The sequence below is a fragment of the Alosa pseudoharengus genome, unplaced genomic scaffold (genome assembly GCF_046254945.1).
Source record: "Alosa pseudoharengus isolate Yale_2024_CS ecotype anadromous, Long Island Sound unplaced genomic scaffold, YU_APseudo_1.1 YU_APseudo_1.1_scf_7, whole genome shotgun sequence".
NCBI lineage: Eukaryota > Metazoa > Chordata > Actinopteri > Clupeiformes > Clupeidae > Alosa > Alosa pseudoharengus.
Window position 1 is genome coordinate 22,125,875 of NW_027468859.1, and position 66,472 is coordinate 22,192,346.

The 66,472-nt window shown below is 43.5% G+C and overlaps 2 protein-coding genes across 2 annotated transcripts; one reads left to right on the plus strand and one right to left on the minus strand.

The window, feature by feature from the left end:
* The first annotated feature begins 1,313 nt into the window (after positions 1 to 1,313).
* Positions 1,314 to 23,881, plus strand: LOC143109250 (B2 bradykinin receptor). Its single transcript, XM_076271907.1, has 2 exons — positions 1,314 to 2,281; positions 23,746 to 23,881. The coding sequence occupies exons 1-2, from the start codon at positions 1,314 to 1,316 to the stop codon at positions 23,879 to 23,881; spliced, it is 1,104 nt and encodes a 367-aa protein (XP_076128022.1).
* Positions 23,882 to 38,808: 14,927 nt separating this feature from the next.
* On the minus strand, positions 38,809 to 52,801 carry kcnk10a (potassium channel, subfamily K, member 10a). Its single transcript, XM_076271797.1, has 7 exons — positions 52,747 to 52,801; positions 50,513 to 50,898; positions 44,520 to 44,637; positions 41,838 to 41,998; positions 40,658 to 40,850; positions 39,763 to 39,905; positions 38,809 to 39,492 (listed from the first exon to the last, which is right to left on the minus strand). The coding sequence occupies exons 1-7, from the start codon at positions 52,799 to 52,801 to the stop codon at positions 38,809 to 38,811; spliced, it is 1,740 nt and encodes a 579-aa protein (XP_076127912.1).
* Positions 52,802 to 66,472: the final 13,671 nt, after the last annotated feature.

A 66,472-nucleotide genomic window follows, 5' to 3' on the forward strand; every position in this document is an offset into this window, starting at 1 on the left:
ACTCACAGTTCTCTAGCTTGCAAAAATGGTCAGAGGGGATTTGTGAGTCCCAGCAAAAACAATGTGAAAGATTTATGTCTTCGCTCCCTTGCATTTTACACTCCCTGCTTACAGGAAAGCCACCCCCTCTCTTTTGTCATCGTACCTGCTCGGTTAGTCAGCACCTGAATTCATGTGAAACAGAAAACAGAAGGACAAAACTAAGCACGTGTTTATTCCTAGTTTAGTCATTGATTTAGAGTGGGCTTAATACTAACCCACCCGAAGGCAAAAGTAATGCGGTTTGGGTAGTTTACACATAGTGTATGATTGTTATGATTTTTATATTCATAACCTTATTTAGTCAGTGTCAACATCCATGTGCATGTTCTCCTGCGGCATCAAGGGAGTGTTAACTGATCTTATCTTGGGTGAGTTCCTCGGAGGGAATCTCTGAGGTGTTTTGTTGTATCACTCGCGGTGTGATAACTGCCCACTCAGTCACAACAGGCAATCAGCACATCTCTCCGATGAAACTCATCTGAAAAATGCAATGAAGCAGAGAGCTCTGGGAAATCGGAGAGAACAGACCCCATCCCTTAGTGACGACAGCAGCCAAGGGTCTCTCCCCCCTGCTATAAGAAGCACTGCTGTCTCTTGTGTGGGGAGAGAAGAGATAGTTTGACCAGACAGCACATCTAGAATGAATACCTATCAGGGACAAATTTACAGTTCCTGAAGTTTGTGCGGGATAGGTAAGTGTCTTTTCTTATTTGCTTATTTTTAAAATCAAAATACACAATTTTGGTCAGATGTGAGAAACAGATTATGAGAGATCATTTGGGACTTTGTTGACAAGTTGCTCACATTATACTAAATACGGTATGGTCTGATACCTTATATAGTTTTATTATATCAATGTGCAAAGTGCAGTGTATCATTTCATTTCACTGTGTTCTGAGGAATGTAGAAAATATTAACAACTGTGTCAAATCAACGTAAACAACTGTTCCGAGAAGAAGCAGGAATTTCAACAGTCTTAGTTCTCAAAACACAGCTGTAAAAAAGTGAATAACAGATGGAAAGGTTTTGATCAACAAATATGTTCTCACTGATTTAATATTACAATTATTGTTGAAGCAGTTCAGCGCACTGTAACTACATAAAGACATCTTTTTAAAAAAAAGATTTTTCCAACCTTTACTAAACATTTTTCTTTTCTAACATCCACCAACATTTCTACTATACTATACTATACAATACTACACTATACTATACAGTAAACATAGACTCTAAAATACTAAGGCATTCTGCTATTTCTTGACAGTTTGAGGATGTCTCTTAACGGCTCTGCTGAGGTGTCCCCCACACTCTATCCCGTGGACAACTGCACCAACATTGAGGGATTCTGGGAGCTGCTGGCCACCCTGCAGCCGATATACCTCACCCTCATCAGCGCCATCGGGCTGCTGGGCAACGGCTTCGTGCTCTGCATCTTCTGTCTCCAGAGGAAAGCATCCTGCTCCGTGCCAGATGTCTACCTGGGCAACCTGGCCGCGGCGGACTTGGTCCTGGTCATATGCCTGCCCTTCTGGGCGGTCACTATCGCCAACAACTTCGACTGGGTGTTCGGCGTGCTACTCTGCAAGTTGGTCAGCGTGGCCATCTACATGAACTACTTCTGCAGCGTGCTCTTTCTGGTGCTGGTGAGTGTGGACCGTTACCTGGCCCTGGTCCAGCCCATGCGACCCAGCTGCCTGCGGCGGGCGCCCTGGGCCAAGCGCATCTGCCTGGCCATCTGGCTCCTGGGCCTGCTGCTTAGCCTGCCCGTGCTGCTCTTTCGCACGGTGGCGTATGTGCCCGAGGCCCGCGCGAGCGCCTGCTTCCTGGCCTACCCGCACCAGGGCTGGCGCGTCCAGCACAACATTACGGTCAACGTGGTGGGCTTCCTGGTGCCGCTGCCCGTGGTGGCCTTCTGCACGTATCACATCATTAAGGCGCTGAGGAACGGTGGCCCTGTGGGCGTGGCGGCGCGCGGCATGAGGAATGAGAGGAAGGCAACGCAGCTGGTGCTCGCCGTCCTCATCGTCTTCGTCTTCTGCTGGATGCCCTACCAGGTCGTGCGGGCGCTGGACACTATAGACTACTTCCGGGTCAAAACGAGTTGCTGGTGGGGAGACTTCATGGATGTGAGTGAGCAGCTGGTCGTCTACTTGGCCTACAGCAACAGTGCCGTTAACCCCTTCCTCTATGTGATCGTGGGGAAGCACTTCCGAAGGAAGGCCAGAGCCGTGTTAAAGCAGTGCTGGCCTTACAGGTCAAAAGGCAATGCTTCGTTTTCAGGCAATGCCTCGTCACTGAGCAGAGAAACACGAAAGATATCTCTTAACCGTATTGATAAATTGATGTGCTAAATTAGCCAAAATTATGTTGTATCTTATCTTGTATATATATATTTTAATTGTTTTGGATATGAATCATTACAATATATTTGAACAGTTTTGGATATGACTCAAGAACAGGAGACAGGAGAGAATGAATCCTCTTTGGTTTGACCTCGAGCACTGATTATCGTTCCCCATCTGCTGTCACTTGGTATATCTGCATCCCTCTTGTCTGTCTTATTAATGAAATATTTCAGGCACAGCCAGACTGCGCATGAGTATGCTGTCAGTTCACAAGAGGAACACAATCTTCATAAAAAGACAATGAAGCTCAAATTCAAAATGTTTACTTACCTCTTCCTTTCATGATCTACCTGATGTTTGCTTTACAGCATGAAGAATAAGCATAACTCTTGGGGTTATGGTTGAATATTTTATTGCACTATTGATGTAACAAAATGTAATAGCAAAACACATTGAACTTTGTGTTACATTTCATCATCTACAACATTTTGTTTTTCTGTCATTTGAAGCCTGTACTATTTATTGTGTGAAATATTTAACATGGAGGAGATGGATGTCCTCTTTCGCTCAGTAATAAAGACGCAGAAGCATGTTAATTTCCATGCGGGCTGTGGTGTTGCCGACGGGTGTTCCTGTTCTGGTTTGTGTGTGGGGAACTCAACCAGACACTCGCTAATCTTGATATATGAGGCTGTGTGTGTCGTCCGAGCCTTCTGCTCCCCTCTACCCCAACAGCCCCTCTGTATGCAGTCTTCCCTGAAGTACAATGTCTCATTCGCCTTCATTTACCACAGGTGACTCCATGCATCTACAACAGAGAGGTTTTATAGCCATTACCCCAGAGGTTTGGGAAATGGTTCCTTGTGGAGCGGCTGTCATTTCACCTTTAAATTTTTCCAACCTATTAACCGCGGCCGTGAGTGTGTAGCAGTTTCGATGTGTTTGTTTTTCCAGCACCACTTTCTCAGCCACTGCTTGATGGGTAGTTTGTAAAGCTATTAAAGTTTGCCTCAGTTGTTGTGAGTGAGGTCAGGGAAAGTAATTATAAGGGTCTCACTATGTATTGGGGAGCTTGGCTGCATAGCTGCATGCTGCTGGCTTCAAACGTCTTAATTGGATGAGAATGAGATTGATACTGGCCTGTTTTTTTCTCAAGCTGCATTGGATGGATTTCAAAACTGGCAGCATGCACAGGGTGTGATAGGAACTTGGCATACATGGGCCCAGTGATATGATCAAACTCCAAAGATTGTATAACTCTTTCTTTCCACCGTGTTTGTTCTTGGAGTCCATTACTTCAACAGCAAGCATGTGTGGACTCTCTCTCTCACTCTCTCTCTCACACACACACACACACACAAACACACACTTATCAAAATATATGTGTATCTAAATAAAGAAAATCTGATAGTATGGCTTCTGGTCAACATCACACTTAAAAGCTCAACATCTCATGAGCCAGTCATGGCGTCGTCGGCAGGAAGTTGTCACAAGGTGGACCAGTTCTGTGTGAGGTATGGACCAAAGCCCAGGCCAGTTAAGCTCCCCTCTAGTGACTCCTGTTCTTCTGACGCACAACAAGCGACCATATTATCCCCCCTTACCCCAGAGAGGTGTGCTAAACATCACTCAGGCCATTATGATGTCCTAATGCATCCCTTTCCAGCTTCCTCTGTTCACCGCCATTCCTTAAGCCTTGCCAATTTCCACGTCAAACGACCGGTTAACAGCCCTTTTCTATTGCGTTACAGCTGCTTATCAGGGGTAACAGGCATCAGGAAACAATGATGACCTGATTAGGGCAGTGAGAATTTGGGGTTGTCAGGGTAAATTCAATCTGGTGTCTGTTTGCTTAGATGAATTACTCGTCCCTGAGCGACAGCCATAACAGTCATGACATCCATGAGCGACATGACTTTGTTACATTTGTTCAAGGTGCATTTCACTGACTAAGACATTGTTGTCATTTCCCAGACATGATGACAGAGGAGCAATTATAGCTTATTACCACCAGAGGTCAGACTAACATTATTTGTGTCAGAGCCGTATATAGATATAGCCGTATATAGATATTTCTGTATATTTCTGTCCAATATTTCTGTAAGGGCCTTTTACATATTTACAAACGTTGATGATAATATGTACTAGTATATGCCTGTTAAAATGGTGAAAATAAGCGATTTATTTCAACATAGCTTATTCGCCTCGTAGGGTTATGCTGTAGAGTCATCTGACGTTGGTATCTAACATGGCGCCAGCTGCTCAAACTCTCGCTATATACGGCTCTGATTTGTGTGGTTAGTGGTGAGCTAAAATGTAACATCTTCTGAAAGCTGAATTTGCTTGATGCCATGACAACTGTATTTGTGTCTAACTAGTTTGATAGTCCTTGAGATAACTGCTGTCTGTGCTGGTTTTCCCTTAATTGTCCTTTTGTTTGATGACTTGTGTGAGTGGCTGGAATAAAGTATAAAAACCCCATTTTCTAAAAAGTACATTATTTATGATCATTTCCAGGTTTTTTGTCATTTACATGTAAATACAGCAACTCTATGCTTGTGGGTTGTGTTACTACTCTTACTGATGAATCTTATATGGCTGCATTTAGTGTCAATCTACACTGGGGAAAGCATCATCATGTGAGGGCTGAGGGGGAAACAGAGTGGAGGATGACATTTACAGTTCTTAATGAATGTACAGCAGCATACTGCACGTCTCCAAACCCCATGAGTTTCCTAATATAGCCGTGTCCTTTGCATATTCACCACTCTCCATTCAACACACAAGTACACTCGTTGGGGGTTCATTGCTGAAATCACAGAGCCAAGTCTGAGTCAGAGTATCACATGATTTATTTATTTTACTTCAAGTTACTGGAGATGAGAGATGTGATCATGACAGTGGTCCACTAGGTGAAGTGCCACTGCCAAATCAATTCTAATGAGATCGGTAAGACTTTTAGTCAGAAGCGGAGTAAGTGAACTTGACAGGTCTTAAGATCGTAAAGTTTGCATCGATTTCAGTGGTTGGAGTCCACTGTACTGCCTCCACTAAAACCAGTGACATCATCCCTCTGCAGGTTTTAAACTACAGGGTCTTTGCTGCCACCTAGTGGTTGAAAGAGACATAACTCGTATTGTCTGATAAGTGACTAAAACATCATCTTCTCTGGCAGTCAAGGTATCTTCAAGGTGTGATCCTTGATTCTAATCCATTACTTTTTTTGTTGAGCAAAATTCTCCTCACACTGCTCTTGTTGTGCGTCAAGGGTTTGCCCTTAAAACAGTGCCTGTGCATCGTCCAGATTCTGCATAGAACCCAACTGGCTCAAACCTAGCCAACCAGCTCTAACCAATCTACATGTTATTTTAAGACGGAGAGAATGGAAGGTTTACCATTTGCATGGGCACAAATATCCATAATCTTTTGCAGGAATCAAGGACTGCACCTTTAACCTTGCCCAGAGTGTGTGTTTGCCCAGTTCCCATGATCCTATGTGTTATTCGTCTGATCAGTCCCATCAGCATCAGAATTACACTCATGTCTCAGGCTTCTGAAGCAGAGGCTCTCCGCTATCACTGTGACAGTGTTTTGGCCTCTGTGGAAAGCCCCCAACCAGTGGCACTGAATCTAATCTTCTCCTGTGAATAACTGAAAACTACTGCATGGACACTAGCATCATAGCTTGACAGGGCTTGGGGGTTGGCATGGCAACATACATAGGCAACAGAATAAACAGTGTGCTTGTCTGAGGGAGAAGCTGTCACGGGGCTGTGGCATAATTTTATTTTACTGCCATTTACCTCCCCTGGGCCTGCTTCGCCCTGCACGCACTGTCTGAGCAGCGTGAGTGACGGTCACAGTTTAAAACCAGCTCCGTTTGAGTGCATCTGCATCCTCCAAATGCTCATTCATCTCTTTCTGCTGGGATGCAGATCATGTGACAAACAATGGGGCCCCGAAAAGAATGGGTGAATGGAATGGAAGGTACAAGGCATAGTGATGAACAAAGGCTGTCAGGTGAGCGTGGCTGTGCATGTATGTGTGGCTATGGGTGGCTGTGCATGTATGGGTGGCTGTGCATGTATGGGTGGCTATGGGTGGCTGTGCATGTATGGGTGGCTGTGCATGTATGTGTGGCTATGGGTGGCTGTGCATGTATGGGTGGCTATGGGTGGCTGTGCATGTATGTGTGGCTGTGCATGTATGTGTGGCTATGGGTGGCTGTGCATGTATGTGTGGCTATGGGTGGCTGTGCATGTATGGGTGGCTATGGGTGGCTGTGCATGTATGGGTGGCTATGGGTGGCTGTGCATGTATGGGTGGCTATGCAAGTGGGGATATGCATGTGTTTGAGTTGAATGTGATTGTGTTTGTATGGCTGTTTGCGTACACCTGTGTGTGTATGTTTGTGAGCTTATGTGTCTTTGTGCGTTTCTGTCTGTGTCTGTGTCTGAGTGTGTGTGTGTGTGTGTGTGTGTGTGTGTGTGTCTGTGTGTGTGTGTATGTCTGTGTGTCTGACCATATGGTACGGTGTGAAACCAATCCTGGCGGAGGGGCCCCCCAAGTGAAACCTGTGTGTGTGTGTGTGTGTGTGTGTCTCTTCCACATGCGCCCTCCGGCGCGCCTTCATTAAGCCATCACCACTCTCAGTGGACCTCTCATCAGACTGAAGCCACCCTGCCCTCATGGCCTCTCCTCTCCTCTTCATCACGCTCTCTCTCCCCAGAAACAGCTCCATCTGCATTGCAAAACACACTACAACAACAAAGCCCCTGACCAATCAGCAGCCTGGGCTGTTTTTAGTTATCTCTCTCTCACTCTCTCTTTCTTTTTTTTGCATGCTTCTTTTCATTTTTCTTTTTTTTTTTTTTTGTCAACAACACGGACTGAAGATGAGTCACATTGAGAAATCCATCCCGACAGGCTGCGGGCCAGATAGCATAAGCTTTTCCAAACAGACGCGTGTGCCGCGCTCCACAGCAGAGCAGAGCAGCAGAGGGGAGGCAAGGGGCGCGGACACAGACAAGAAATAACAACGGGCCTTAGCCCATTCCCGCTGGATGCTGCATGACGCAACATTGACCCTCCCGCTGGATGCTGCGTAGCGCAACATTGACCCTCCCGCTGGATGCTGTGTAGCGCAACATTGACCCTCCCGCTGGATGCTGCGTAGCGCAACATTGACCCTCCCGCTGGATGCTGCGTAGCGCAACATTGACCCTCCCGCTGGATACTGCGTAGCGCAACATTGACCCTCCCGCTGGATGCTGCGTAGCGCAACATTGACCCTCCCGCTGGATGCTGCGTAGCGCAACATTGACCCTCCCGCTGGATGCTGCGTAGCGCAGCATGCTTTTTATTTCATGTTTCTAGGTGCTACAGAGGCTTAGATATTACATTTTGGTAGACGTTGACAATTTTTTGTATGTTTTCAGAAAACCCTCAGGAAATAAGGTTATTTAGTCTAGAATGCCATAGGATTCTATAGGCGTTTTTAGCAGGCATTCTAGGAGTAAATGGGCCTTAATCCTGCTGTAACGCAAGACCGAGTATCACACGCGCGAGTAAACAAAGAGGCCGGTAATGAAACATCTTCCCCAGTTCTAATCACCACCACCCCTTCCGCCCACCCCCACAGCACACACACACACACACACACACACACACACACACACACACACACACACACACACACACACACACACACACACACACACACACACACACACATACCTCTAGACCTGAGGCAGTGACGCAGATACTTAATCAGGTATTGTAGTTTGTTAGCACTGCACAGCCCACGTTCTTTCTGGGGGGGAAAAAGGGTAGTGCAGAGTTCAACAGTTTCCCCGTCAAGCCCTTGGAAACGTCAGCAATCAGTCAGTGATTAGAAATGTCTGTCATGCCGTAATGTACCCATGCTGTAAATGTGGTAAGTGCGGTGGAGTTTAAAGCACTAGTGAGTAAACATGTTTGTCATCTCTTGCACTCTGGTGAAATGTTGAGTTGGAGAGTTTTCCCTCTTTTGGCCTTCAGCAAAAAATAAATAAATACAAGCCCTCAAGCACGATGTCAGTCACTCACATTGCTGCAATGGACAGAGTGGGCCAAGGCATGACACTATTAATAACTTCACCACTGACTCATATGTTTTCATCAATACTGTCACGCCTCAGTGCCAGTCATGATGTGCAACAGGGCACAATGAGAGTATCTGTTTTTTGGTTTTTTTCTTTTGGAATATTCACCCGAAATAGAGTATATTATCATGTGGAGTAGGCAATATGTTATTATCACAGACATATACAAATAGTTGTATAAACATATGGTAGTTTAACTTGAAAGGTGTTGCATATGCACACCATAGGAATTAGATAACAGCCACAAAGCAGCTTTCCCCCAGTGGTTCTGAATTATTTAGCATAAATAATGTTCCAGCAACACCTATGTGATGTGTTTTAGATAAATGAACAGGTGAATAAATGAAGTGCATATCACCTGTTTGCTGCTGCGGGGAGAAAACCATCTGTTCTCCCTGAACAACTGTTCACTGAGCCCCACTCAGGAGCTCCCTGGTTCATCTACGAATTAAGAGAAATGATTTAGAACTAATTAGACCAGTGCAGAATACACCGCAGCTGAGGGTAAGCTGTGGCACAGGGGCAGTGTTGGTGTCCAGTAGCCTACTACATGCAGGCCTAGTAGTAGCCACAGGGACCCAGGCTTTGAGGTTTGACCTGAGGTCATCCCCAAACTCACTCCCCAATCTCTCGTCTCTTCTTTTCACTCTGTACAGTATCGCCGCTCCCACCACACACTGTGTGTAGGGCACCAAAGGACAGAGGGGGCACCACCACGCACTGTGTGTAGGGCACCAAAGAACAGAGGGGGCACCAACATTTAGCCATTTAGTAGCTTTACTGCAAACTGTGTTTCGCTATAATCCTCAAGAACGTTTACAATGTCAAAATGCACCAACGGAATGTTGCAAGGATGATACTTTGTTTTTTGCACAATGCAATTCAGCTTGGTCAGAAGCAGCACTGACTCTATCCTAAAGTAAACTATACTATTGAATAAAGGCTAGAAAAAGATTGAATATCAGCAATATAAAAGCATACACTTCAACTGGACACCAAATCAATGGATTTTGTAATGAGCCATGTTTACTCTGATTACTGACTGTTTGTTATTCCTGACTGTTAGTTATGAGACTCCATTGAGAGTGTGTGATAGCGTGAGTCCATCAGAACAACAGCTTCATCAAGCTGCCATTTCTATTTCAGGAGTGTTTCATGTGGTTTCCACGAACTGCATGATTGTGTGCCTCAGGGGTCATCCCTGTCCTCCCAGCATCACGGTATTCCCACGTGCTGTTTGTCCATACAGAAAGTTAACGAGGGGAGGGGTGGAGTGGAGTGGGGGGGGGGGGGTTGTGGGGGCTCTTGCTTGTTCACTGTAAATGATGGAATCCTGAATGAGAGGAGTTTTGATGCATTTTGTCAGACAGTGTGTTTTGTGGCTTGCTTTTTTTATCTACGCTATTTTCGGGGGACCAGTATTGAGTTTGCCCTTGTGGAGGAGGATTTAAGAAAAGGAATCTGTGAGATCCATGTGAAGTCGGAGCACAGCCAAGCTTGTGTTTCAATATCGCTTATGATTTTACACTAACCCCATTAATGTCGACTTTAAGGTTAATTTTTTTTTGGGCTATTTTTTCTACCCTTCTATATTTCACCCCTCTTTGGACATCACCATTTCCTCCCTTATCAGTTCTCCTTCCATCTTTTCCCCATCCCTCCCTCCATCTCTGCCTCCATTCCTCTCTCTCTCTCTCCCTCGCTGTCTCTCTACATCTGCCCAGCTTGAGGGGGTTTTGCCAGGCTCAGTGTGGGCTCTGCCTCCTGCTTACACCCTGCTGAAGGCAGCTCCTGCTGTCTTTGAAGTTCTGCTGGAAATGTCTCTCCACGTCACTTTCTATTATTTCCCCACCACTGGCGACGGAAGTTGCTAAAGCATGGAATTCTTTTCTCTCTGGTCAGGACTAACACTGGTTAGGGCTGCATTGTTGCGATGTTGCACAGTCCCTGACATATCAGGGTTGACGTTTTGAATTGATGCAGGTAAAATAATGCCCTTGCTTGCTTGCGAACAAAACAGAATCTGCATTTGACTTGATAAGTAACAGTGCTTGTGCTATTTGTCCTGTTTTTATTGTAAAAAGAAGTAATGGTGTTGAGGCTAATGACTATTTTCCTTTCTACTTTTGCGGCAGGATTGGATTTGTCTGAGCATTTGGTCCATTACTGATGTTTCACTTATTCTGGACCAAGGCCACTAAACCCTCCTCAACACAGTAAAATGGCACTTGTTAAATGCGGCAGTAGACAGGCACATCACATTGTGTTATTTTTTCAACATTTGCTCAAACACACATTTACTATGTAAAATAGACCAAATAGCAGGCTACATTTTCACCTAAACAAGGGCAATTAGTCAGTCCATTTTTTGTGAGTGTAGCCTGAGCTGCAATTGAACAGTTTCAGACAACTCACTGTGGCTAAGACATCTACAGTATGAATTCACATTTTTGAGCCCATGCAGGAAAAGAAAAAAAAGAACCCAACCATCTCAATATGCTTCACTGACTTAATGGAGAAGACTGCACCTGACGGTTCAATTGAAATTCGCAGCAGCACGGCACAGATGTCAAACCAGTCTCTGTTGGAAAAGCCAGACTAGGAAAATGAGAGCGATGACAGTGGGGAAGAAAGCCTCCATGGCTCTGTCTTAACACTCTGAGCCCTCTGCCAACATCCCCTTGCCCCACTGTCTTCTGAATGCCCTGAAACAGCTGCTTGACAAACCCAGAACATATCTTAGTTTTCAAAGAGACTGTCAGAGTTCAACTGAGAATTGTGTGTTATTTTGAGGTAGAGACACACAGTCCTTGAAGAGGCATTCGCCGTGATAAATTGCCATATTTAAATCATGCCTCTCATCAGGTCTTAGGAAGAGCTGCTTCTTCTCAGCAGCTCATAATCTGTGTGAGACAAATGAACAGGTGTCTGCTCGAGAACTGTGTGAGGGGTGTTTATCTGTGTGTGTGTGTGTGTGTGTGTGTGTGTGTGTGTGTGTGTGTGTGTGTGTGTGTGTGATAGATAGAGAGAGAGAGAGAGAGAGAGAGAGAGAGAGAGAGAGAGAGACTTTATTTCGGCTTTGGGAGTCTTACACGTAAACAAAATTCTCTCTTGTCCAATTTGTGGAGATTTACATGGCAAGATTTGGCACAGACAACTGTTACCATGGCAACTGTATTGCACTGTATCACACATTGTGCAGTCTACCAGACCCAAGGTCTCTGTCTAAACACTGAATGTGTGTGTGTGTGTGTGTGTGTGTGTGTCTGTGTGTGTTTGGTTTTCTATGTATCCGTCTCTCTGTGTCTGCGTGGCTATGAGACCTATGAAAACCTATGATACACATTGGATTCTATTTACAATTATATATGTGTAGGGGGTGTATTGATTGCTCCCCTGTTACATCACTAAACATATCCCAAAAGATGAGTCAAAAATGTCAACCTACTCCCACAAGATGAGGGGTTATCAAGATAGAGAGAAAGGGGGGGGGGGCTGTATGCTAGACTGAGTGAAGCTGTGTTGGTGTTCTGGGCACTGGGCAGGAACCCTGTTAGACAGACTCTCAGCTGACGGTGCTCTGTGCACTTTTGCGAAACCAACTCAGATAACCCTGCCGCTCGCTCGGCTGTCTGCTCGTCTCCCCGTGAGCTGACAGTGGACACTTTGTGCTGCAGTACAGTAGCCTGCGTCATCTCTGAGAAAACACACTTTATCCTGGAGTCAACATTGGTCCCTTGACTCGTGAGCAATGCAGCGGGAGGTCTGTGTCATGTGCAGCTGGAGAACAGCATCATAAAGTCACTCTCTATATACTTATTATGACCGAAATTGGAAGTGTAGGATCATTATGACACCCTCTGAATGCACGCCAAGTTTCATGGAATTCCGTTCATAGGGGGCCACACAATAAATTAATTTATGTTACTCTACACCAACTGGCCTGTAGGTGGCCGGAGACAGTTTTCTGTGAATATCTTGAGAACCGTAGGGCCTAGGAGGTCCACCTTTTTTTTGTATGTTGGTCTTAAGGGGGCATGTCAACCTATCCCATTACCACTTATTTCATGTATAGCGCCACCTAGTTAAAAATTAAAAAGCAAAACATTAGGTGTTTTCATCATAATATCTCTGGCTGACATGGTCAAAACATACGCACACACATACATTCACAGTAATCCTACGTATGACACATACTCACACAGTAGACATATATACGCATGCATGCACATGCACACACACAGGCACATAAACAGGCAAACACACAAGCACATGCACATGCATGCACACACACCCACCCACACACACATAAACATAAACATGTACACGCACACATGCACACAATTCAAGAAAACATGTGCTGGACTGGGCGGCGGTCATATTTTGTACCGCTCTGCGGTACATCTAGTTATTTATTTATTCATTTGTACATTATGTTTTATATATTAACGTGAGTGGAAATTATGGGTTATGAAAACAGTTTGGTAGGAAAGTGTAATGAATTATCCCTGAATGACAGGTTTTTCATTGACCCCTTACAACACTCCAGTGCATGACTACAGCGCTTGATTATGTTGTCTTTACTCAGCTGGTCCACAGGCAGGTGATCAGCTGATCACTTTTAGAACAATGGGTCATTCATGCAAGAGGTCATATGACAGCTTCAATCTATGAGGTGGTGACATACATAAAAACCTATGTAACTCACTGTAACCTTATCTCAAGAGATCTCAAATTAACCTTGGTACCATTGTCTAGCTATCACATCCTAATAAAGCTTTTCATTTTCAAAGAATGATTCTTTATTATTATGACCGGCGCTAGCGAAGCTATGTCTGCTCAAACATCAATAGCATACCTGTATGAAAGCTCTAAACCACCAGAGTAGTTGTTCTAAACGAGATGCTATGCTTCGTTGCTCAACTGAGGACAAGTATTCTACCAGCGACGACTCTGCAAAAGCACAGGTGTTGCCTTTTGTTAATGAACGACATGAATGAAGTATCACATGAACTAAAGATGACTAAAATCTTATGCAGAAGAAGAAACATTCACAAAAAATCCATCTATCCAAAAATGACCTAAATACATAAATAAATACATAAATAAATAAATAAAAATATAACATTATGCTGATACCTTTTGCTTTTCCCAAATACAATGTAGCCTACAGGTGTAAGTGACCTTTCATCAATCCAGTTGCAATGGTTGAACTGTGATGAACTGCCCTACTTGTGATTGTTTAGAGATTTTAAAGGTTTTATAACAATGCTACAACTTCTTTGGCTATTCTACAATCTATTCACCTTTTCAGCGCCAGTAGGCTACTTTCTGTACAGCCGCACACACACACACACACACAGGCATGCCAAACAAGCATACACAAAAGTTTCAAGAGTGGGGGATGGAGTAAAAGATGGAGACACATTGATTAGTGTGATTTATTTTCGCGGGAAGGATGTACAGGACTGAGCGGCGGTCATATTTTGTACCGCTATGCGGTACATCTAGTTTAGAGAGGATCAACACTAATGGTTTGGAGTGGGCACATATCTTATATGGGTTCCTAAGATAATGATTCCAGACCAGTGAATGAGGAAAGAAAAAAAAGGAATTTGTAATGAACATGGACTTTTGGGCCCCTGGGCCCAGATGTATTAAGGGCTCCCCACTTATTGTCGTATATGTGGGATGTCATTTCCTGTATTCTGGTGCATTTTGGGAATGGCCAATACTAAATTCAATTAGATTCATAGCCTACATCCTGATATGTTGATATTGAGGCAATGATTCCATGCAAAGGCTTGGGCTTCAGGGCCCCCTGACCCCTTGGGCCCCTGGGCCTGGTAGGCCTGTGCAGTAATCCATCCCTGGTAATGAAACACATCAGACTCATGGGTTCGGCTAGGATAATTCTCAGAGAGCTGTCAGAAGGGGTTTGCTGTCATTTCATTACTAAAAGAAATGGACTGGAATAATCTCTGTCTGGGGGCGCAACATGTCTGCTGCTCTCCCCCTGTCTCTTTTTTCTTCTCTCCTCCTCTGCTCCTCTCTTTCCCCACTGTTTCTTATTTTCCCTTTCCTTCTCTCTCTTTCTCCCCCGCTCTCTTTCTTCCTCTCCTCTTCTCCATCTCTGTCTCTCCCTCTCTCTCTAGCACCCCCTGTGCCAGGCAGGGTGTGAGTGTATGGCAGGTGTTAGTGAAGCCTTAATGTGAGAGCTCACCTCTGTATGGCATCCAGAAAATCCTGCCACCTCACCTTATTTAATCACATGCCATGAGCTCTGTGCTCCTGGGTTGCCGACTTTACAGGCTAAAGTTCCTGGCATTAACTAGATGGATGTCTCGGCACCTCAGTTGCAATCACACCTTCTGGTGTTTCAAAACATCACCAATATTGATTTATTTATTTATTTAGATTTATTTTAGCTACAGACTTACACTTCTATAGCCTGATAAAAGAGGTAGTCTACTTTTGATGTTTCTGAAAAGTTTGTTTGAGGGGGCGTACCTCAAACTATTATGTAACTGCATGCCTAAGGAATGAATCCTAACAAAAATTCTGTGAGTAGCCTAATGTTACAGTAAGGTGAATCCAGGGGCGGAGTGGCAATCGGGATGATCGGGAGTTTTCCCGGTGGGCCGGCCGAGGAATGTGTGCGGTGCGGGCCGGCCCATAGAGTCTCTTTAGCGGCCGTGAGGCGTATGCGGCCACAGAATCATATACATTATGGATTTTCCGGGAAAATCTCTGTGATCTACGGTTTAAAATTTTGGGAAGTCTAACCAATATTTATACCACTCGCTCACTGTCATTCATGGTTACCCTGCACACTCATCTCTCTCATGCTGATTTTTGTGTAGGCTAGCCTTCATTTTTTTATCTTAATTCATTTGTCTTATTCAGGCGTTACAGAACTTTTTACAAAAAAAGACAATTTAATTTGTTTGTTTGTTCTTAAAGGAGAATTCCGGTGTGATATTGACCTAAATTGTGTTGAAACATGATACCGAGTGTGAACGTATGTCTCATAGCCCATCTCGGCTTGTCCCCTGCACTCCAAAATCTGGCGCTAGTTAGCCGATGCTACCAACAGCTTTTTCAATGGTGGTGCTTCGGCATCGGGCTAGCCATGCAAATAAATCACTGTTTTACACCATTTACGAGGCTCAATGTATCTCCACACTTCATTGGTAGACTTCCGAGGGTCCTGACATTTAAAACGAGACATTGAGAACTTTGAAAAAGCACTGGTAGTTTACTTACAAGCCGATTTATACAGACAGTATCTTCACGAAGTTTAGCGTTTGCAGCCATCTTGAATTTAGTCATGATAAGTCGAGCGACAAGTAAGAATGAAAGGGTATGATAAGGGATCCGATTCCAAAAATTATTCAGTGGAAATGCATGGATTCCAGTTTCTTCCAGTAGCAGCAACTGGAATCCATGCATTTCCACCGAATTATTTTTGGAATCTGATCCCTTATCATACCTGTTCATTCTTACTCGTCAGTGTTACCTATTTAGCGACGTTTGGCCATCCCCAGCGACAAAAAACCTTTTTAGCGATTAGCGACAAATTTGGGAACTTCTCACAATGATGGCAAACTCGGTTTTGTTGTTGTTGAAACGTAAGAAAATCACTTTTCTCATGGCTTTGTCATTTGTGAATTAAGCTACATCTTGTTTGCCCATAGCATTGGCCCATGATTAAAAAAGTAACGACTGGCGTATGAAGTAGCAGACCACGTTAAAGTAAATGTTCTACAGATCTACAGCAACGTCTGGTAAGATTACAACTTACACGAGTAAACGAGACGAGAGGTATGTGGCCTCAACCAGAGCCTGTCTACGGAGAGTCTAGGCCCTTTCACACTGGCGAAATCGCTGCGATTTTATGTACCAGAATCGCGGAACGACTGTCCCTTTCACATAGACCGAGGCGGAACGGCGGGACAAAGTGTCTCGCCAAATTTACTACCAAGCCCCCTAGACATTTTGCCGAGTTTTTTCGTTCTGGCACCAGTGTGAATGGGTCAAGGCGGAAAGGGGAATCTGGGCGGGCATTTCGATGCTATGTCCAGCCCACCACAGGAGATTGCAAAAAAATCTAACTGATCAAAAGCAGCAATAGCAGAGACAGCACATTAGGTCAATCTATATGTAGCAGGTGGCTTTATGGCAGAGCACCTTGTTGTTCTATTGCCCCCCGCCTTTCTCTTTTGTTTCATAGCGTACTACCTGTGAAGTCATTAGCTGAGGTTGTAATTGGACGGCAGGTAGGAAAAGGCACCTGTATAGGCACCTGGGGTCCTTAGCCAGGTAGCTTTCCCTGCTGCTAGCTCAGTAGAATGTGTGTGTGGAGGCGTTTTTTGGGTGCTGTTCCTGTGTTAAAGGGACACCAGGCAAGCCTGATGCTTTTTCTCTACGAAACTCCCCCTCGCTCGGTCTGAAGCTCTTTTCTTTTTCTTTGCGTCTTCCGTTAAGGCTTTTCGCTTCTTCATCGCCGGCTCTGCCATTATACACACGTTTGCAACAATCTCTAGCGTTTCGTTAGCCTGCCTCTGTGCTGTAAACTGATCCTGCTTCGGTCGGCGGGTAGGATACACCGAACTTGCAAGTGGGATATTCTTCCTACAGGCAGTAGGAGCGGGCGAGAGAGCCTTCATTCGGCTCGAGCCGTTCATTAGGCCTAATGAGTCATTTAACCATATACCGACTTACGAAGATGATTAATTAACACAAAAACGTTGCCTGGTGTCCCTTTAAGGTATGTCGGCAAATCTTTTTCTTTGTTGGGGTAGCTTATGAGGGAAATTGCAACGGCACTAAATAGGCTTTGTTTGTTAGCAGTGAGACCTTCTTGAGCGCTTTTCCGTGCCGGCATGTTATCCAAATAATTCATTGAGTGATGCGCCCGAGTCCTTGTGGACGAAGGTACGCTAGCATTGCATTCCACAGTACATGTTTTAAATGTGTGTGTGTTCTGATTTTAATGCCCAGTCTCTCTATTCTTAACCAGCGTCTTGCTGGATAGTGTGGCTGCTGAACGGGGGTGTTAGGATACGTATCCTATGATTATGGTCGCTTAACATCGCTACAGGTATGTGGTAAACTGTAGAGACTATGCTCTGTTTGTTTATTTATAATAATGCAGTGAGACGTTGCTCGCTTAGCAACTGGGGGGAGGCTTACGGGTAATTATCTTATTTGGGGCCTGAATATCTTTCAAGGGGAATTGGGTGTTCTATGGTGGTCAAGTAATATGGCCGACGGCCCTGTATTTTAAATTAATGTTGCCTTGGGCTACACATATGCACTTAAATGTATTTGAATGTTTGTTTTCTTTGATTGTGTTGTTGCGTAGGCCCACATGCTACGCTGTGCAAGCTGCTGTTCTCTTTTAGCCATTATTTTGCATGATTGTATGTGTGTGTGTGAGTAGGCTACAGCTCCCGCTGTACGTTGATTGTAGTTTGTTTTCTTTTGTTCTTTTTTCCCCCTCTGACCTGGTGGCTAGGGGGATTTAGCGTGGTCTATCTGTATAGCGAGCCACAGGCTGGAGGGGGTTATTTTTCCTTTTCATTATTTGTTTTGTCCTTGTAGCTTGTTTATCTCCCCTTACCTTAGCTCGCCCCGTACTGGCCAACCCAGGTAGCCGAGTTAGCTTATGCAGAAGCAGCCGGTCTCCTTCTGTTTGAAGTCACCCGAGTGTTATGGTGTGAGAGTGTGAGCTCAATAGCGACTTTAGACCTTACCCGAATTGCCTTGGATGTAAGATTGCAGTGTATTAGTAGTTGGAACTCTTATTGTGTGCTGCCTTAAAGGAACACGCCACCCAATGTCAGTAGTAATATATGTTCTTACCTTAACTTTCACGAGTTGAGTCATACCTCTCCCGTGTCCGTACGTGCACTCAAACGCTCTGGTGCGCGGCTGGACTGTGTTAGCATGTTGCTATGCTAGTTGGCTTTGACGGCAACTAAGCGTAGAAGTAATCAAAAACATCCACGTTTTACCGACTTAAATACAGTTGCACGAGTAGTTGATAGAAATGCTACGGCCACGCAACATGAAACGTGGCGATTTTCCAAGCGAATAAACCGGAGAACTACAATGTGTGGCGCAATAGCACTTGGGAGTACTTCGACCTAGCGTAGTAGTATTGTTAACACCTAATTGTAGATCCTATCCACCACAGAGTTTAGAATCCATGCTGGATCGACCCTCAGCCTCTCCCTCCCCTCTGAGCAAGAGAGAGGCACACACACTAGAGATGCGCTGATGGGCTATTATTTCAACCATAACTGCATAGCAAAACTTATCATCCATCAGCCATCCATCAACACCAAAGTTTTTTGACCAATCTTCGAAACGGCATCCGCCCACCATCCGCTGGTTGTTTTAATGTAGGGGGTGATGCGCTGCTGACGTGAGGCTAGAAAGCCCTTGCCTGTGCTAGGAAGACTGATCCAATGCAGCAAATATATTAAAAGGCTAAAGTCGTACATTGGCTATGTTGTAGCCTATCCCCAGAATATCAGCAGCAAACTCAGTCTCTGTCTCGCAAAACAGTCTCCAAATAAAACGCACATCGGCCTGTTGCCTATACTGCCAGCTTGTGACAATATATCGTCCAAAATGCTTGATTGCATTGCATTCTCCACATTTTTAGCTACATTTTCATGTACCACATCAGCATTTTTGTTCAGTGAATCTTTTGTAAATTGCTTTAAAATGAATTGCGCTGTCTGTCTGAAAAAGACGCGCTCGTGCAGTCAAAATGAATGAGAGTCTTCATAACAGGCTTTCAGTCACCCTGACATAACAGTGTGTAAAGTAGCCTATAATGTGAATGACTTGTTATTTTATCAAGGATTTCTTTCTTTTTGCAAAAAATAAAGTGCAATAGGCATTAATTAGTAGGCCAGGAGCATGTTGAAATTATGTGGCAAATTGCGTTTTTTATTACAATGATAAAATTGTAAAAGGACGTGACCGAAGCTGAGGCAAGCCAGGCAATAGGCCTATAGGCCCGACGGTAATTGTAAAGCAATTTACAAAAGATTCACTGAACAAAAATGCTGATGTGGTACATGAAAATGTAGCTAAAAATGTGGAGAATGCAATGCAATCAAGCATTTTGGACGATATATTTTCACAAGCTGGCAGAAAAGGCAACAGGCCGATGTGCGTTTTATTTGGAGACTGTTTTGCGAGACAGAGACTGAGTTTGCTGCTGATATTCTGGGGATAGGCTACAACATAGCCAATGTACGACTTTAGCCTTAATATATTTGCTGCATTGGATCAGTCTTCCTAGAACAGGCAAGGGCTTTCTAGCCTCACGTCAGCAGCGCTGCATCACCCATATAGCCTAGGGGAGAACCGGCACAATTGTAACACTTTTTTATTTTTCCAATTCAAACTCGATTTACACAAAGACGATAGACTTGAGAGTTGTGAAATTTGACCAGAACAGAGTCGTACATGTCTACTCCATGAAAGTTGAAACAGAATTTAAAAAAGATGTTATAGTTTGTCAATAATTTAACTTAACAGCCATAAAAAAGTGCGGTACAGTTGTAACAGTAGCGTCATGAATGTAACACTAAAATCGTGAATCCTATAACATATTTTAACACAAAACAGTGCTGTGTTAAACAAAGAGCATCTGTTTTCATATAAAATCAAGAAAAAAAGTCCAAATGTATGACTGTTAAAGCTAATTTATTGCATTATTGATTAGCCATTGCAGACCATATTACGGTGTTATGCTAGCACAATAACCTTTAAATATGCTTATTTTGGCCATATCCACTTGATAAAACCAGTAAATATAGTTGATAAACTGCTTATTTCTTACATGTCTGAAGCATTTGGTCCAACAGTGATATTTCAAGTTGCTGTGTTAACTTTAATTGGGTGATGGCGGCACAAAAATCATAATCCATAACTCGCAATGAGAATGTTCGTGCATTCGCGATAAAATCAGTTCATCTTGCCATAGAGACTGGTGTTACAACTGACCCGCACAGGTCATGTTTTTATTTTCATTTAATTGCATGTGCTGTGACTACATAAATCAAATAGGACTCATGTTAACTTGAAACAGAGTTTCGCTATGCAGTTATGGTTGAAATAATAGCCCATCAGCGCATCTCTAGTGTGTGTGCCTCTCTCTCGCTCAGAGGGGAGGGAGAGGCTGAGGGTCGATCCAGCATGGATTCTAAACTCTGTGGTGGATTGGATCTACAATTAGGTGTTAAAGGAACACGCCACCCAATGTCAGTAGTAATATATGTTCTTACCTTAACTTTCACGAGTTGAGTCATACTTCTCCCGTGTCCGTACGTGCACTCAAACGCTCTGGTGCGCGGCTGGACTGTGTTAGCATGTTGCTATGCTAGCGGGCTTTGACGGCAACTAAGCGTAGAAGTAATCAAAAACATCCACGTTTTACCGACTTAAATACAGTTGCACGAGTAGTTGATAGAAATGCTACGGCCACGCAACGTGAAACGTGGCGATTTTCCAAGCGAATAAACCGGAGAACTACAATGTGTGGCGCAATAGCACTTGGGAGTACTTCGACCTAGCGTAGTAGTATTGTTAACACCTAATTGTAGATCCTATCCACCACAGAGTTTAGAATCCATGCTGGATCGACCTCAGCCTCTCCCTCCCCTCTGAGCGAGAGAGAGGCACACACACTAGAGATGCGCTGATGGGCTATTATTTCAACCATAACTGCATAGCGAAACTCTGTTTCAAGTTAACATGAGTCCTATTTGATTTATGTAGTCACAGCACATGCAATTAAATGAAAATAAAAACATGACCTGTGCGGGTCAGTTGTAACACCAGTCTCTATGGCAAGATGAACTGATTTTATCGCGAATGCACGAACATTCTCATTGCGAGTTATGGATTATGATTTTTGTGCCGCCATCACCCAATTAAAGTTAACACAGCAACTTGAAATATCACTGTTGGACCAAATGCTTCAGACATGTAAGAAATAAGCAGTTTATCAACTATATTTACTGGTTTTATCAAGTGGATATGGCCAAAATAAGCATATTTAAAGGTTATTGTGCTAGCATAACACCGTAATATGGTCTGCAATGGCTAATCAATAATGCAATAAATTAGCTTTAACAGTCATACATTTGGACTTTTTTTCTTGATTTTATATGAAAACAGATGCTCTTTGTTTAACACAGCACTGTTTTGTGTTAAAATATGTTATGGGATTCACGATTTTAGTGTTACATTCATGACGCTACTGTTACAACTGTACCGCACTTTTTTATGGCTGTTAAGTTAAATTATTGACAAACTATAACATATTTTTTAAATTCTGTTTCAACTTTCATGGAGTAGACATGTACGACTCTGTTCTGGTCAAATTTCACAACTCTCAAGTCTATCGTCTTTGTGTAAATCGAGTTTGAATTGGAAAAATAAAAAAGTGTTACAATTGTGCCGGTTCTCCCCTAGGCTATATGGGTGATGCAGCGCTGCTGACGTGAGGCTAGAAAGCCCTTGCCTGTTCTAGGAAGACTGATCCAATGCAGCAAATATATTAAAAGGCTAAAGTCGTACATTGGCTATGTTGTAGCCTATCCCCAGAATATCAGCAGCAAACTCAGTCTCTGTCTCGCAAAACAGTCTCCAAATAAAACGCACATCGGCCTGTTGCCTATACTGCCAGCTTGTGACAATATATCGTCCAAAATGCTTGATTGCATTGCATTCTCCACATTTTTAGCTACATTTTCATGTACCACATCAGCATTTTTGTTCAGTGAATCTTTTGTAAATTGCTTTAAAAAGAATTGCGCTGTCTTTCTGAAAAAGACGCGCTCGTGCAGTCAAAATGAATGAGAGTCTTCATAACAGGCTTTCAGTCACCCTGACATAACAGTGTGTAAAGTAGCCTATGTGAATGACTTGTTATTTTATCAAGGATTTCTTTCTTTTTGCAAAAAATAAAGTACAATAGGCATTAATTAGTAGGCCAGGAGCATGTTGAAATTATGTGGCAAATTGCGTTTTTTATTACAATGATAAAATTGTAAAAGGACGTGACCGAAGCTGAGGCAAGCCAGGCAATAGGCCTATAGGCCCGACGGTAATTGTAAAGCAATTTACAAAAGATTCACTGAACAAAAATGCTGATGTGGTACATGAAAAAAAACAGGCAAGGGCTTTCTAGCCTCACGTCAGCAGCGCATCATCCCCTACATTAAAACAACCAGCGGATGGTGGGCGGATGCCGTTTCGAAGATTGGTCAAAAAACTTTGGTGTTGATGGATGGCTGATGGATGATAAGTTTTGCTATGCAGTTATGGTTGAAATAATAGCCCATCAGCGCATCTCTAGTGTGTGTGCCTCTCTCTTGCTCAGAGGGGAGGGAGAGGCTGAGGGTCGATCCAGCATGGATTCTAAACTCTGTGGTGGATAGGATCTAGGTGTTAACAATACTACTACGCTAGGTCGAAGTACTCCCAAGTGCTATTGCGCCACACATTGTAGTTCTCCGGTTTATTCGCTTGGAAAATCGCCACGTTTCATGTTGCGTGGCCGTAGCATTTCTATCAACTACTCGTGCAACTGTATTTAAGTCGGTAAAACGTGGATGTTTTTGATTACTTCTACGCTTAGTTGCCGTCAAAGCCCGCTAGCATAGCAACATGCTAACACAGTCCAGCCGCGCACCAGAGCGTTTGAGTGCACGTACGGACACGGGAGAGGTATGACTCAACTCGTGAAAGTTAAGGTAAGAACATATATTACTACTGACATTGGGTGGCGTGTTCCTTTAAAGGTTTTGTTCCCATTTCACGTGTGTAGAGACTGGCCTGTTAGTGTGGCCTCTCTCGGTGGCTCAGCTGGCGGTACACTAGGGCGTAATAGTGCCCCCCATGTGTTTACTGATGACTAACCCTGTGCAACACTTTTTAAAGGAAATAGTAAAAGCTCTTTAATAAAATTATATTTTTGTATTTTCATAAAACACGTGTATGTGTGGATCCTTTGGATAGAGTTCTCCTTGCTCTAGAGTATCAAGTCAAAGGGTGGCATAGTCAATCACTAGAGGGCGCTACAATCTGGCGTAGTCGGCAGGACGATTCTCTGCAAAGTGTTGCATAAGGTTTGGTTTTGTGAGCAGCAGTGTGTGTGAGTGTTTGTGTGTATTTGTATGTAGAGAACAGCAGCTGGCAAGAAGATGGCAGAACTCCAGGAGCTACAAGACCGCCTGGAGCAGCTTCAAGCTGAGAATGAAAGACTTTCAAATGCTAGAGGTGATGGTGTTCAGCCTGGGCGACGTGAACAAACTGTGAATATACCTAGAGAGAGGCGATGCCCGAAATTTTCTGGTTCTTCTGTAGCGGGGTCCTTGTCAATTGAAGAATGGGCCGAGGAGGCAGAAACTTGTATTAGATCAAGGCATGTGTCCGATCATGAAAAAGCTATATTTTTGTATGATCACCTGGAGGGCGAAGCCCGAAACGAGATCAAATATCGACCCGCAGCAATCAGAGAAGACCCTAAAGAAATTGTTAAAGTTTTAAAAGAAATGTATGGATGTGCTAAGTCTTATGTATTTTGGCAGCAGCGTTTTTTTGATCGTAAACAAAAAGATAATGAATCTTTGTTTGAATTTTCACATGCATTAATGGAACTCATAGAAAAAGTGAAATTGTCAAAACAAGACTGTATATCTAATCCTGATCTAGTGTTGAGGGATCAGTTCTGCGAAAACGTTCGTGACCATACACTGCGAAGGGAGCTCAAGAGGCTGGTCAGGGCTAACAAGGGTTAGACTATTTTAGATGTGCGGCGTGAAGCTACTAGGTGGGTGGAGGAGGGCCAAGCAGGGTGAGACCGAAGCCACCGTGCTTTGGGACGTAGCAGCGAAGCACAGTATATCTCAGTGTGAGGCTACCTTCACTCAGACCTCAGGATTAGCTGAATTGAAGAACTTGGTCCTAAAGCAGCAAGCCCAGCTAGACATGTTAGTGAAGCAGTTAGGGCAGCCTAACACCAAACTAGGGCTGTAACGATATACGATTCGAAACCGAAATCGCGACATTCATCCACGATACTGTGTCGCGGTGTGAAAAGGCAGAATCGCGACACACCCTTTCTAGTGTTTCACGCAGTGCTTTGCCGCTTACGCGGCCGCAAAAGCAACCCACATCTCCCGCTTTACTTATCGATAGCCTACGTTGTCCAAAAATAAATAAATAATAATTTCATACCTCTCCTTGCTTTCATTGTAGACTATGTGTGCAACTTTACCAAACAGTATATAAGTAAACCCCCTCTCCTGGCCCCGCTCTCTCTCACGCTCCCTCCCTCTCACTCTCCCTCCCTTTCCTGCTCAATGAACACACGCGACTTAAATAAAACATTCACAATCGTGAAAGCAATGACGCATAGAAGACGACTAGCTAAATTATTATTAAATCCGCTTAGCATCATTAGCATGCTGCACATATTTGTTTAAAACTCTTGCATTGAAGTTGACTGATCATCTCAATACCAACGTTTCCCAAAAGGGCCTGTCCCAAGGAGAACAAACACAGATGGGGAAACTGAACAGACCAATCAGTAGACTATGATAGGCTAAGCTAGCCAACTATGCTACTTTGTTTACAATATTTCCAGGCTTCAACCAGACAGCTGAATTAAAGAGGTAGAGTTGTAATAAACAATAGTAGGCCTAGGCTATAGGCTAATCTGCATAAAGTGTGCTGTCATAAATATCAGTCATTGAGAAAAATATTTTTATATCAGGATATAAAATAATAGATATATTATATTGTAATCCTCTGGTGTTCTTAGGGAGGCTATTAAAATGTTATTTAATAAAATGTCTAAAAAAATGTCTAAAAAAAAAAAAAATCGAGATTCGTATCGAACCGTGGGTCAAAAATCGTGATACAAACCGAATCGTGAGGTTGGTGTATCGTTACAGCCCTACACCAAACCCTTTGCTTCTCAGCCACACAGGGGAGGCCGCTTTAGACGAACTCCAGATGGCCAGCCGATTTGTCTATGCTATGACCAGCCTGGGCACATAGCTAGGTATTGTCAGGCTGCTCGCCCCCTACCAAGCAGATCCACCTCCAAGCCGTCCTCTGATAAAAAGTGTTTTTGGTTTACACTTATACCGTCTATATTCATCAGTCAAACATGTCATTCATCATACCTTTCCTCCGTTGCTCCCGTAGTTGTTATATATAGGCCTATAGTTAAAAACAAACACTACGTTGAGCTATGCGCTAAAACTACACCCAACACCACAACTCCCTACAGTTTAAAACATTCACCATTCAATCACGTTACGTCTGTTAAAATAATCACACTGTCATGTCTTAAATGTTCCGTTTATTTAGCTTTAGTCATTACATAGAATGTCATTATCACGTCGTTACATGCTTGTCCTACCGGTGTCCACTGTCGCGTCTTCTTCTGTTTGTAAAGGAGTGAATGCCGCGTTTACACTGTTTAAAAACATATCGTGACTTCCTGGGTTAACCGGAAGTTCACCGGGTTGTAATTAAAATGTAATAAAATATTATTTAGCTGTTGTGTACTGTTTGGTTATGCCAAACATTAGCAATTAAGTTTAAATGTATTAATTTATTTTCTAGTTAGTTAGAATGTGTTATTTTGTGCTGTTTTTAGCTTAGTTATATTTTGGCCTGTAAACACCCCTGATGCTTTTTATTATATTGGTTTGGCCCAATTGTAAGGGAATGTTCAGGCCTATTTATCATGGGGGATTCAGTCTATTGGGGGGAGGAATGGTGAAGAGACGTAAGTCTAGTGCTCAAACTGTTATTGACTGCAATTAGTCTATTGTCGACAAAATTTGGTATTGAATTATTGTTTTTGACTATCATGTCAGTTTGCTTTGTTTATTGAAAGTATTTTTTTATTATTATTTTGTTTTTGTTAAACCGTTTCTTAATTATTTTTGCCCATCGGGCCTTAATTGGGAAAAATAAATACCCATCTGTTACTTGAGATCTCTGAGTGCTTTAACATCCACCTCATCACGCCTCGACCACGTCTACCCTTAACATTTGGGGGCAGTTTACAAGGGAACACCAGTGGCAGTGAGAGGCACTCAGATTTTTCTTTTCCTCTTGCATTGTTATGGAGGAACAATTGGGAGGTACATCGCCCCCTATAGTGGGTGCTGCAAAAGGGCTGGCGGCCAGGCCGAAGTCATCGGCAACAACCAGGTCACTGACTCCGGGGCCTGAGGACCGGATGGACCGTTTGGAGAGGGTCATGGCATCAATGCAGGAGGCCCAGCGAGCACAGCATGACCGGGCGGATGCAGAGGCTCAACAACAAGAACAGAGATGGAAATCGATGGAGCATCAGTTTCAGCAGATACAGAGGCTGGTGAGAGGAGAGTCGGATGTTGGATTTCCTAGCATGCCCACCCTCAACATACCCACCCCTGAAGCACGTACACTGCAAAACCCGGGGGCCAGGATACAAAACTCCTCCTTGAACATTTCCGGTCTTGGCCATGCATTGCTGTCTAACCTCCAGCAAGGATGGAAAGCTCCTAAAATGTCTCCCTATGAAGAGGATGAAGACATTGAGCATTATTTAACAACTTTTGAAAGACTTGCAGCAGCCAGCCAGTGGCCTCTTGACACGTGGGCTTTGTACCTTGTGCCCCTGTTGAAGGGAAAAGCCAGAGCTACATATGTTGCAATGAACATTGATGACAGCAGAGACTATATACAGGTGAAGCAAGCCATTTTAGACAAGTTTGAGATCAGCATGGAAACTTACCGCCAACGTTTCCGCTCTAAAACTATCCTGGAGGGGGAGACGGCGAAGGAGTTACAAGCCAGAGACTTGTTTGAGAAGTGGCTAAACCCTGCTATGAAGACCAAAGACCAGCTGTGTGAGCAGATAATACTGGAGCAGTTTCTGGGCATGCTGAACCCTGAACTACAGGTGTGGGTAAGGGAGAGTACGCCTAGGACTTCACTAGAGGCAGCGCACCTGGTGGAGACTTTTGTATCCGCCAGGCAGAGCAGAAGAGGCTACCAGTTGGGCAATCAAGACACCTGGAGAAGACCTCACCAGATGGCACCTCGAGAAGGGGAGAAGACCTCTTCCATGGGTAAGTCTGTGGGTGGTGGTCGTGTGTTTATAGCCTCCAACAGCCCCAATAGCCCTAATGTTAGGCACACTCCAGCTGCAACACCAAGGGTCATCATCTGCCACGGCTGTGGTCAGCATGGTCATATAAAACCTGAATGTCCTCTTAAGAAGGTAACTGAGGCTAGATTGTGTTATCTCCCTGGCCCTAACAAGTATGTCCCCTCTTTGTTGTCATCTGATGTCACCGTCCCAGTCAAGATGAAAGGAAAGACTTGGCAGGCACTAGTGGACTCAGGCAGTAGCCAATCTTTTATCATGAAGTCTTGCTTGAAGCCAGAAGAGTTTGAACCTCTAGGTAAAGTGAGAGTGCGCTGCATCCATGGTGATGAGTCAGAACATCCAACAGTGGAGGTGAACATAGAGATTAATGGTCAGAAGTACTTGCTAACAGTAGGGGTGTTAGATAGATGCCCATACCCAGTCATTTTAGGCCAGGATGTGCCAGTACTTACTGAGTTGCTGCAGGGGAATAGGACTACAGCAACAGGCTGTGTCACAACAAGAGCCCAGGCAAAGACAACAGACCAGGAAACTTGGTCTGAGTTATCATGGTGCGAAGGCTAGGAAGACAAAGGCAGAGAAGCGCAGAGCTAAGGTTGCAGGAACTGCAGTGTAGGAAAGCTTGCCCACCCCACTACTAGATGACACTGAAGTCTTAGTGGCCGAATTTGGGAGGTTGCAACAAGAAGACCCAACACTTAGCTCATATATTGCGGCTGCCAAAACACCTGATGAGGTTAGGGAAGCCGTGGAGGAAGGAGAGGTGTGCTTTCTTCTGACAGGAGAAAGACTGTATAGGGTGAGCGCTAATGCAGAGCAGTTGGTAGTACCAGAGGCTCTTAGAGCCAAAGTGCTAGAGCTTGGTCACAGCATCCCTTGGTCAGGTCATCTAGGCCAGGAAAAGACAGAGAACAGAATCCTGAACAGGTTTTATTGGCCAGGGTTCCACAAAGACATTGTACAATATTGCAAGTCTTGTCCAGAGTGCCAACTGTCGGCCCGCTCTAGGAGAGGTCAGAAAGCCCCCTTAATCAGTCTCCCCATTATTGATGTGCCATTTAGTCGCATTGCCATGGATGTAGTGGGACCTCTTGAAAGGAGTAGGGCAGGTCACCGTTACATTCTTGTCATTTGTGACTATGCAACACGCTATCCCGAGGCATTCCCCCTCAGAAACACAAAGGCTAGGCAAGTAGCCAACTGTTTAATTCAGCTTTTCTCCCGGGTAGGGATCGATCCCTAAAGAGATTTTAACTGATCAGGGTACCAACTTTACCAGCAGGACATTAAAGCAGGTTTACTCCCTGTTAGGGATCCGAGGCTTAAAAACCACACCCTATCACCCACAGACCGACGGCCTGGTTGAAAGATTCAACCAGACCTTAAAGTCCATGTTGAGAAAATTTGTGTCTGACTCTGGAGCCAACTGGGACCAGTGGCTTCCTTATCTGCTGTTCTCTTACAGAGAAGTTCCACAGGCATCAACCGGGTTCTCTCCTTTCAAACTTTTGTATGGACGGGAGGTGAGAGGCCCACTGGACATCCTCCGTGAGTGTTGGGAGGGGGACGCTCCTCACCAGCCAACCAACATCGTGAGCTATGTCCTGAGGATGCGGGAGAAGTTGGACCAGATGAGCTCCATGGCTCATGAACATCTGGCACGAGCACCATGGGCGGATTATGAACTTTCGGGCCCCTGGGCCTAGATGTATTAAGGGCCCCCCACTTATTTTCGTATATGTGGAAGGGGCGGTTTGGGGGTCCTCCCCCAGAAATGTTTTAATTTGTTTGATGTGATTTCCTGTATTCTGGTGCATTTTGGGGATGGCCAATACTAAATAAAATCAGATTCATAGCCTACATCATGATTTGTTGATATTGAGGCAATGATTCCATGCAAAGGCTTGGGCTTCAGGGCCCCCTGACCCCTTGGGCCCCTGGGCCTGGGCCCGGTAGGCCCGTGCAGTAATCCATCCCTGACGAGCACAGACACGCCAGAAGACCTGGTATGACCGGACTGCACGCAGCCGCACCTTCGCCATCATAGGGCCTTGCAGTGGCTCCATCGGATGCGAGATTCCAATTCTAGGATTACTCGTTGGCATCTGTCTTTGCAGCCTTACAGGTTCACTGTAAGGTACAAGGCTGGCAAAGACAATGTCATAGCAGACTTTCTGTCGCGCCATGACATGGACGCTTCCTCTTAAGGGGGGGGGGGGGTGTGACAGGGCGATTAGCCACCGTCACGGCAGCATAGCGCTGCCTTCATTTAAAACACTGCATGTATGTCTGCTTGAATGTATATGTTTGTTGAATGTGTCTGTGTTTTTGGTTTACACTTATACCGTCTATATTCATCAGTCAAACATGTCATTCATCATACCTTTCCTCCGTTGCTCCCGTAGTTGTTATATATAGGCCTATAGTTAAAAACAAACACTACGGTGAGCTATGCGCTAAAACTACACCCAACACCACAACTCACTACAGTTTAAAACATTCACCATTCAATCATGTTACGTCTGTTAAAATAATCACACTGTCATGTCTTAAATGTTCCGTTTATTTAGCTTTAGTCATTACATAGAATGTCATTATCACGTCGTTACATGCTTGTCCTACCGGTGTCCACTGTCGTGTCTTCTTCTGTTTGTAAAGGAGTGAATGCTGCGTTTACACTGTTTAAAAACATATCGTGACTTCCTGGGTTAACCGGAAGTTCACCCGGGTTGTAATTAAAATGTAATAAAATATTATTTAGCTGTTGTGTACTGTTTGGTTATGCCAAACATTAGCAATTAAGTTTAAATGTATTAATTTATTTTCTAGTTAGTTAGAATGTGTTATTTTGTGCTGTTTTTAGCTTAGTTATATTTTGGCCTGTAAACACCCCTGATGCTTTTTATTATATTGGTTTGGCCCAATTGTAAGGGAATGTTCAGGCCTATTTATCATGGGGGATTCAGTCTATTGGGGGGAGGAATGGTGAAGAGACGTAAGTCTAGTGCTAAAACTGTTATTGACTGCAATTAGTCTATTGTCGACAAAATTTGGTATTGAATTATTGTTTTTGACTATCATGTCAGTTTGCTTTGTTTATTGAAAGTATTTTTTTTATTATTATTTTGTTTTTGTTAAACCGTTTCTTAATTATTTTTGCCCATCGGGCCTTAATTGGGAAAAATAAATACCCATCTGTTACTTGAGATCTCTGAGTGCTTTAACATCCACCTCACAACGCCTCGACCACGTCTACCCTTAACACCCCCCCCCCCCCCCCCAATATTTGTCCGTTTCCCGGTTTTAGGTGCGTGCATTTGGTCAGTTAAAAAGTTATGAAAAGTAGCCTGCATAGTAGCCTAACTACATCCACATACAATATCTTTTAATAGGCCTACAACAACGCCTGACAATGATGTATTCGTTTGGACAACATTAGGCTATACAGCCTAGAAAGGCTAGGCTACCTTTAGTTTGTTAAATGTAAAGCCTAGCTTAATGTTACCTTTCTTGCCCATCTGAAATAACTCTTAGCTTTGCTCCTTCCCTCCTTTCTGTTTTTGTTGTTTTCAAAAACCTCTTATATCCACAAAACTTTCCCCCCACGGACCACGGACCATCCAACGCATTCAAAAGTAACGCATTCGAGCTATTCCAGGCGTCATGTTTAATAAGCTGCCCTTTTTTTGATGAACACATACAGAGTTTATAAATGATATCCTTTAATTTCATGTTTCCATATCATTATGACCTGATTCGAAATTATGTATTTATTCATGAATTAATTACAAAAGAATTTAAAATGTTCATTTTACACCTGTCCGCCATAGCCCTTTTCATCTCGCGTACCCCCTAGAAGCAGCTCGCGTACCACCGGGGGTACGCGTACCACAGTTTGGGAATCCCTGCTCTAGCATGTCCCTGCCCCCTGTCAGTAGCGTCACTGGCCCGCAGGGAAACTAAAGCCCCGCAGTGTGCAGAGCCATGCACTGGGAGGGGAAGTCTCTGGCTCTGTTTGTTCGCCCTCATATAGCCGGTTAGTGGGAAAATGTCCTGTTTTGAATGTCACCATGGAGGGGGTAACTCCATGGGGGGTCCCTTGCCTTGTTGATACTGTTTCGATGGTTACAACCATTACCGAGAGTTAGAGTTTAGATTCTCTGCCCGAGCCCGAACTTGACCCGACCCGACCCGACCCGCGGGCCGGGTCGGGCCGATATTTCCAGCCACTATCCTCGGGCCGGGCCGGGCCGGGTCGTTGATCAAGCTTGCTTTTTTTTTTCTTTCTAATCATTAGCCTACTTGGGTGGGGAGCTAAAGCTATGCCATAGTCAGACTCAGAAATATTTTATATTTATCAAAGTAGGCCTAAGTAACAAGTGTATACAAAGTTTATACAGACAGTTTATAAAGACTATTTATACAGACAGTACCTTCACGAAGTTTAGCGTTTGCAGCCATCTTGAATTTACTCACGATAAGTCGAGCGATGAGTAAGAATGAACAGGTATGATAAGGGATCAGATTCCAAAAATAATTCTGTGGAAATGCATGGATTACAGTTTCTTCCAGTAGCAGCAACTGGAATCCATGCATTTCCACGGAATTATTTTTGGAATCTGATCCCTTATCATACCTGTTCATTCTTACTCGTCGCTCGACTTATCGTGACTAAATTCAAGATGGCTGCAAACGCTAAACTTCGAGAAGATACTGTCTGTATAAATCGTCTTGTAAGTAAACTACCAGTGCTTTTTCAAAGTTCTCAATGTCTCGTTTTAAATGTCAGGGCCCTTGGAAGTCTACAATGTGCACGGGCTCGGGTAGGGTCGGGCTTGATTTTTTGTGCCCGATCTAAGCTCTACCGAGAGTTATTTTAACAAGCATTTTGTTCATTTGCAGAAAAGAGATTGTAACTGGTTAGGCCTCAAGGCAGCGAATGGTTTGGATATACCTTATAGTGGCTATGTGGAGATGGATGTAGTCGTATTGAGGCAGCGTATTCTGGGGAGGGGGGTACTGATTGTAAGAGACCCTGAAGATGCCACTCTTTACCACCGTAAGACCGTAACACCAGGTATTCTAGGGATGAATGTGCTCGGTGAGTGTTACAAGACCCTCTTTGAGCAGTTGGGTTCCCAGCTCTTTCGTACGTCGACTTCCAGAAGCCCTTTATTCTGGAGGTGGATGCTAGCCATGGGGGGCTGGGTGCCATTTTATCACAGGAGCATGATGGGAAGGTCCGGCCAGTGGCATTCGCTAGTCGAGGATTAAAGCCGACTGAACGGAACATGGAAAATTATAGTTCTATGAAGCTGGAGCTCCTCGCTGTAAAATAGGCGGTTACGGAGAAATTCCGAGAATATCTGCTCGGGAGCCAGTTTACCATCTTGACAGATAACAATCCGCTCAGTCATCTGCAGACCGCCAAGCTGGGCGCGCTTGAGCAGTGGTGGGCCTCACAGCTTGCATCTTTTAATTTGGCTGGGTCGGCTATAAATCCTTGGAAGCCTTGTGGGGCCAACTATGATGCTGATAATGGAACTCTCTTGAAAGGGTCTATAAAAAGTGTGATAGAACGAGAAGGTGAAAGACCCAATAATCCCAAGCTGTGCCTCACGAAGTATTATGTTTGGTGTGAATTTCTCATTGTATTGAAAAACTGTCATAATGTAGTTGAAGCCATTCCTTCTCATTCGTCATTCATCATCGTTCTATGTAGGCTAGGCTATGGCTTTCCATGTAAGCTTTGTAAGTAAGCATTAGTGTAAGAAAGATTCATTGTGTGCCTTTTCAGCCCAAAGCCCTCAAAAGCAGGGCAAGAAAATGCATCTCATGACGCATCATTATGTAGGCTACTGTTAGTGATGATTTTTAAAGTTTATCATACAGACAAATGTAGGCTACATCTAGTGGCCAAGAGCATAGCAAACAACCTTGCTGCTTACAGATATATGAAGTAGCTACTTTGGTACAGTTCCTAGTAATAAGTGCAAGAGATATTAAATAAAACATTTGTAGCTTGGTAGGAAATAATATGTGACTCAAGTTTATTGGAGAATGGATCAACAAAGAAACAAAAAGTGAATAACCCCAAATTTCCCCAGTGTGCATAAGACAACTTTAAAGTTCTATCTATATAAGCTGTCTATCTCTTTGTGATTGCGTATGTGTGTCTTTGTGTGTGTGTGTGTGTGTAAATATGGTTATAAGGTTTGCTTTACCCCCAAAAGTCTGAGATTGTTACAAGTTCAGAGGGAAAAGAACAGGATGAAAAAACTTTCTTGTGTGTTTCAGAGCGGTTGAGCTCTGGTAGCTGCCATTTTGTGTTGGAGGTTGGGGACTGCCACAGTCTGGGGTGCATTTCCCAAAACCATAGTTGCTAACCTGTAAATTGCATTGCAACCAACAAAGTTGCTATCTTAGCTTTGGGAAACACACCCCAGACTGTTAGTTATTGCTTGGTTTTAGAAACAACATTAAGTGAAGCGAGAAGGACATATCACTGATCCTGAGGGAAATATAGGAAATACAGTGACTTATCACACAACAACACAAAGCAGACGATAACCTAGCGTGATACAGGGCATGTCTATATATAATGGAAGTTATTCTTAGTCTTTTCGGTTTTCGATTCACATCACCCATGTGGATCACATTATTAAACAGCAAAGGGTCTGCTGCTGTCTTTCATCTCCTATAGTGTGACAGTGGTGTTGATGGAAGGGGAAAATGTGGGGAAACACATGCGCTGTGAGGAGGTTAACAGAGATCTGTTCTGATTTCCGCCATACACACACTACTGCCAATACACGTTAGGCTCTGCCAAACTCATGCATTTATGCTCTATTAGACCATTTTGTGTGGCTGTCAATCAGTTTGAGCAAGTGGAGGCAGTGTAGAGTGGAACACAGTGAAAAGAAAAGCATGTGTGTTTTGATGTTACTATATTCTTGTTAATAATGTGTGAAACTAGCCTTCTGAACATCAAATATCTTTGTAAAATAAACAATAAATGATATATTTACTCTCTTGCATACCAAAGGTATGAAGCTATACATGAGAAAATATTTTTGAATGGCATCACTTTTAAGGAAGAAATTAAGCATTTCTTTGCATAATCTGTAAGGGTACCAACAAATTAAACAGAGATTAAGTCAATCCAGATGAGACATAATTTTAGGTTCTTCTTGCAGCCTTACAAATTACAGTGCAATGTTACCAATTGAAATTAAATCCAAATCCTTCCAGTGTTTAACATCATGGTTTTAATAACTTTCAAATAGAAACAACATCAGAGACTTATCATTTTTCATTGGACTGCAAAAGGTATTTTTCACACACCGGTATACTGTGGTCTGCCTTACTGGTGACCGTGTCGTGGTCCGCCTGATCACAGAATTTATAGTTTACCCACCTCTTTTTTTACCACTACACCCCTTCCCATCCTCCAAGTTATCCTTCTCATGTGCTTTTCCCACCTTTTCAATCCCTCCACCCATTCTCTCCTCTATTGCCTCATTTCCTGTAGTCGCAGCAGAGGCCATTACACATTTCTCCACCTCTGTCGTTACTTTCCTTTCAACTGTGATGCTCTCCTCCTCTATCTTGGCCTCACTCCCCTCATCAAAGTCCATACCCACCTCACCCCTCTTTGATATCTGCCCGCCACCCCTCACAGTTAGCTGTTTTATTTAAGGCTCTACACATCCACTGTAACTGCCTGCTTCTCCGTGACTTATTTAGCATTGTCCATTTGCTTCATGTCCCCCTTCTAAGTCACTTAAATGTATACAAATAACATGTACTCCATGTTTATTTTTACTACTTATTGAACTAAGATCACAAATGCCCCCATACGGTATGCAATATGTATGGAATGTGAAAGCACATCTGACATGTAATAATAATGTCTTATGCAACACTATGTGCAATTCACCGTGCAACACCAAAGAAGTATGACAAGTACCATTTAAATCCATAGTGATAGGCAGTATAAGCACTTAATGCTGTGGCTGTAGCCTTCAGTAAGGTTTAGTGTGACGAGCCTGACTGCTAGCACACCCTACGATTCCCTTGTCATCTGAACATTTTCCCGGTGGAAGCAGTTGTTTGGAGTGCATTATTCTCTCTCCCGCTGCCAAAAGGCCAGCGTTTGCTTAAAGGTAATGATTTGAGCCGTGGTAGTGGTTTGTCCACACAAGCACCTGCCAAGACCCAAATTGGAGAGCTACTTGTGGAGGTGTCTCAGAGGACTATGCTTCCCGGAATAATCTATTGCATATTGACATGAGGTCTCTGTAATTAACCTTACGCGGATTCTTCAGAGCCAAGATCATTGCTGTTGGCATACAACCAAGCATTAACCAAAACAAAAGCCCCAAATACTCAAGTGGGTTATGAGAGCTTTGATTTTTTATATGTGATAATATCCTTTAATTTTACAATGCGTTTTGTCCTGGAAAGCCACGGGGGACCTTGCTCTATAAAAAGACCTCTTGTGGCTTGTTACAAGAGATGTCTGTCCTGGACCGGGCGGGGACGAACCTGTACAAACATGGGACCCAATAGCAGGAAGCACGTTTGAAGGTGATCACCCGCTTAGGGACACAAAGTGCCCGTTTCCAGAGATGAACATGAGGCACGAAGTTTCTAAACGGGAAATCAAGAAGGTCAATCTAAAAAGGAGTCAAAAAGGATTCCTTATTTGGCTTTGAGGGAAGTATTCTACTTCTGATATCATACTGTAGATACAATACAATAATTTCAATACAATGAAACGGCAAAACAGAGACAGAGGGCCCAAATTTGAACGATGAATTGAAGTCTAACTAAAAATAATTTAATAACTAGGAAAAATCCATTTGCTAATTTAACACCATGGGCTAGACAAAGGTAGCCTGGCGAGCCAGACCCACATTATAATGTAGGGTCTGGGCACTCACCGTTCGCAGTGCTCAGTCCGAGGGTCGGGATAATCAGTTGTCTTTCAAATTCCCTCTGCACGCAATAGGACGCAATAGGATATTTGTTTTCAAGTAGCAGGGAATTCAAGCCAAACCGTTGCAACTCTGCCATCAATCATTATGTTAAGCCCAACAAACGACTCTATACACGATTTCAATGCCAGATTTAGTTTCGATTTCTAGAGCTCACAAGTCAACGGAGAGTTGCTAGACTAGCCCTGGCAGCAAATGTAATTTGCTGCCGCTAGGGGCGCGTCTAGATTTCTAGGCTAAGACAAAGGTTCATAAGTCAACTCAATACTCCCCCATGCCACACAATAACTATAATTCATGCTTTGTTTTTTGACAGATTTTGCACTTCACCTTAAATTGAGATTAGGGTCCATAAAAGAAAATCTATAGCAACAAAACAAAACAAAACAAAAAACAAGTAAACAGGAACAAAGCTAGACAGTTTCGTCATTAAGTAATATTTATTTCCAAAAGGCACTCACTACATTGAACGTAATGGTTGCACATGTTATACTGTGAACAACTTCCATTTACTGAGCATGTGCAGTCCAATGAATTAGCTTTGAACAAGGACATTTAGAAAAAGCGAATTATCTGAAGCGTGTGGTGGTACAATCAATACCAGACCATAATAATATATTAGCACAATAGCATGCTTTTTATTTCCTTGACTCATAGTTTTCAATGCTTTAGTTATTTTTTTCATTATTTCATCATGAGCATTTAAAGTCCTTTTCTGCATTCACAAATATGCTATTGCTGCACCCAATTAATTGCAAACAAGAGGAATACAAAGAACATGTAAAGCTTTATGGTGATTGTGCAGGGTTCAAAATGGGTAAAGGAGTCAATATTAACCCAAGTTTAGTTTCCTTAGGGCTCGTCAGTGTATACAATCTGCTTGACTCTTAATACGAGAGTAATGGATACTTCAAACATTCTGTCTCTCTCTCACACACACACACACAGATAAAACACACACACACTATCTCTCACACATATAAACCGTATACATCCGAGAGATCATCACAACTTCAACACCACACTTGCCATAAACAAGTGAGACAAGACAGGTGTCTATTCTATGGGACACGTTAATCACACGCAATAGAGATGCCAGCCAAATGTGTTCACATCAAATACCAGAATAAATTTCACATCCGAAAAGCATAATCATATCCTTTCCCCCCCCTTCCAACCCTCTTTGCAAATTGTGTTACATGTTTCAGCATTAAATCGTAACCATCATCATTTCAGATTTCCACTATGGCTTTTCTTCCAACCCATTGTCAATGGCTCTCTTCTGAACAAGGTTAAGGGTGCAACCAGCGTTCCCAATAGATTCAAAGTGTAAATGCAACTCTCTTGATGTGCAGTATACAGTTGAGCAACACCAGTAGGACTACAAGCCCTGAGATATCGCCATTCATGGACATAAGAGTATTAATATGATCATTAATACACCATACTTTAGTAGACAACAGTATACCTCATGCACATACATGTAGCTGTTTAGTACTCCGTTGGCTCCTCTTAGCTAGATTTTTAAAAGACGGTTTATACTTTCAGTTGATACTTTCAAAGTGAAAGCAGAGACATGCTTAGTGTCTTTAAGCAAGCAGTCTTTGTGACGTCATCCTTTGTTTATTCTTAGCAGCTTTTTTTCACAAAAGGGCCGAGAAAGGAAACAGATGAAAAAGATCAGCACTGATGCGGAGGTCCAATCACTGAAAGGGAATGGCGATCCAATCTGCTAATGTGTCATATTCGCTATTCTTGCAAGGCTTGTCTTGCTTCGTCACTGCGATCCTTTCTCACCATCTCACATTGCATTGCTCAGGCTCTTTCAGTGCCGATGACTCGTCTCTCCTTTCGGGGTCTCTTGCGATTTCTTAAAAGTTCACTCCAGCTTTTCTTTATCAAGTTATCAGGGCACAGTGAATAGTTTAAGAAACAGGCAAATAAGGATTCAGGATCTCATCTCAGAGAGACAGCATGAGTGTAAGGCACGTTTGGGTCGATATATTTCGTTTGAGTTTGCTTCTTCCAAAGTGTTCCCCTCTGTGAGCATCCTCTCGGTCTCCTGTCTAAGGGTCCATCTGCAAGTGCACCTCCTTGGCAGTCTCTTTCTCGCTCTCCTTCTCTTTGGTCTGCAGCATGACGAAGCCGTTCTGCGTCTTGGGGCTCTCGGCAAAGACGGACACGTTGGTCAGGCTCGTGTTGCACTCCTTGTCGGCGTCGTCCTCGGCCTCCTCGTCCTCCTTCTTGCCCTCGCTGGCGGACGGGCTGCTGCAGCTGTACGCCTCGCACGAGCGGCGCGCCTCGTCCGGGATGTTCTTCTTGAGCTCGCTGCGGTTGCGGCTGCGCCGCGCCAGCCGCGTGACGGAGCTCAAGCGGTTGAAGATGTTGTCCTCGGAGCAGGCCTGGTCCGCGACGGAGACGCTGCGCACGTGGTGGTGGTGGTTGTGGTGGTCGCCCAGTTCGGCGCGCAGCCGCAGGTTGTTGAGCTTGGTGTCGATGCTCTCCTGTGACGACGTCTTGAAGTGGTTGGCGTCCAGGCTGTTGAAGGCGGCGGCGCGGCGCTCGGGCGACAGCACGTCCAGCGAGTGGGCGCGCTGGTCCAGGCCCAGCTGCCGGCGCTCCATGCTGCGGATGGTGGCGGCGCGCTGCAGCTTGTCGTGCACCTCCACACTCAGACGGCGCCTCGTCTCACGGAGTTCGGCGCGCACATTGGCCTTCCACTCGGCTGCATGCGCCTTGATCTCCCCGACCTGAAACAGCCAAGGTTCTCAGTCACATGATCACAAAACAACAGCCATTTCCACCACATACGTACCATGTGTAAGTGGTCACATTAGTGGTATGTTATTACTACTTTAGTATTCATATATTACTATGCTTCTATACAAAAATTATATTGTTGTATACTTATTATTTTTATTTGGTGGACAGGGAATTTGTATATGCTTAATTTACTTAAATGACATATAATTGTCTGTAGTGGATGAAGCTCCACAAACAGAAGAAAACAGTCTTCCTACCTCTTCTTTAGTCTTCTTGGACAGGACACGCAGCCAGTCGCCGATCATGCTCAGAACTGCGGCAAAATAAGCCAGGCCCACCAAAATCCAGAACCACACCAGAGGCTTGTACCATTTGCGATATTCGATCTTCCGGTCACCCCCTGAACGAAAACACATGAGCATCAGACATACGGCAGTGCTGTAGGCCTTGTCCTCATCCAGACAAAAAAGAGCAATGTAGCTCTCACATGTACTGCGGATTTCACAGTGTAGTCATCTCCCTGGAGAAGGAAAGCTCATTTTCTCATACATGCTCTCAGCTGACAAAAAAAACAGTATCTCCAAGGCTCAGGCATGATCAGCCGGGAAAGGTCTGCAACAGCTTTAAGTGCTATAGTAAATAACAAGACATTATCACTTTCCATTGCCGTAAGCGTTTCATGAGAGCTATCCTCGATACAACAGCATGGCCGTGTAAAAAATGAAAGGTGCAGTGCAGTAGCAATACTGCATTGTAAAATGTGTTCAGAGTTCTTAACCTTAACATAAATCATACTGTATAATTTATTAGCACCGAACCACAACAGTGAGTATATCCTTTCCAAACCCCTATCTCATTCCAGCCATATTGCTTAAATAATTGATAAATGTATAAAACATAATACTATAATATTATAAATTATTACATTTAATATTTATACCAAAATAACATTGTAAGTTTGTAGTAATTCATCTGAAGGAATCTGTGTTCAAGTTCCCAGGAATCTGTGTCCAAGTATATATCAGCAGTGCTCAGAATAAACATAAAAAAGTCTTAGAAATAGCACATTACATAACAGGACATCACAGCATATTGAACATTTGAGTGACGTATAGCGTGCAAATGTGGCTGAAGCCCTAGTGCATATTCTACCTGCCACGTAATCGCCGATGCCAACAGTTGTCAGGGTGATGACAACAAAGTAGATGGCTTCAAGCGTCGTCCAGCCCTCTATGTGCTTGAAGATGACGGCCGGGATGGTGACGAAGAGGATGCACCCAGCCAGGATGAAGAGCAGCGTTGAGGCCACTCGGATCTTGGTCTGACTGATCTGGTTGTGCTTCCGCTACAGATGGACACGCCATTGGCAAGAGGGACAGGGAGAAAGGGGAGGGAGCAAAGATGATCGGGCAAAGGGCATGATGGGGCAAAAAGAATGGGGATGGGGGCAAAATGAGAGCAAGGGGGACGGGGGCAAAAAGGATAGGGCAGGAGGAATGGGGACAGGAGAGAGGAGGGCAGAAGATATGGGGCAAGATGAGGAGAGAAGGACGGGGCAGGAAGGATGTGTGTGGTCAGGTCAGTCGGTGGGGGGGGGGGGGACAAGCAGAGTGATGCATCATTACAGTGTAGAGGAGGACAAGCACAGAGCACTAGCTTTGAAGCCTCACACTCACGCACCTCACAGAGTGACCACCTACGGCTTCCGTGAGGACAATCGTGACGCGAAAAGGCCACACGCGCTCATCAAACCCCCCCGTTCTCGACCACCCGATGCGTGCCTAAAGATGCATGATTATGCCAAGCGAGGGCCAGTGCTATGAAAGCGGCTGCACCAGCTGCCAGTGTGTGCATGGACCACGGCGGGTGACCACTGTCCTGGTGTTTTTCTGTTCCGCATGCCACCTGCACTAGCAAGCCACTCAACCAATCACGGTGAAGCTATATGGCCTTCCTCCTGAGTTGTTACCGATGGATACACGTGAGAGGATGACCTTAACAAGCCACAGACAGAATGGCTGCACAGAGTGGCAGAATTGAACTAGAAATGACTCAGTATATATGAATAGATATTTATATGTCTGAGTGAGATTAGAAACAAATCCCTATCATTAAATATACTGTATCATGTTGTCAAATAAATTAATCTCATTCATCACCTGACTTACATCTAAATATTCAATGTTCAGCAGTCAGAGAATTTTGCAACATGAAGTCTAAAAATCTATTTTACATAAGCCCACATAATACATAAGCCCACATAAAACATAATACAAGAATGCTCAAGGATGATTTTTAAATTATTACTTTTTAATTTATTAATTCAACTCACCCGAAACATTTTCTCCACTTTGGCTATGCTCTTCACAAAAATCGTCCCGAGCTGATCACCCACTCCAGCAAGCAGGAACCCAAAGAGAGGGATGCCAAATATTGCATAGAGGATACAAAAGATCTTCCCACCCTCTGTGCTTGGGGCAATGTTGCCATAACCTAGGGAATAAACACAGGGGGAGGTTAGAGTCAGCGTTTCCATGGTTATAGTAGGATCTCGGAAAAATGTCAGAGTTGTTCACAAAATTGACCTTTTCTTGAGAAACAAATGCATGTTTTTGGGGAGCAGATAAACAATGACCTCCATGAGAGGTAAAAGCAGAGCTGCTTTTAAAATTGAAATAAGTATAGAAGATAAACATTAGCTTGCCACTCATGCATTTTAACATGAAAAACAAATCAAACAAAGTTTCGTTTTTGGTTAAGCAAATTATTTGGCATATGTTGTTAATGCATAATAACTTTAATTATAGCCATCAAATAACTAATACATACATAAAGCATTTGTGCTTAAGGGATTTAAGAGACAGTGAGAGCAAGCATCTTTATTTGATTTCCTAACTAGAGGACCCAAAAGGCTCTCATTACCATGCAGTCTTATTAAAACAACCCTGAAGAAATAGGCTGCTTATTCCGTGGTTCTCTCTAGCACACGCAAGTAGATATCATCCCTCTGTGAGACCCCAACAAAGCCTCTGATGCACCACTTAGCCCTGAGACTGATCAGAAATACCGCGCTGACCCCTGGGGGACAAGCTATGATGTCTTACTAGGCCATTAATTGGAGGAGCATTTGTTGCTTCACAGCTAATCCTGTCTGTGCCTTTTGTCTGCGGCCAGCTAGATGTCAGCTCCAATTTGGGCTCACCCCAGAAGCATGCCATCAGCCTTTCTTTTCTTAACCATCGTTCCCCTGGACGTGCCTTTGCCATCGGCAGCGAGAGGCTTCTCTCTGTAATCCATCAGATTGAGCAGCGGGCCTCTCGGTCCAGAGGGGATTAGTGATTGTGGGCGCTTTGTTATCGTCCTGATGTGTGATCGATTCACTGATCTCAACGCAGTAGGGTGCGAGGGGGAATAAAAACGCCAGAGGCAGCTGCTTCTGCTGCTGCCGCTGCTGAGAGAAGTGGCCCTGGTGTTGCGTAAGTGCTTTAATATCGCAAAATTTGCTTCAGTTGACTGAGGTGTCAGGCACCCGTGTTGCTGATTTTACCTTTGAATTACTAGTGAAGCAATATTGCAAAAGGTGAATAAAAAAAAAAAAATACAAATTATAAAATTATATGCCTACTGATGAAGAACAAACACTGAAATGCCTTGATATCACAAAATCTATTTCAGGCTACTGAGACAATAATATAGCCTGTGTTCATTCTATAACCAGTGGAACGGTTTTGGAAAGTTCTACTTTTACATTTTTTAGATGCTGCTCAGAACACTGAGATTTAGGCTACGTTTATACGGTGACGATGAAAAGACAAGACGCAGAAGTGGCGTCTCGTCTTCATTTTTTGATTCGCGTTTAGACAAGCATTCTCAGGGGGAAATTTTTGTTTATATGAAGACGCAAGAGTATGTGATATTCGATTGGATATGCATTCCAGATCGCTGGGTGGTGGTGTGATAGAACCCCGGTAAGTCACGCGCAGACATTCTAATTTGACAGTTTAGCCAGAGAGGTAATCAAGGATCTTTGGTTTAGCCGTTTAGACGGAGACGCAACCCGGGTCGTCTTCAAAACTCTACACTCTGGAAGGAGTCTTCAGATTTTTGCGTCTTCAAGCCCCGATGGCGGGGTCGCCATGTAAAGGAAAGGCACTTATGATAAAATATTTTGTCGTCTTCCTTCGCAATCGTTCTCGTATAAACGGCCCCTTAGAAAATGTTTTGCTGATGTCACCAGATCTATTTAACTGGCTGAGGTGTCACAATTTTAACAATAATATAGCCTGTGTTGTGAATTTCACCTTTGACCTGCTGGTGAAATAATACTACAGTAGTCAAAAAAATGCATTATATTACATGTTTGCTGCTGCGTGAAGTTAAGCATGAGTGTTAAAATCATGCTTATTTAAAGTGATGAGGGGCCAGGTCTTCAATAATAATAGAGTGAACAAGGCTGGCAAAACGGGCAAACAAATGTACTTTTACTTTGTTTCAGGAATTTCCCTCTGCAGCTAAACAAAAGTTAACATTACAGTAAAGTTGAGCAAATGCCTTGATGTCTAAGATTTCAACAATAACAGAGCCTGTGTTGCAAATGTAACCTGGGAAGTAAAAATGAAACAGTCTTGCAAAACGGGAGAAATTAATTTACTTCTATAAAGGAAATGAATCTTCCCTAGGCTGTAATTGTACACTTAATGTGCCCGGTCCCTGAGACAATTGATTTCTCGCAATTTGTGAGTATATTTTCTCATTTCGTTTGACTGATGACTGCTGTTGTGTTGTGCACTTGTGATCCAAGCGTGTTTTTTTTAGGTCTGAGAAAATTGGTTTCTAGCCATACAGCACACAGTCTCCATGTCTACTATTATGAGCCCGTGTGAAATAGAACCTCCAAGTCTGTGGCGGGATTCAAATGGCTCAGATTTGATTTTGATGCATCGATATTACTACAGTGGACCAGGCGATGTTTCGGCTGTGAGTGGGGCTTGTAGATTTTTGCAGGTCAGGTTACCTATGGTTGTGATTACTGTTCCGGCAAAGAAGAAGGCGCTGCCCAAATCCCAGTGACTATAGTTGTAGGAGGTTTTTCCGATGGGACTGACGCCACTGTTGGCAGCGTCTATGGAGTGCTGGGGAGTGATAGAGAAACAGAAAGAGAGAGAAAGAAAGAAGAGAGAGAGGGATTCATAATTAGACATTATGAGTCCATGATTATGAAGATGCATAATTTATCTGCTTTATATCATCATATAATTGCTTTTCCTCTCATTGTTTTATGAGCACTGCAATTACCGACACGTTTCATGAACATGTATTAACTAAATGGCACATTTTCACAGCCTGAGAGACTCTCTCCACAACTGAGAAAGAGAGAGATAAGTGAGCTGTTTATTTTCATTCGTGCCCATGCCCACCTTTCCCTCACACTGGCTGGCAGCGGGGCAAGCTCAAGTGCCCCCTCTCCCTCAGATGTTGACTCGCCCGCTGCCCAAAACATATGGCTGCTCGCGAGAAAACAACACGAGCATCTCCTCCAACGACTCCGATGAGTCATCGCGTCGACGACGCGCTACCACGAGGAGCGCCGGGGCGGACAGACGGATGGACGGCTGGGTCGTGGCCAGTCTCTGACGCGGCGCGGAGTTCTGCTGTGCCAGTCTGCCAGCCTCGCCTGCCCAGCAGGCCACCGGCGGAGCAGATGGAGGAAAGGCGCGAGGGGCAACGGGACGTGGCGCAGGTGTCAGCGCCCTGTGTGTGTTCGTGTGAGTGTGTGTGTGTGTGTTCGTGTGAGTGTGGGTGTGTGCGTGTTCGTATGAGTGTGTGTGTGTTCGTGTGAGTGTGTGTGTGTGTGTGTGTGTGTGTATGTGTTCGTGTGAGTGTGTGTGTGTGTTCGTGTGAGTGTGTGTGTGTGTGTTCGTGTGAGTGTGTGTGTTCGTGTGAGTGTGTGTGATTGAGTGGTTGTGTGGGAGGCTGAAGGGCAAGTAAACAAGGGCGTACTGAAGGAATCCATCAGTCTCCACTAGAGCCACGAGACAGCATCCACGCTGAGCTAACCGGCTGAAACTTCACGTAACTTCAAAACACTGGGATCAACAAAAGCAGCAAGCATAGGATCTGAATATCTAGCGCTATTAGTATCTCAAAGCAATGCAAAGTAATATTACTGCTACAGTATATGATATAAGTATGAAAAGTCTACTATTGAACATCCACACCACATTTCATCATGAGGGACAGATGGGTCTATTTCTATATTTGTAGCACACTAGCCACAGCTCTTGGCTTAGATAACCGTTCCTTTCAGACCAAAGAGCTGCCTGGTTAGTCTATCTAAACATAATATCCTTTGAAATCCAAGATCTCTTCCCTTAACTGGTGGCTAAGGGACTATAGCACTAAATGAAACCTTAAAAAGGCCATGGATAAGATGACCTCTGGAAATGATACAGAACTGAAATCAAGAGGAAATGTGTGCGATAAAGTGGCCATTTAGAATATAGGTTGTGCTCCACGCATGGACAGATATCTTTAAATATATCTCTTCATACATATTAATGACTGAAGAGGTCTGACAAGCATGACTAATCCTAACTAAAGATAAAAGGAAATACCTACGCAACCATAGACTGTTTGTGTGTGTGTGTGTGTGTGTGTGCGCGTGGGTCTGTGCAAATGTGTACTAAATTTTCAAACTGAGCCGAGCTTATCTTCATGTTTCAAAACACCACATCTGTATTCCCAAGAACGTATTACATAACAATGGAGAATAATAATAAGTTCTTCCCAATATTAATAGCTCTAGTGATGTTGCAAGCCATGTTCCTGTCAGGAGAGTGAAGCGAGATGCCTCTGAGCATGAAAGGTGTGACGTTCTCTCTCGTGTTCTGTTTGATTGAACATGTAAACAATCTGCCATCGCATCCACCTACTATAACAGAAAAATCATTTGGGAGGCAGCAACACAACGGTCAGTGCTTCAGACACAATTCCTTCCTCACTCCGACTCCGCGGCCGTAAAAGTGTGGACTGAAGGTTGCTGTCACCGTCTCTCCCAGAGGATTGCTATTAATATGGGAGGGCGAGAAAATAAATCTCGCTGCGGATGCCAGCCATAAGTGTTGGCGCGGGCCGTCCAATCCTGCCTGCTGTATTTCAGAGATTTCTCATCACCGCGGGGCCTTGCAGGCACAAGGCCAGGTGCCATTTATCACCACCTCCTGACACTTTTCAAAACATCATCCACCATCAAGATGGATCCAAAGTGCCTCCACAACACAATGGCGTCAGGTAAAGACACTGTCACCGTGTGTGGATGCGGAATGGGACTGATGATGAAGATGATGACGGCGATGACAATGTGACACTAACGAGTTGAAATCCATCAAGATCGATCAACAGCCTCTCCACAATAGCATCAGTTAAATACACACTGTGTGCATGTGGAATGAGACAGATGAGGATGATGATGATGGTGTGAAACACAAAAACACTGGAATGCGCATAGGTACGCAGAGGTGCTGCAGCTGAGTGATTTTAGCCAGCACTGCCGTTCACACACAACAGAACATAATGCTCTGCCCCCCATCCAGAGCTGTATGGGAAACATACGGTCTCATTCACTTCCACTCAGGCGCAATAGCCATCTAATTTCCTCTGGCTTTTTTTTTTGCTGCCCCTCGCACAAACCGCGTGAACCGAACTGCTTTGCTGTTCAATCACATTCTTTTTTCTTTGAGCCCGGGCCGCGGCTTATGTAACGCCGCATTAGCGCAGTGGGAGAGGAGTGGCGGCCGAGCCGAGCCGAGCCAAGCCAAGCCAAGCTAGCCAGCCAAACCAGCGCTCTCCAGAACCGCCAGGGCACCAGCGCGGCACGGAGGACGCGGGCACTGACTCAGCGCATCCCCTCTCCGCGTACCTGAGTCACGGCTTGTGGGGTAGGGACGGGGGCGGGAGGGGTAATTAAGAATAACACCTCTGTGTGTCGACAATAGAGGGCTGGAATGGAATCGTGGAGCAGCCTTGACTCACAGCCTGGTCCTTTGTCCTTTGTCATTAGCCTCACGCAGTTCACACACCACCACGATGAGCTATGAAAACCAACCTGCAGCGTTGACCCTGCACACACACTGAGATACACATTTAAAAGAAGGAACTGTGACTTTTCGATATTTACACTTCAACTTTAATAGTGTGTGTGTGTGTATATTTATGAGTATATTTGTGAAGCAGACAGACATCAGTTATGTCAGCTCATTTCAGCCACCCCCCCACCCCCCCACCTCGCACTTGACCTTTTCTCAAGTAGACGAACAGCTCAGCTGTTTACACCCGAGTCACGATCACGGAGCTTGGGGACGACGTCTGCCATTCTCTCCCACACCACAAGACACAGCACCATCCTTCGTGAATAATTGATTCCCCAACAGATGTGGAAGATGTGGCTGATTAGCACTGCATAATATCATAGAGCCCATGAGAGCCACAGGGGGGGGGGGGGGGGTGGCCGTCTGCAGAGCAAAGTGTGGAGGGGTGAGAGTGAAGGAGCCTGGTGGAGAACCATCACAAGGCACCTCTATTAAAGGAGGATAGTGTGGTCGCATGGACAAAGAACAATTATTTAACAAATGTGTCATATTGTTTCTATGTTTGGCAGAGTCATTGCTCTCAATACTGCATTCGAGTGTTAGTTAAGTGCAAGGGAGTTGCTGAGTGTCATTTTACGGATGTTAATTTTACAAAGCCTGAAATGAGTTAAGAATAAATCCACATGGATTTATCTAGTGTACCAGCACCAAGTGTCATGGTATGCATCTGCGATTTGCCATTCTCTGGGCCAGATCGAATCCACAAAGATAGCACTGTACTGTTAGCCTAGAAATCTAGACGCGCCCCTAGCGGCAGCAAATTACATTTGCTGCCAGGGCTAGTCTAGCAACTCTCCGTTGACTTGTGAGCTCTAGAAATCGAAACTAAATCTGGCATTGAAATCGTGTATAGAGTCGTTTGTTGGGCTTAACATAATGATTGATGGCAGAGTTGCAACGGTTTGGCTTGAATTCCCTACTACTTGAAAACAAATATCCTATTGCGTCCTATTGCGTGCAGAGGGAATTTGAAAGACAACTGATTATCCCGACCCTCGGACGAGCACTGCGAACGGTGAGTGCCCAGACCCTACATTATAATGTGGGTCTGGCTCGCCAGGCTACTGTACTGTAGCACTGTTTAATGGGAACTGATATTGAACACAATAGCCCATTGCTTCAGTCACTTTATTTCCCTTCTTCTAGCAACATCTGTGTTCTACTTTATTCACCAGAATAACAAACAAGAATACAGAAACTCTGTCTTTTCCTTTGCTTTTACTAGCTTTAGACATGAATAAATGCCCGAAGGCTGTTCTGTCCCTCACAACACTGTTTTGCCGTACTGGAGTCCAGCACCTTTGAATTGCTGGGCGTCATTGTGGATGCTCTACGAGGAGGTGAAGGCACCTCGGCCTTTGCACCAGCAAAATGCCAGGGCACCAATGTGCCAGTCAAATCCAAACCTACTGTTAGCGCGCTGCTCCTGGATCAGGAGAGATGGGAATTCAATTGGGTTCAGTTTACAAGCATTCTTTGTGCCCATAAAATAAGCTGTACTTTGTAACGAGGAGAGGGAATAGTGTCATGTCAATGTCCGCACACCAAACTCTAGGAGGGATATCATCACGAGGAGGTGACTGTTTAAGGGCCGACAGCACATCATGACATAGTGCTAGCAGGTGCGCCATGCCAGAGGGAAACAAATCGAGCTGAGAGGCTGAATGATGATGCATGAGCTATATGCAAACCGTCTAACTGAAAAAGCTCGGAACAATCTCCTCATGGATTCTCGCCAAGTATTTAAAGTCTTGGATCGGGGCGCAGGCGCGCAAAATAAAATCAATATCCGGACTTAATGAATCTTTCTTTTGTCTTGCCTCGCCCTGGCTCTCCCGCAACCTCAAGAGAGACCTGAATCGTGTTTGCTCGTGGGAAAGGCAGAAATAGTCCGGGCTAATTTCCCCTTCCCTCCTGCAACCCCTGCACCGCCCCGCTGTATTGTTACTCAAAGGCGATGTTACGCAACAACAACTGCCTCATCCCCGGTCAAGTGCCACTGATGATGAATGTCATGAAGCATCAGACATTGAGGACAGTCGTCTGAGTGCCAGTCTTCGCTGTGGTCTAGTCACATGCAGGCCTGGTGCGAGAACTACTGGTTACACACACACACACACCGAAGATTTCTGTGTGTGTTTTCCATGTCAACTACAGTGCACCCTCTGCCCAGGGGTCTTGCAATGAGGCGGGATGGGCTCGACAGACAACTCTATGGGCCTGGCTAGACTTCTCGCCACTGTGTTTTTTTTGTGCGCCTATTTTTGTCTCACGCCATTCAGTGCGCTTCAACCCCGCGCGTCCCGAGTCTTATTTTTATGTCAGGGGTGGAGAGAGAGTCTTGGATGTCGCCAAATCGATGTGCCTCTCGCGTTACTGCAGGACCTGAGATCCCACCCGGGACAAGAGCGAGACGGCGGCTGTGCTGGTGTGTGTGTGTGTGTGTGTGTGTGTGTGTGTTTGTGTGTGTGTGTGTTTGTGTGTGTGTGTGTGTGTGTGTGTGTGTGTGTGTGTTTGTGTGTGTGTGTGTGTGTGTGTGTGTGAGGGGGGGGGGGGGATGAAGAGGACGATGGGATCGTGGAGGTTACAGGATGAGAGCAGGTGTGTCCGTTTGGGGCGGGAGGGAGAAGGGAAGGAGAAGAGAAGGGAAAAGAGGAGAAGGGGGGGGAAAGGAGAGATAGAGGGTGGGATGGAGAAGGGCTTGGGGAGGATAGAGGAGGGATGGAGGTAGGGGAGAGAAGAAGAGAGGAGAGTTTGGGAAGGGGAGAGGAGAGAAGGAGAGAGAGATAGGGAAGAGGGGGAGAGAAGAGGAGTGGAGAGGCAAGGAGAGGAATAGAAGGAAGAGGACAGGAGACTCTACCTTGATGAGAGCCTCCAGCTCCGCCGGCGTCACACACGGGTGGTTCTGCAGAAAGGCAGCCTTCTCCATGGTGATGGTGTCCTTCTGGTTGCTCTCGAAGGGCTGCTCGAGCGCCCGGAACACCAGCCCACCCGCCACCAGGTACAGCACCACCACCACAAACACAGCCAGCACAGTCTTCCACTTCATGACCGTGAAGGTGGCCACACCGTCGGCGCCCACCCCCTCCATGCTGGCCACCATGCTGGCTGGGCGCGACACCGACAGCCTCGGCACCGAGCAGCCCATAGGGTTCTGCATGGTGGCCACACTGGCCTGGACCAGGCTGGACTGCAACATGCCTGCCTGGACCTTTTTCGGCGGGACGAGGTTCGTCTGCACAGGCACTGAGGGACGACAGCGGGAGAGAGAATGAGAGAGAGAGAGAGAGAGAGAGAGAGCAAAGAAGTGAGGACAAAGATATCACATTCATGGGCGCGCTCCAGTCACAACGACCTACAACAAAAATAGCATTCAAATCAGCTCTGAAAAACGCAAGACACCCAACACAAGCCATTTGGGAAACCGCCAAAACACCTTACCTTTGAAGACCTGTTACTGTAAACACCTCCCAGTAGAAAGCGGTCTACACAGCTGTGAAGTTCTCCGTTAACATCCCTTATCCCTAGATACTAGACATGGCTCTGAACAGTAATGGAGCTTTTTGGACCTTTCCGCTTCCATCAGCACACATCGAGCATGCGAGACATCGATGACAGGTGATCCGCTAATGAATTTTGCAGGGTTCATAAAATGCCATTAAAGTTCCCCAAGCAGTACCTCCCAGGGCGGAGCCGGGCTTGGCTGAAAGGCAGCGGTCTTCAACCCAGCTCCACAAAAGAACACAACAACAATCACGCTGGATGAGGCTCAAGCAAAAGCTCCCTTCTGCATTCATCACACTGTTATACAAGCCCATATAGTCTCCATCTTCAAATACCGATGGAGGAAAACAGTAGAAGTGAGAAGAAATGCACCTGGCACCTGCTGTTTTGAACAGTGACTGCCTCTCTTTACATTGCTTTGCTCTTGTCATGAGGGGAGGTGATGCTAGGTAGGCTGGAGAAGGGATTTGATGTCACATCTCAGGGCATCTCCCTACCAGCGTGCCCTCAATCCTCCTGGGTATATCACATTCCACGACCTGTTGTCGGCCATTAGGCTTACACACTGTAGTGGCTGGTCAATTGTGTAACAGGTACAGAGGGACCAAGGGGTACAAAGAGGCATTCTGAGGCAAGAAGGCTGAATTTTGAGTATCAAAGGATCTGAAATTGCTTTTTTTTATGTTGCCCCATGTGGCAACGTGGTAGTCTCCCTCACAAGGTCATCTCATCATCCTTTGGTACCATATATCACCTATAGGTATGTGACCAAGCGTGTAACAGCCCATAGAACGTGCCTAACATGCTGGATGAAGTGGGGATATACCCCTGTGTTCCAACCATCACCCGATGAGGTAATACAACTTCAGACCACATTGCAATGCAGCAGCCTGCTTCGTTCATGTAACGCCTTATATGAACATCGAAATAATAAAGGCAATCCGTTCGACGTTCAGTGATGATTTATAATGTACGATGCAGGAAGCAGGGCACGTTATTTACCAATCAATCCCAGGAAGTCGCACCCGTGCATAAGAGTGACTAACAAACACCATGCGCCTGCCGCAATTTATTGGTGGGGAAACACCATCGTGACAGGGGAAGAGAGGAGTCGTGTGGTACACGTTGGTGTGAATGTAAATTAAGTGAAAGTGATGTCTGCCACAACGGTTGGCTGTGAATCGATGCCAATTCTTTGCAAATTAGAAAGGACTGCAGATATAATGGGCTGTCAGCCGTTTTTTCGTCAATACTCTCATGACGTACAGATTATTGATTTTTACAGAAATGTGTATAGGCTGGGCTACTTATGTTGTTTAAAAAGGGCATGTTTGGAAGAACCATAAACACACATGATCAGCGTGTGTGTCTCATTAAGAGTAACGTGGAGACACACTTTGCTCACCACACGGTGTAACATCTGGAAACATCTAATGTAAATAACAATCAACTTCAAACACCAGCTTTTAGCAATACAACATTTTTTATCTTACATATGACTGTATAAGATAAAGCAACATTAGTCCACTTAATTTCGCGGCAATCTCGAATTTCCATTACGCATACTGTACCACGATAAAGCACACTAACCTGGTGGAGGATTCCAATTCCCTGGCTTTCTCGGGTTTTCCGTAGGGAATTTCATCTTCGGTGGTGTGTTGATTAAGGGAGTAAAGCAATTTTGTTTTTAAATCATATGGAATCTCAATAAATATTTGATGTACCCAGTAAGCTGTCAAGTCTTCCTCCTCAGTGCTTTCAGTCGAGACAGGGCGGTGAGCGGGAGTGAGCAAAACACAGCCACATAATCATCAGTCACTCACGTTGTAGTAGTAATGGAAAGGAAAGGTACATGCCTGGACGAACTCCTATGGTGTTTTGCTTGATGCCCACTTATTGCTCGTTGCACCATCGTCCATCCATCCATCCAGCAGTCCCTTTGTCTTAGTGAAAGGCAATAGGCACAGGGGTACCCGTAATCGGGAGACTGAAAGACCGGCGAACCCCTTACATGTTCACTATTAGTTTGTCCAACAGCCGCAATACAGCACGACTTAGGCCCATCAGATGGTTACACAATGGCACTGGGTCCAAAGACGCGCCTCTCTCTCACCTGCTCGCCAGCTCCATCCTGTGCCGATGATGCGCCAAGTGGTAGCGCAAAAAAAAAAAAAAAACACGCAGCTTTAGAGCACATCGTGCCATTCAGAGTTCAGCCAGAAGGAGTGGGCTAGTCTGTGCTAGTATTTTTGGTGGGCGCTGTTATCGTTGGCGTGTGCCTGTGTCCGTAGCCCGCCCCTGCAATATTAAAACAAGCGTTGTCAATGCATGCACTAAGTGGATGACACTGAGCAGGCTATATTGCATACAGAGTCAAACGTAGTCTTAAATGTAGCCAAATGCGTCGCAACAACAGTCCTTGCTGTTCTTGTTCACACTTACATCATTAGATAATCAAGACGCATGCTTTCTGCTTCGCTTCCCCAGACATGTCTCATGCTAACTATCATTGCCAGATTGAAAAAAGATGCATCAGCAACACATGTATAGGACGTTCTCAAATCTGCTTTTGATTTGGCTGATAAAACGCACAATATGTGTTGACTGTGACTTGGGATAAAACTGGATAAAACTAAGATAGGTCTAGGCCTACTAATCTGCACCACTACACTACACTAATGAATAAGTGGCATGTTATTTTTAACCCATTATATTCACTGAAACATCAAGCACATCATGTAAAACATGAGATTGTTTACGCGATCGACAGAATTTAATGCATACAGTCCACTGTCAGAAGAAGACAGAGTAGATTTCAAGAGGCTAATTCAACCCAAGGAACAATTATTTGTGGAATCAGTCTTCTGTAGTCTACAGATGTTGCCTAGACATTCAACAGGTTTGTGCATGCTTGCCTGCTGCGCCAACTTTGTTGTCGGTCCGAAGACGGCCGTGAAAGTTGCTCTCCCACTCAGACATTTGGATCAGGATCTTGGGTATGGTTACAGTGACATTCATAAAACATATTTAGACCTCTCTCTTACACATAAGCCTACGATTGGTTCACTTAGAGATCGTCGGGATATTCATACAACTAACTCTCTGTCTCTCGCTCTCTCTCTCTCTTTTAATGCTTTGATTATATGTTTTGGATTCTGAATTGCACGTGAACGAATTCACTTGCTTTTGACAGACTACGTTGCTACCATGGTTGCTACAGTGTAGTCTGGTTATTGAATAGGTATGGTAGCAGGTGCAAGCAGCGCCATCTTCTGGGGGTTTGCTGAAAAAACAAACTTCATAAAATTTAGGATCAGGACACATACAACAATAGCCTGACGTAGTCATACTCAAGGGCGGGACTAAATTCGGAATGGCACCCAGGCTAATACAACAATACAACCGTCACAGATTAGCCTGGTTAACACCAGACCGCTTCTCAAATCTCATTTGAGATTAAGGGTGGGTTTGTAAGGCTTCATTGACTTCCGACTTCCAGAGGCATAACCAGCAGTGAAATTAAACTTAAATTGGTGCATTGAACTCTTATCCAATCACTTCAGAAGTGCAGCACACACATTAGATTACAACCCCAAAACAGAAAAAGTTGGGATGTTGTGTAAAATGCAAATAAAAACAGAATGTCATAATATACAAGTCTCGTAAACCCATATTTAGCAAAAAGGACATAGACAACATATCAAATGTTGAAAATTTTGGACTATTTCATGGAAAAGTATATGTTACTTTTGAATTTGATGCCAGCAACATGTTTCAAAAAAGTTGGGAGGGGAGCATGTTTACCACCGTGCTGCTTCTCCTCTTTATTTAACACAATTGTAAATGTTTAGGAACTGAGAAGACCATTTGCTGCAGTTTTGAGAATGAAATGTTGTCCCATTACTCCCTGATATAGGATTTCAGTTGCTCAACAGTATGGGGTATTCTTAGTCATGCTTTTCATTTCATTATGCACCTAATTTGACAAATCTGGACTGCAGACAGGTCATCTTAGCACCTGGACTCTTCCTCTATGGAGAAATACTATTTAAATATGTGCAGAATTCATTTTGCCATTGTTTTCCTGAAATATTCAAGTTCATCCCTGGAAAAGACATTGCCTGGATGGCAGTATATGTTGCTCAAAATCTGTATACATCATTCAGAATTGATTGTGCTTTGCCAAATGTGCAAGATGCCCATGCTGTAGGCACTAATGCTCCTCGCCGTCATAGATATTGGGTTTCGAACTGAGCACTAAAACAAGTTGGATAGGTTGGATACTTGGATAGGCCCTCTCCTCTTTAGCCCAGATGAGTCCATGATTTCCAAAAAGAATGGCAAACTTTGATTGGTCTAACCACAGGACCTTTTTCCATGTTACCTCAGTCCATTTCAAACAAGCTCAGGCACAGATAAGAGGGTGGTATTTCTGTGTCTCAATACAGTTTTAGCTGTTACAATTTTGGCTGCAGTTTTTGAACTGAGTATCAAACTGGAGACATAGACAATGGTTATCAAAGGTTTTCCTGAGCCCATACAATGACTGTCTGGAAACAGGTCTGGTGTTGATCCAGTGCCATCTGAGGTCCAAAAGACCACGGCCATTCAATTTGTTTTTCAGCTCTTTCCTTTGTTTGCAAAGATTTCTCTGGATTCTCTGAATGTTTTAATAATATTATGTCCTGTAGATGATGAACTCCCATATGTCACAATTTCATGTTAAGAAGCATTAAAATGACATTGTTTCATCATTTGTGCACACAGGTTTACACAGAGTGATGAATAGCCTACCCCTACAGCACATCCCCATGCGGATGACACTACTTATTGTTAAACTAGAGTACCGCAGAGCGGTACAAAATATGACCGCCGCCCAGTCCAGCACATTTTTTCCACAAAAAGAAATCACGCTGAAAGGCCTATATGATTCTAACTGTCTCACTAAATTGCATTATCCACACTCAATTCTCACTGGTATCTGCTAGACAACAAGTACCAAAACATGATTAGTTCCTAGATTTTACATGTAAAATTAATTTTATACAACCCCACCTCCATCTTGCCTGTTCATAATTCTGAGAAATTCTTGATTGTTTGTGTTACAGTATGTTTATGTTATGTGTGTGGGTGTGTGTGTGTGTGAGTGTGTGTGTGTGTGTGGGTGTGTGTGTGTGCGTGCTTGTGTGTGTGCCTGCATATGTGCCTGTGCATGCAAGCGTACATATGTCTACTGTGTGAGTATGTGTCATACGTATGATTACTGTGAATGTATGTGTGTGTGTGTGTGTATCTGTTTGTGCACATGTGTGCACATGAAATGGGTTAACATGACCCCTGGAGGCAAACATACGGAAAAAAATGGTCATCCTTGGCCCTACAGTTCTCAAGATATTCACAGAGAACTGTGTCTGCCCTACCCTACTTTCGGGGGGTCCAGTCCAGCGGGGGGGCTACAGATCAAAACGAAAAATGACGGTTCCATGCTATCCATGTGGGGGTACATGCCCACCAAGTTTTGTGTACCCTGGTCTTTCAGTGTCCCGGGAATCCTTGTTGGTGTACGTCACTAAATGTACACATAAATGATTTTATTGTAAGGCCCCCCATGAACGAAAGTACACAAAACTTGGCATGCATTCGGAGGGTGTCATAATGATCCTACACTTTTGATTTTGTGCAGTTTTGACCTTGTCAGCCAGAGATATTGTGATGAAAACACCTAATTTTTTGCTTTTTAATTTTTAACTAGGTGGCGCTATACATGAAATAAGTGGTAATGGGATGGGTTGACATGCCCCCTTAAGACCAACATACATAAAAAAGGTGGACCTCCTAGGCCCTACGGTTCTCGAGATATTCACAGAAAACTGTCTCTGGCCACCTACAGGCCAGTTGGTGTATAGTAACATAAATTAATTTATTGTGTGGCCCCCCCATGAACGGAATTCCACAAAATTTGGCGTGCATACAGAGGGTGTCATAATGATCGATCCTACACTTCCAATTTCTTGCAGTTTTGACTATGTTAGGTCACAGATACCTTCAATTACAACACCTCATTTTTACTTTTTTGTGTTTAACTAGGTGGCGCTATATATGAAATGAGTGGTTATGGAATGGGTTGACATGGCCCCTTGAGATCAACATACAAAAAATAAATGGTCCTCCTAAACCCTACGGTTTTCGAGATATTCACAGAAAACTGTGTCTGCCCTACCCTCCTTTCGGGGGTCCAGTCCAGCGGGGGGGCTACAGATCAAAACGAAAAACGGTGGTTCCATGCTATCCATGTGGGGTTACATGCCCACCAAGTTTCGTGTACCCGGTCTTTCAGTGTCCCGGGACTCATTGACGGAAATTTGGGCATGCGAAAAAAAAAAAAAAAAAAAAAAAAAAATCTGACTAAACCTATATGACCGCCGCTTCGCTGCGCGGCGGTCATAATAAGTAGCCTATTGCCTAATGACTGAATTTAAGAACATTCCAAAATGCCTATTCTGCCTAAAACATGCCACACACATACATATATATATATATATATATATATATATATATATATATATATATATATATATATATAATCAGGGTTTCCGTTGTCCGTTGACATTGGCCGAAAAAAAAAATGAAATGTCCGACAAAATTAGATCTCTCCGGTCAAATTGTCCGATTGAAATTGGCTAATAATCCCGTCCCCTAACACAATCTGAATTTGAGAATAAGCCTTAATAAGCCTATATTATACGTCCTCTGGCTATGTTTTTAAATGAACAGGCTCTACCGTTTGAAAAGTAAGCTATTAAACAACACGCATAGCCTATGCTGCATTTCAAATAGGAAGCGCACGCGGCTTAAAACGTCCATGTTAAACAACGAACAAATGAGTGAGGCGGTTCAAACATGGCCAGGCCCAGGCAGACTAGCCTTGAAAGTTTTTTCAGAGGCCAGACGCGATGGATGATGATAAATTGGTAACGTCTGAAGCCTCAGATGTCCGGTCAACTCCACCACCACCAGATAAAAAGTAGAAGTGTCGGTATCTGTCGGAATCAGTGACATTGGAAGTGGAGTTGCGGGGGTGCGGCCGCTCCAAGACACTGTAATTCTCCGTGTAGCCTACACTGGACATGCAAAGTGTTCTTTACCCAAAGCATACAGTAGGCCTATGCGTTCTCTGCCTATGATCTGCAGGGTTAGGGCCTCCTCGACGAGGCGATTACTGGTCCGCGGATAATTTCTGGCACAATTAAATGGTATCATTAAACCGCGGCCGAAAGAAAAAGAAACTAAACATTTCCCAGAATAGGAAACATTTCTTAATTTATTGTTATCAAATAAAGAGGCATAGCATTAGGGGGTAGTGGTGTGAGCGCTCATTCTTGTGTGTGCGCATCTGTGTAAGTTAAACAGTCACCACTGGAGATAACGTGGGTAGCAGCAACAAACAACGTAGCCTTTTTAAAACAACGAACGAAGCGGACTCTTGCTGTCCATGAAAATATACTGGCTAGATCTTGTTAGGCATGTTTAAGTTAGGCTAATGAACATGTTGCATTCTATAGCTACAGCCTGATTATGTCATTCTTTAAGCTGCATATAGCCTGTCTCCAGTTTTCCTCAATTTGACTAATTAAGAAGGGATAATAGGATATTTGACCGGCATATCATCAAAATGTCCGGAAAACGAAACCTCTGCCGGTCACTTTGACCGGCACCATTTTTTTTCTAGCGGAAACTCTGATATATATATATATATATCATATATATATATATATGCTATTAAGCCTCCTACAACAGCAGACAAGCCGCTTGTAAATTTGTCTGTACCAATTAAACGGTCATTAATGCTTAGTTACAAAATTAACCTGCAAGTTGCATATTATGCCTCATGTCTCAGGCCATTGCATGTTCCTGAGCAGCGTGGTGGGAACATCACAACATTGGCCAGAATAGTGTTCTTTACCACAATGCCATTCCTGGCCCTACAGCACAGTCCTTAAAGCCCTGCATGGCCTCCTCCTTCCCAGTGGAATGTGCCAGGGTATTCCAGGGACAAAACAAGCTTTCTTGGGCCAGCTGTGGTCCATAATTGGTTCAACAATCACTCATAGTTTCACTCAATCACTCCACCTTCTGTCTGTTTTTATCCTCCTATGGGGAACCCTCCTGAGGAGCTTTCAGTGTGGTTTTGGAAGGTACTGAATATGACCGCCAACCCCACCAACATGTAACTCTCCTTCAGATGATGGGAGAGGTCTGTGGCAATACTTAATGTGGAGGCATGCCGGGTCTGCACACCACTCAAGACTATACAAAGATACCTGGACCTTGGATGTCGGCCAACTTTGAGTACCAATCATATCAGTGTTTAATAGTGTGATTAAGTAGATTACCAACTTGTGATATCTCTTACAGTGCAACAGCCACATTATTTTTCTCGAGTCTTTTTGGTTTTGTTCATAACTCGTTTTATTTCCCATCCACAAACACATACTATTAGACTACCGTACTAACAAGGGGGACAACATGAAAAATATTTTCCTTGTCCTTCATATTTAGTTTGAGGTGATGTACTCTATGTGTTTGCTGACAGTATAGAAGGCATTAAAATGGCTGAAATGTCAGTCATATTTTGGAACACTGCTTTTTCTTGTGTATTTATCATGCCTTCAGAGTAACGCATGGTTGAGTCCAGAAGCACTTTTAAAAATTTGACTGCAAAAACTGGTATGTATATCACAATACACTGTATATCATAACAAAAGATAGGCATAATTTCAATACAACTAGTTTTGCCAATCTCAAGCCAGATACATCATGTTCAGTTTCACCATATTTATTTAGTGTCATAATGACACTCGGCGACAGATAAGGTTATTTAAGAGTACAAAAAGAAAACAGGTTTGACTTGGATCACAATGGCACTATATACATTTCAGATATTTGACAAGCATGAAGCAATGTTCACACAACACAAACTGCGTGGGACAAGAGAACAGGACAAGGGAAGGCACACCCTGTTGATCTCTAGGCAACGAGAATGACCTTGAATAACCTCTGTCATCAAATGTGCCAGTTCCTCAATTGAGTTTTTTTCTGTCTTCAAAACAGCCGACAGTTCATGTTGTACCAGATGCGGATATTGTCACATGAATCCGCAACACAGACAGGGAAACGTTTGGTCTCTATTTGTGCATACAAGTGGCATATAGGGATGTTACAGATGAGGTCTGTGAGGTGATATGGAAATATGAGGTTATGTGACAAAATATCAACAAGTGCAAATTAACCTGTTTCCATCACTTTAATTACATTAAAGGTAACCCACCCCCTCCAGCTAATCGATTTCCTATTTGAATTGCCAAAATTCACATTACCTAAGATTCCATTCTTTTCCATCCATTTTCAACCATATGACAATACATCAAAACAAGATTTGAATATTTAAAGAAGAAATAAAATTATGACATTAAAGTCAGTGAAATTAGATGTTTTATAGGGCCTATTCTCAGTGTATTCATTATTTAAATTGGTTCCTTCCATGATTTGTCGTTATTTAATCATCAGATAAGTCTAAATGTGAGGCATTTCAAAAGCTGATCACAAACCCCAATTTTACCTAAGCTAACCCCATCTTTTGTTTTGGTATTTTTCCTCTGATGCACACAGTGCTGTTTTTGACCACTAGAGTGCAGTATACAGCAGAAAGGATTTTTGGTCTTTTCTACACCCATACAGTTTGGGAAGTTCTTCATCATGATACCCCTACAGTTATAGTAAGAGTTCAAATAACAGCTGGTTAAAAATCTTACTGAATCTTACTAAAAAGCTTATTGTTTTTGACTGCTTAAACACTAAAGCAAAAAGTATTCCACAGTTAGCAAAAAGGAGCAAAACATCAGCCATTTGCACAACAATAAGCATTATCGGCCTCACACTTTTTTTACAAAACATTACACACTTTAATTTACAAAACACTAAACCCATTTCTCTACTTTAGACTCAGAAATCTCAGATAATGCTTCCTGTTTGCAATTTCAAGGCACTACCTTCCAAAATACACACCCATGAACAAATTGATCAAACTATCGGGTGTAAAGACAGTTAGTAGATGCATAACTGTAAACACAACAAGCAGTCCTAAACACAGCAACAGATGAGCCTTTGTCAACAACAGAAATTGAAGGCTGTGTAGCACTAAGAGGAAGAGGAAGACAAAGAGTCTTGCAAAAAGTGTTTTATGAAATTGAGAACTGAGTCAAAGGCTGAGAATCAGTAAGTATGGTTTTGCAGATTTGGTATGGGGTTTGAATGATGTGTTTAAAAAAAATTGCGATATGCAAAGATTTTGTGTGTAAAAAGTTGAACTGCAGTGTACTTCACAGTGTGGGGAGAAACAAGTCCTCAATGTACAGGTCTGGTCTTATGTGTCGTGTTTGGCCAGTATATTTTTTGTACTATAAATGATCCTCTGATCCTACTTGAACAGTATTTCTGGAAAGAAAAATTAAGCATACACTATATCCTAGGAAAATGTGTTTTGTCAAATGAGTTTTGCATTGAGAACATTAGTGTGTAACTGATGCAAACATCATCAAATCACATGATTGATGTGTTTGTGATATGACAACAAAATAGAGTTTTGATAAATAATTGTTATTTTTGTTTTGACAGTTTTGACACTGAAGGGTTTCATTTTGCAAAAGATCTGAGGTGTTCTGCTAATTGGGTGTGTGGTTGTAATAGTGTTTTGGAAAAAAAACTAAAAAAACGGGCCCTGTTTTCAAAATTGTGCTTAGGCACTTGGACAAAAATGTAATGCCTTTTTACTTAGCTATACCAAATAGAACTGTATAGCAATTGTTTTTCCATTAGTCGAGTGGAAATAAAGCTCTCAAATGTAAAGCAAAAACTAAGGAGAGGTGGTGTCAGGTGTCAGGTCAATGACCATGGCATGTTCAGTAGCCCACAAGTAGCCCCCTTGAAACTAGTGCTGACATGTGAATGTAAACAAATTGGCATTTATCTGCATTAAAAGTGTAGTGCTTTTTTATTGTGAAATTGTGTGATTCCCCTATACCGATAATAGTGAATAATTGTTCCTATCCATGTTTAAAGACATATTCATTAGTGAAGGACATGTAAACAAAATAAAATATTTAGAAAATAATGAAAGAAAAGGAACAGGGGAATGTGTAAATGTCTCAGTGATATTGGCAACACTAATTACTTTGCAATTGTAAGTCCAATATATCAAACCTTTCCAGATACACAGTTGAATCATATTGATATATATATATATATATATATATATATATATATATATATATATGTGTGTGTGTGTATATATAGTACAGTGTACACAGTGTGTAGTGCATGTCATTGCTAGGGGGTATTGTTTTGTTCTGTAATGAGCTGAACGATAAAGATGGTGGCTAATTCATGTCAAGTTCCATTTGAATGTTTTCTCCAGTACTTGATATTCCTCCTTGTGATTTCCTGTGTGTGTGTGTGTGTGTGTGTGTGTGTGTGTGAGTGTGTGTGTTTTCAGATGTGAGTTTGTGTGTCCATACGTGCGTGCATGCATATGGAGATAATGACACTGTATTTCATTAGTTGGGATCAGTCATGCTTGCCTTGGCACTCACAGGGAGCCATGGTCACCCTCCGCCGCTCCCTGACCCAATTACGGTGTCTGCCACTGATGGGTCAAGCCAAGCATGCTCCACCACCCACTGGCCCAACCCAGGGGTCAGAAATTGGGGTCAAGCTTTCGCTTGGGTCCCTGTGACTTGAGCCAGGTGATGCCTTCATTATGCAGACACTCAGAGGCTTGATGCTGTCAAGCAGCATGTTATGGCAGGAGTGGTGGTGTGTGTGTGTGTGTGTGTGTGTGTTTGTGTGTGTGTGTGTGTATGTGTGTGTAGGGGGGGGGGGGGGGGTGTTACAATGGCTTTGGTGCAATTATTAAAAAGCCAGGTTGTCTTTGTATGGTTGGTAGTTTTGTGTTTCATAATGAAAGACAAATCTTGACAGCCTAAAATTCAGTACATACACAGTTGGTGGAGAGCGTTCTTCGCCATGTTTTTCATGGTTAACGTGAACCTTACATAGTATAGTAACATACATAGTAACATGATAAATTATTATGAATAAGAAGTAGGCCTACACTCTATTTTTATAATCCCATGCTTTCCACAAGCAACTGCATCTAAACAGACTTTTAATGATACCACTGACAAATGTATTACCACACCAACTAGTTATCAATTGTTGTCAAACAATGTACTGATCAGTCCAGTCCAGTTCTCTTCCAGAGCTGCTCGTGAATGGCCACTAGATGGTGCGATAAACCTTTGGGAGAGCTGTGCTCTCTCCGATGGCTTTGAAAGGCGCTCCTGTGCCCACATGCCATAAAATGTAAATCACAGTGATGTGGTTTACATAAAGCAGTTGACATTACACATTCATGCCAGTGAGCATGTCTAAGAGAGAAATTAATTATCGCCCAAAGGCATGGCATTTAATAAAGACAAAATGTCCCAATTAACCTTTTTAAGAGCCTCCCATATCCAGACACATACAAAAATGCAATGTGTTACTTTAATTCTAAAAAAGGCCGTAGTCTGATGCTCAAGGCCAGGGATTTCTTTACTTAAGGCCAAAGCTGTAGTATCACATTTCAGAAAGATGTGACCTCCACACATAATGAGGGGTCATGCAGATGCATTAACAAGGTTTTATTTTATTCATAAAGTGATTTAAAGAGAGAATAACTACTCTGTATCCCCTTCTGCGCTTGGGTCCTCTTCTGAATCATTTCCCTTAATTCTCCAGTTGGCTATTTCACACTTGAATATATTGCATGTGCAAAAAACTACAGAACAAATATTAAAGATGAATGATGAACACAAAGGAAAAATATGATGCTGGCCTATATGTTATTTTCACAATTTCCATCTAATATATAAAAATGCCAGGTTATAAACTTGTTTTGATAATATCAAGAAGTTTAGGCTATATAAAGTATGGATTCAATGGATGTTGATGAAGTCTGGCCCAATGTTGCTTATTGCTTGATTTGATTATAAAGATACATTCTGTTGTATATTTTAAGATTGCTGGTATGGTACATAAAACTACAGGATAACATTCTATGTTTAAATTACATGATAAAAATGAACATACCGTAACTCAGATAATCACTTGATATTCAGCAATACACTATACTGATTAAAGTCCAATTTACTAGTCCCTTTCATCACACAAACCATACAATTACTGATCTACTGATAGCCTGCCGATGTGTCATATCTGCCAGAGAATTACACTTGATAGGCCTCTGAGAAGTTTCCTCTTTGATATCGTTCTAACAATTACTTTCTATTCTTTTTGTGACAATCATTGTGACAGCGTTGTTATTTGCCTATAAGCAAAGACGTGGTCACGTAAACCCATTTCTTTAGCACTAACAATTGGCTCAGTTCAAAGCAACTATAATGAATGGCTTGGCTCCTGTCCAACAGTGTCTAGAGTCATGAATAAAAAAGTTGAGCATGGTGTTTGTGGTTAATGAATGACCTGATCTAGTCCAAACCCGTAACAATCTAAAGTGGCCATTGCATAACAAAGGAAACCACAGTACAGCTTTTTGGGTCCAGCGTGATAGATTCAGGTTTAGATAATCCAGTAGATATGAAGTGTGTTAGGACTTAAATACAAATGTACAAAGGCTTTTTCACAGGTGGTCAGTCCCTCTGTCCACAACTACATTACTATGCACAAACATTAAAAGCTCTTTTTTCCCTGTTGTGAACAAATTGATTCCATGGTGCCCCGCACGTCTCCAGTAGTATTACTGTTCTCAGACCTCAACACCTATAAGATGACAGCTATGGTGTAGTTCATTCCTTTCCCAGGGGTTATCAGATCTAACAGGCCTTCGGCTTGTACCACTCCTGGGCCAATATGTATGCTAAATGTACAGGTGTTGAATGCTGTAACATACATAAATACAGATACAAAGCTGTTTCTCAATATTATGTATTTTATCTTTTGTCTTTCATCTTTTGTATTTTATCTTGTTTCTAAACCATAGATGATGGTAAATGCACGAAAGATTCAAGAAGCATTACGTGTGCAGAAATACAAAAACAAAAGTCAGTGTTTATTGAGGCTTTAACATTCACTTGTTGTTAAAGGTGTAGTCATGCTTTATATACATGATACAAAACATTTGCACTTAGCATACTGGTATACTGTACACATATTGAACAGTTCAATATCTTCAGCATGTTGCACATGAGTGACACATGATGGCAATAAGACCGTTCTCATAATATAAATCATACAACAGACCGTGTAGAGTATACAGTTGTATGTCCTATATCATTGTTATGATCTAATCACCTGTCCTGCATTCAACCAAAGTTGATGCCTTTCATTTTCATTTTAAAGGAATCCTTCTTACAGCATCTCTCTTTGTCAGATTTTCTTCTTTTTTCACCCTAAGTAAGCAACTGTATAATTAAAAGTGCATACTCTTCAATAGTGTAAATAAAGTACACTGTACAGCACCTCAGCAAAGGATCACTTTTTAATACACTCCAGCAGTTTGATGGGAGGAAATAAAAGTGTGAATGTGGCAGCAGCAGCCAGCTCGGGCTTTGGTGGCTCGATAAGGTTGTTTGTAGAGGTATCTGGGCACTGTTTGCCTCACACCCACTTGAAGTGTTTGCTGAGGAAGGGTGAGGTCCACGACGGCTCCGCCAAAGCCTAGGATGTGGAGCAGACACAAAACAGTGCGCCAGAGAACAACTCAGCCAGAGAACTCTCTCTCTCTCTCTCTCTCTCTCTCTATCACCACATCCATCTGAAGTTTTCCTCCTCTTGACTACATGTTAACTTCCACAGATTACATACTCTCTCTTTTTCTCTCTCTCACACTCTCTCATACTCTCCCTCTGTCACACACACACATATATCATATATAGAAGCATTGAGTGGGAATACCATATTTCCAGTGTCACACCACAGATAAGAAATGATATTTTGATATATCTCTAGGTTTTATAAAGATGATCTATGTATATATGTTTTAAAAATATATATACAGTATGTGGCTGAGGCTTGTGTGCCTGTGTTGTGCCTTATCTCGGATATATTTGTAATATAGTGTTGACTAGACACTCTGCCTTCTAATGTCTTTGTCTGGCTGACTGCTAAAGGATGATTAATGTCTTCATTTCCTATTATTAAAGAGCAGGGGAGCACTGCAGACTGCTGATACGGAGCCCTCTATAAATCTCCGCAAAAT

What these genes read in the sequence shown, in the direction of transcription:
- LOC143109250 (XM_076271907.1), top strand. Translation starts at nt 1,314, where the DNA reads ATGTCTCTTAACGGCTCTGCTGAGGTGTCCCCCACACTCTATCCCGTG. An exon ending in GCCAGAGCCGTGTTAAAGCA is followed by an intron (nt 2,282 to 23,745) that starts GTGCTGGCCTTA and finishes ATTTGTATGTAG; the next exon opens with AGAACAGCAGCTGGCAAGAA.
- kcnk10a (XM_076271797.1), bottom strand. Translation starts at nt 52,801, where the DNA reads ATGAAATTCCCTACGGAAAACCCGAGAAAGCCAGGGAATTGGAATCCT. An exon ending in AGCTGGAGGCTCTCATCAAG is followed by an intron (nt 44,638 to 50,512) that starts GTAGAGTCTCCT and finishes ATCACTCCCCAG; the next exon opens with CACTCCATAGACGCTGCCAA. An exon ending in CCAAGAAGACTAAAGAAGAG is followed by an intron (nt 39,493 to 39,762) that starts GTAGGAAGACTG and finishes TGGCTGTTTCAG; the next exon opens with GTCGGGGAGATCAAGGCGCA.